This window comes from Scyliorhinus torazame, chromosome 17 (genome assembly GCF_047496885.1).
Source record: "Scyliorhinus torazame isolate Kashiwa2021f chromosome 17, sScyTor2.1, whole genome shotgun sequence".
Lineage (NCBI taxonomy): Eukaryota > Metazoa > Chordata > Chondrichthyes > Carcharhiniformes > Scyliorhinidae > Scyliorhinus > Scyliorhinus torazame.
Window position 1 is genome coordinate 42,825,397 of NC_092723.1, and position 72,089 is coordinate 42,897,485.

Consider the following 72,089-nt stretch of genomic DNA (forward strand, 5'->3'; position numbering starts at 1 on the left):
CCGATCCCTATGAAACACCACTAGTCACAACCTTCCATTCAGAAAAACACCCTTCTATTGCTACCCTCTGCCTTGTGACCAAGCAAGTTCTGCATTCATCTTGCCACCTCACCTCTGATCCAGTGAGAACAAAGAACAAAGAAAAGTACAGCACAGGAACAGGCCCTTCGGCCCTCCAAGCCTGCACCGACCATGCTGCCTGTCTCAACGAATATCTTCTACACTTCCGGGGTCCGTATCCCTCTATTCCCACCCTATTCATGTATTCGTCAAGATGCCCCTTAAATGGCACTATCGTCCCTGCTTCCACCACCTCCTCCGGCAGCGAGATCCAGGCACCCACTACCCTGTGTAAAACACTTGCCTCGTACATCTCCTCTAAACCTTGCCCCTCGCACCTTAAACATATGCCCCCTAGTAATTGACCCCTCTACCCTGGGTAAAAGTCTCTGACTATCCACCCTGTCTAAGCCCCTCATAATTTTGTAGACCTCCATCAGGTCACCCCTCAACCTCCTTCGTTCCAGTGAGAACAAACCAAGTTTATTCAACCTCTCCTCATAGCTAATGCCCTTCATACCGGGAAACATCCTGGTAAATCTCTTCTGCACCCTCTCCAAAGCCTCCACCTCATTCTGGTAGTGTGGCGAACAGAATTGAACACTATACTCCAAGTGTGGCCTAAGGTTCTATACAGCTGCAACATGACTTGCCAATTTTTATACTCAATCCCCCGGTCAATGAAGGCAAGCATGCAGTGTGTCTTCTTGACTACCTTCTCCACCTGTGTTGCCACCTTCAGTGACCTGTGGGCCTGTACACCAAGATCTCTCTGTCAATTATTGAGGAAGGCGTGACTAAGCGTCATATCCGGTGTTGACTAGACATCATATCCAGTCCAATGTACAATTCCCACATTACATCACATCCGGTTCCCACGATACGCCACTTCCGGCTCATAGTGATGACGTAGGGTTGGCACCACTGTCCTCAAGTGGTCCAATCCTTTCCCTGGCCACTCTCTTGCTTTTTACATATGAATAAAAAGATTTGAGATTCACCTTAATCCCACTTGCCAAGGACTTTTAATAACCCCTCCTAATTTCCCACTTAAGTACCTTTCTTTATACTCCTCAAGGGTTTTGACTGACCCCATCCTTCTAGACCATACAAAAATCTCCATTTTTCCTTTTGACGAGGTTCACAATATCCCTCATTATCCGAGCTCCCTAAACTTTCCATACTTATCCTTTGTTCTCTCAGGAACTGACTTTCCTAAATCCTAATCAACTGTCGCGTCAAAGGCTCCCACGTGTCCGATGTTGATTTACCCTCCAAGAGCCGCACCCAATCCAAATTCTTCAATTCCTGTCTAATGTTATCGTAATTTGCCTTTCCCCAGTTCAGCACATTAACCCGAGGCTTACCCGCATCCCTATCCAAAGGTACCCTAAAGGTACCCAGATTTGTGGTCACTACTCCCAAAATGTTGCCCTACTGAAACTTCAACCACCTGTCCAGGCGGTACTCCAGAAACTCACAATGGTAACTTAAAGTACGCAATGCCAGAGCTTGCAACAATAAATTATTCCAAGTGTTCAGAAGTTCCAAAGGCCCAGTATCTAAACAAGATCAGCAAGGGAAATCCATGCAAAAGGCCGCATTGGAAATCCCAGCTGTCAGCATTTTCAAGTTGGTTTAAGCACCATGTGAATCTCCTGTTCATCAAAATGGAAATAAAATGCTTTAATTTTCAACCACCCATTGTCATCCTCAAGTACTTATCGGTCAGCTATAGCATAGTATAAGCTTCCATTCATCGTGAGCCAACCATGTACCTTAGTTCCAGCCTCAGAAAAAGCATACTGTATTTGACCAGTAGGAAAGTATGTCTTGGTGAGTTTGCATGTTACTGCAAAATAAGAGACAGTAAGCTTACCCCCAATAATAAATGGATTTAATCTGTTCAAATCCATTTTATGTAAAATTTGAATTCAATCTGAACTCGGGTCACAAAGATGATACGCTGAGCTACTGTAACAGCTGTAGGTACAAACTCTAACTTGCACCCACCATTATGTATGTTTCTTTATGCTGATTATCAGTTGACAAATATTTCTTGGATTTCTGAATTCCTTTACACCTATAACTTGCTCACGTCAGGTACTCAGAAACTCCATTTTATTATCCTGAAGGCCCAATCAGCTGGAACACTATTGTAGGCTTATGCAGCTTGGCAGGACCTTGTTACTAATTAGGAAAGGCCATGCCCCTGGTGTCTCACTCATTTGCTGAGCAGGCAAACACACTATAAACTTTACGGCATTATTTGGATAGAATTTTAAAAAGAGCCCATAAGAATGAAAAGGTCACAACTGGAATGTTTTCTGTCAACGTACAATTAATTGAAGCTAGAAGAGGAAAATCTGACGAGGATAATTACCACTCACCTTCCTTTCAAGATATGATCCGGTATCCCAAAAGGGAAGAGCAGGAAGAGGCTGGAGACATGAGCAACTCCACCCATGAAGGGAGATGCTCTATCACTGGTACAGCACTATCATTTTCCAGGGTTCAGTGGGATACAAAGATCAGTGTGAATCAATCTATATCTGCCAAATGTCTACTGTTGTCTCATCTTGATCCAGCATCTGTTCCAATAATAAACTTAAAACAATTTAGACATTAGGTCACACTGCATCTACAGAGGGAGCAGATAAGCTAACAATTCAAGTACAGATGTTCATGAGATAAAACAATTGATTTAATTTTTTTAACAACTTCAAAGCTGAAAAAGATTCATTTTGAAGTTGTTTTTCTTTTAAATGCAAGGCACCATCTTTTTATAGAATTAAAATGTTGGTGACTGGTCTACGGAATTTTGCATCTCAGAAGCCTTACTAAACCATCGACCAATTAATAAGTTAGAAAACATTCTATTTGGTAAGTATTTATGAAAAATCAATGCCAAAATATTAACCACTACAAACTGAATTTGTGCGCTTTTGAGCATCTATTTCATTCCTTCACTCACCTGCCTACATAGAAAAAACGTTAAGAAATAAGCAACAAAAACTTCAGCAACTCATCTTAAAAATGTTACCATGATTCATGCTGATTTCTGCTCCTTTACCAGATCTGGGCTTCTCATGATCCTTCGCAACTTAAAGCGTTCCTAAGTGACCTGCTGCCTGTTCCACGCATACATGCACAAACAACCTCTCTGCTATTTTGATGTTGTAATTCTAAGACACCTTCCTGTGTATTTCCTTTGTTCCCACTTCCTTTTATTATTTTGGTCTGTGGACCCATAATTTGGGTGTGGCTTTAAGCAGAAGACTCGAGTGAAACAGCCTTGCTCGCCAGGAAATACAGTTCCCAGGTTTTGCATTTTGGAGAGGAGAAATCAGAATCCTCGGTGCCGGGTAGATCTAAGGAACCAGTGACTCGATTCGATTGGTTAACTGGCAACCGATGGGCTGGCCAGGGACAGTGTTCTGCCTGACAACAGCCAGTGATTTGTTCCTGTATGATGCTTTCTGAGAGAACATAGCAGGTTTAGACCTTGGAAGTTAAAGGATTCTCTCGCTCCCGATTGTTGAAGTGAAAGAACTGCTCTATCGTTCTGAAAGCAGTGAGCCTGGCACATCCTTTGCTATAAACCTGAAATGATATTCAGTCTTCAGAGAAAGTAGACAACCTTGCCAGAGAAAATCATCTCAAGCCTAGAAGGAAGTACCAAAATGAAAGCCTGAACTTCAGAGATTGACTGGAAATCATCCCAGTGCATCAAAGATTCTTATCCTTTTATTTTTATTAATATTTCCTTTCAACACCCTTTCCCCTTTGTGTTGTTTGTGTGTGTGTGTTACATTTTCTTTCCATTTAATTATAATACTCTGCATAATATAAGGTTACTTTTACTTTAAAGTTATAAACCTGGTGACTGCAGCTTATTGGGCTCAACCGAGGACCTCGGATATTTAAAATAAAATCTAATTTCATCTGTGTTGCAACTCTGGGTGAAGTGGGGTTGGAATTGACCCGCACTACCCAGGGTGTTGTGACATAATGTAATATCAACCGGAAGCAGACTACATGTATGATTGCATCACGTACGTCTATAACAAGAGTTCTCAGCTGGTGCAGTATTTCCATCACATTCATATTATCTGAACATAGCTATCAAGAAAATGTCAAACACGTCCCATACATACTTGCAATGTTGAAAATGAAAGGTTGGAATCACACTTCAAATTTTTTTTAATTTGAACAAAACACTAAGCTACTTAAATGTAACAATTACTTTTTGATTAAAATTTTTGTTTTATCAAAAAAAATCAAAGGCAACATATTTTAAGGATTCCTTACCTTTACACATATACAAATATATTTATATATATATATATATATGTTTATGTATATATACACAAAGCAAAATTTTACAAAATTGTTTTGAAACTATGTACATGGTGAGGCTCTTTTAAAATTATTGCCAGTTTTCCAAGCCACCATATTTCATGCACAATACTATTATTTAATAACTTAATTAAAATAAACACAAATAGATAAACCATGCTTCAAGCAAAGCAATTAGTACTCTACCATTATTTTCTTTTTTGAGGGTACTTTTGTCACCTATTTCCCAAAATTTTTATACTCTTCAGCTCATTCTTTTAAATTATCTTTTGCTTATAGACTAAATGAAAATGGTAATTAGTAGTCATTTCTCCCTGAAAACATGAATGATAATTTATCCTGCATCATTAGTTAACAGCGACAGTAAACAATCAAAAAGTCAAATTTAGATAGCTTTCATTTCAAAAATATTTAACATTTTCTGAACTAACTTATGTATTAGGTGCAGCCAAAGAGGATCAAAAGAAAATGAAAATTACCTGGAATTCAGGAAAGCTATATTGGACTTATTCAGAAGTCAATGTTTTTAAATTACACTGAATCGTTGTGCAGTATTGCCAACATACATTGGTCAAAGTGTAGTATAACAGTACAACATAAACCACATTTTGGAATGTTGAGCTGTCCACAGACATGCATTCAAATAACAACTTTTAATCTGACTAAATATTGAATATTTGCACACAATCCACACATTCATCTGGTGACACCGAGCACTCTCCGTTAGATGGATCCGACACAGGTAATGACTGTCTGTTCTCCAGCTGGTAAAATGGTCATCCGCCAATAATGTGAATTTGCATAAACTGTATTAAGAGAATCAAACAATTACAATTAATACAAAGTTTATCACAAACAGCCTTATTCAGTAATATAAATGAAAAATATTGCAGGTGCTATGAATCGGAAATAAAAACAAAGTGCTGGAACTGCTCAGTAGGTCTGGCAGGATCTATGGAGAGATAAACAGAGTTAACGTCTCAAATTGACTTTGACTCTTCTTTGGGACCGTACTCGGGTGTTAGGTTGTGGGACATGCTACCATATGGTCTAATTAGGGGCTGGTTTAGCACAGTGGGATAAACAGCTGGCTTGCAATGCAGAACAAGGCAGCAGCGCCGGTTCAATTCCCGTACCGGCCTCCCCGAACAGGCGCCGGAATGTGGCGACTAGGGGCTTTTCACAATAACTTCACTGAAGCCTACTTGTGACAATAATCGATTATTATTATTAAGGCAAATAGCTTAGATGCATTTAAGGAGGAATATATTAGAGAAAAAAAGGAAATGTTGATTGGGTGTAAGGAAGCAAAGAGAAGAGGAGGCTCATATGGAGCTTAAACCTGTTGAACCAACTGGCCTACTTCTGTCCTGTAAATGCTCTGCAAGTATATAATCATTTTACTAGGTTACATAGGACAGAACACAAGGCAATCCTACTGTGGAGGTTTGAACCAAAGACTATACAGCACGCTAGCACAGTAGTTAGCATTGTTGTTTCACAGCACGAGGGTCCCAGGTTCGATTTCTGGCTTGGGTTACTCTCTATGCAAAGTCTGCATGTTCTCCTCTGCGTGGGTTTCCTCCGGCTGCTCCGGTTTCCTCCCACCAGGCCCGAAAGACATACTGTTAGGTAATTTGGACATTCAGAATTCTCCCTGTGTACCCAAACAGATGGCAGAATGTGGTGACTAGGGTTTTTTTTTTAAACAGTAACTTCATTGCAGTGTTAATGTAAGCCTATTTGTGACAATAAAGATTATTATTATATCTAACAGTAGCAAGAAGGAAAATGATTTAATGAAAGAAATGATATTTACATGGCAAGCTTTCTGTTTGGTTCTGTGTGTATAGCAGGGCCAACAGCCAACATTATTCAACAATGAAGGATTAGAAATTGTGCTGGTACAACTCCAAATATTTCAAATACATCTCAAGGTGTCCCTGTATGCCATCCTGGGACACTTGCCATTGTGCACAGTTTTTGGAGAGTGTAAACAACAAAAAAAGTACTGCTATTTAAAATTAAACTAATTCTCCGTCAAAGAGAAAGCTATTTCACATCTCAATGCTTTCAAATTATGGCTTTGAAAACATACTTAATAGGGGACAAATATAAATATTTATCTGTGTTTAACGCACACAGGATTATAACATTAAAAATCTAGCAGAAAACAATTCTGATTAACAATTTTGTGTTTCTTTTTAGCTCCTATAAAAATAAATGGTAAGTATGAGAAAAGCAGAATCAGCTCACCAAAATTCATTCATTTATGTTATATGAATGATTTTTAATGTTTTGTCTCAACAGTAAATGCTCGAGTACACCAGGAAAGCAGGCCGGGAGACAGTTATGAATTCAAAGTCTTTCAGTAATCTGGTCATTTCAACCGTATACCTCATTGAAGCTACTCACGCTGTAGGATTCTGTAATCCAAGCATTCCATTGCTCCTTGCTAATTTTTTGGTGGATTTCTGGCACTTTGTCTCACCTGAGGCAGCAACACCTATTAATGTCATTGGATACTTGCTGACTGGGTGCCAAAAGAGGGAAACCCCACTTTTGCCACATATACCATATGCACGTTTTGAATGTTGGATATGTGGCCACTTGTAAAGAACAAGGCTTTAGGGATCAGCATGGAGGGTTCAGAGGCAAAAACGGATTAGGAATTTTTGCAACTGCACTCCAAGTGTAACTGTGCGTGGGTCCATTAGTGAAATGCAAAAATATTTAGGCAGAACAAAGTTTTGATATAGCCAATTCTCAGCCATCTGTTCATCCAACTGTGCGAAGCCCTTGAGATCTGCCACATCAGCACTCCATTCCCATACTGGTGCAAAATGTAGTGCAATCTGGATCAGTAAAGCACCACCAAGAAAGGCAGAAATCACTGTGTCACAGGTGCACCCTATCAAGTTCTGGGATGCACAGGTACGGGAAAGCTGGTAGTCATCTCCACTGGCATTATTTACAGCTAAAGAATCAAAAACAAACTAGAATAGATTTAAAATTTAAACGTTTGTAACAGACGGATTTGATAAAGGGTGTCATATAAACTAAATTGCTATTGCCATTTTCTGCCTGTTACCTGTGAACTAGGCGAACCTGCTTAAGATAATTTGTCCTCTGATACAGAATATGAACAATTAAAGGGCACAAAAAGTAAATTTGATTACATACCAATATCTCCTTCTCCGAGCAGGACTAAAAAGGAGCCACACTGCTCTGCACATTTCTCAGAGGCATTAATATGAAGTTTCAGATTTCCTCCACCTACGAACAGCCAGCTGTGCCCAACCTGGAGCTGGTGAGACTAGAACGGAATAGAAGAGGGGTATTAAGATCAGATGGTACAACGTAACATCAATGCAAGCCATGTACATCTTTATTAAGGGAATCACCTTTAGATGAGTTACTTTAATTCCCTAAAGCAGGCATTTCCCTTAAACAGAACACCAAATCTCTAAATCTGCTTTGTTCAAGGGGTCAGTTGAAACTGGTCTTTTACGGTGGTCTTTCTCTGCTGAATTGTTAAAACTTGGAAGCTACAAAGAATTGGCTTGTATCCCAACAAATCCACACACAACCTGTATGTAAGCCTTATAGCTCTAACTGGCCTGGAATGTCCTCATATGGTGTAAATGGCAAGCAGAAATTTACACTGATCTTGCTGCAGGCAACTTATGCCACTTCCTGAGAATCTAGTAGCAACTTAAAAACCAGCATAAAACAGGCAGAAATCAGTCTAAGCAATCAGAACCCGAGGAAAGATTGTACTTGCATGACATTCATTGTTTTAAGTATGAAAACTAAATTGAAAGTTTGAAGCCATCAAATCACCCCTCATGTACATTTACAACCTCATTTGTTACAGAAATGCAATCATGGAAGCGTTTCAATTTTTAATGAAACTTGTTCAGGTGTTGTAAAAATGTTATCCAAGATCAAGAGAAAAAAAAAAACTGTATTTCTCACAGAGGCAAAAAAAAAAAGCAAATGCCAGAATTATGAACTGAATTTAGAACTGGTATAAATGCAATTAAACTCCTAGGGCGTCATTCTCCGCCGGCGGGAGTCTCCGTTCTGCCGGCGCTCGGGGGTTTCCCGACGGCGTGGGGGTGCCCCACAATGGGAAACCCCATTGACCGGCCGCTGTTACGGAGACTCCCGCCGGCCGGTCGGCGCAGAAATGTGGCGGGGCGGGTAGGAGAATTGCGCCCCTGGTCTCTATTCTTTTTGCACAGCAGTGGAGCCACATTAATGAGCAGTGCAGGATTTCAGTACAAGCTTTACTCAGCGTTACCAAAGATAGTGCAAAAGACCAGAATTTCCTCTCAAACAAAACAGCATGATGTTGTTGCTTTGGTTCATGCATTTAGAAAATTATTTTATTAAGGGATGAGCAAAGGGCAAATATTGCTGGAAACTGAATATATACAGTTTAAAATCTTGTTTTTCAATCTCTTTTCTTATCTTGGTGAAAGTAAAGCTATAAACACAAGGTGAAGGCTACTGAACATACTATGGGAAAGTGGCCTTCACAGGAATGTGTGAGCTCTGTCTCAATCTCCACACCCAACCCATCCCCGTTTCATAATGCTGACTTGTAAAACTTTTATGAAACATCAGCTTCCACAGTGCTTTGTACCTCTATTTCAGTAGTTTTTAAATTGGCTGTGTTTGTTGTGCATGCACAGTTCCTCTATCATGTCGACAGATTCAAACCATTTCCATCTAAAATTTGCAGAGATTACAACAGGCAAGTGAGGGCTAAATATGGTACTTTTTAAATCACCTGCTGGTATTCCCTCCTACCCAAGTGAGAGATTAATAGTGCTCATCTCTGATACAATAACAGTAAAATCAGACTTCAACGTTTTCTGGAACCAATACGTTGTCTGACTGTCTGTGTCATATGGCCCGAAGTCACTCTGTCTCTCACTCATTCCCCTCTCTTTCTTCCGTCCCTTGTGCTGTATAACAAAGTGGGATGTTGCCACAGAAGGGCCCAGGCAATATTTGTTTTTGTATTAAATAAACATATTTTCATTTAAAGGCCCTCTGGGCGCAGGAGCAGTTGGCTGCAGCAGAGTGACATGTGCATGTACAGACAGCCATATGGTGTTGGCAGGAGACAGGTTTTAAATTGCATTTCATTCTGTAATGCTGATTAGTTTCACTAATTCCGTTACGTTGCATTTACTGAAGCACAAACAAAAAAACTATTGGAATTTTTGGTTTGATTCCATTGGCAAGAATTACTCCAGTAATCAGCAATTTCTTTAAAATTAACTTAACTGAATCATCAACAAACCAATACTGCAAGCACCTTCCTTCCATGCAAAATTGAAAGACCTAATTACAAGTCTGACTAGCCAAATGGAATCACAGCATTGTTACAGCAGAGAAGGAAACCAGTCAACCCATCCTCTCTTCACTGACTCACTTAATGGGTAACTCAGCTTGCCATTCCCCAGCCTTCTCCCCATAACGCTGCACATGCTTCCTTTCAGGTAAAAATATGATTCCCATTTGAATGCATCAATTGGATCTGCCTCCACCACACTCAGGCAATGCATTCTGGCCTTATACCACCAACTTGTGCGAAAAAGGTTCCCCTCAGATCATCTTTGTTGCTTTTGTCAATTACTTTCAGTGCTAACCAGTGTGCCACACACTTGTCAATTCCTTTACCATCTGTTTCCCCTCATTTGCAATCTCTTCAAGAGTGGGAACAACTTCTCCTCATCTACTCTGTCTAGAACCCTCATGATTTTTGAATACATTGGAATACCTCTATTAATTCTCCTCTCACCCTTCTCCAAGCAAAACAGCCACAACTTCACCAATATACTTTGTAATTGAAGTTCCTCATCCCTGAAAAACATTCTCGTGAATTTTGTCTGCATTCTCTCCAATGCCTTCACATCTTTCCTAAAGTACGGTGCCCAGCTTATATATTGCATCCAATTCCAAGGCTGAAATAGTGCCTTATACAAATTCAATGTAACGCCCCAGCCTTGCTCTTGTACTCTATGCTCCTATTAATAAACCTAATGTACATTATGTTTATTAACCGCTCTCTCAACCTGTCTTGCACCTTCAATGACTTATGCACATATACACCTAGGTCCCTCTGTTCCTGCAGCTCTTTATTTTACATTGGTTCTCCATTTTCTTCCAAAATCAATCACTTCACATTTCTCTGCAGTGAACTTCATCTGGGTATTCCATCAACATGTCTTTGTTCTTTTGAAGTTCTACACTGTCCCCTTCAGTTTACAATGCTTCCAAGTTTTGTTTATTCTGCAAATTTTGAAATTGCACATTTTGTTTTAGAGAATAGGATTGTATTTATTAATTTAAAAAAACTTTAGTCTGTGGTTAAGGAATTGGAAGAGGCTGAAACATAGAAATAGGAGTACACCATTCAGTCCCTCGAGCCCATTCTTTCATTCAGTTAGATTATGGTGGATTTGTACCTCAATTCCATTTATCTGGTTTTCTCCATATCTTGATGCCCGTACGCCCTAATCTAACAATTATTCTCAATCTTGAGCATCGTAGAGCCAATATCACATCGTGTGGAAAAGGTCTACCCAATTTCATTCCTAAAGGGTCGAGCATTAAGTTTGAGATCTTGTCTCCTTGTTCTGTATTCCATTATTAGAGAGAAAACATTTTCAGTGTCCCAGAATCGTAACTGTTCCAAAGTCAATATATACTTCCAAAACTGAATTTAATACATCAGATTGGGGTCTGCTCAACACACTGTTCAACTGAAACATTGTTTTCTCTTCTGTATATTCCAGCCCATTTGGGTTATAGGCTGACATTCCAATAGTCTTTCTGGGTGCATTTTGTCCCCCCATTGTTGCTAATGGTTCACTATTTAGAAAATATATTAATTTAACATTTTGGGGTGAAAAGTGAATGATCCGACACTAAGCTCCATATACCAGTTTTGCCTACACAGAATCGGTGTATGTTCCTATGTAACCTCCTGCTCCCATCTATATAAATTACTGTGCTTCCTAATATGCGATCCTCTTCAAACTTGGCTGTAGAACGCTAATTGCTCGAAGCCTTGGTACTGATCACTAACCATATCCAACCTGAATGCATTCTCTGTGTTCTGATATATTTCTAAAATGCTTCAGTTTTAACTTTGATATCCTTTGAAATATTCTTTGTACTTTTTTTTTCATCTCTTAATATTTTATAGTTCTGCCAGTGTACTGAATTTCCACTTCGTGCAAGCCTTTTCTGATATGGTCTCTTGTCTCATCTGTTGGCTTTTGTCATTTGGAGACATATACTAATTTTGTATTTGTACCAAATACTTGTTAGTTTCCACCTTTTGTTTGGAGATTTACGCATTGACAGTTGCTGCTGTCAATTTATTTCTATTCCCTTTGAAGTCTGTACAAATCCCATCGACTCTATACTGACCCGCTGAAGAGCACCCTACCTAGGCCCACACTATCCCCGTAACCACACCTAATCTGCACATCTTTGGGCACGAATGGACAATTTTTAGCATAGCCAATCCACTTACCCTGCAAATCTTTGGACTGTGGGAGAAAACCACAGGAAACCCACGCAGACACGGAGAATAAAATTCACACAATCACCCAAGACCGGAATTGAACCCGGGTCCCTGGCCCAGTGAGGCAGCAGTGCCTATGAGGCAGAAGTTTACTTTACTTTTAGTTAAAGCCTTGGTTTGTGACTCTCCCTTCACCCTTAACCTATTATGCTTGCTGTTCACAAGACTATCAAAAACATTAATTACTCACAAAAATCATTATTTCTTCTTAGTTGGAGAAGATGAGTAGACCAATGATTGTTGCTTGAATGTTATAAATCAAGAATGCTTCAAGTAACTGTTTTATAGGAATAGATAATTGAGTTTTTTTGTTCATTTTACACCACAATGATTCCTTACCAGGAGTTGGAATGGAGAACCACGACTAGGTGCTATTAAACATTTCTTCAGGGATACTTTATTCTCAAAAGGCAACATGCTTGAATTGGGAAAAAGTGTTCGAAGAATATGCATCCCATTTATACGTTGCTTTCGCCTGATTATTTTGGAGAAAAGATTATATTTGGTTATATTTCATATATATATATATACATAATATAGGATTACATGCCTAATTATTGTTTTATTTGTGCATAATAAAAAATGGTTCAAGTGCTTGGCAAAGAAAAGAATTAGTAATGAACGATTTCAATAACGACCAGTTATAATTTAGAATTGCAGGTGGCATTTAAAGCCAAAGAAAGATATTTTGCACCTCGAAATCATAGGCTCAAGCATTCATTATGTTTTCACTCATGTTTGAAAACCCATGATTTACAACACTCAAATCTGATTCATACTTCTCCCTCCCCTAGTGTGGTATCAGAGTTCACACTTTGCCCAGTGCTATGATTTGACATACAGCAAATAGGTATTCAACAAAATTAATACTTTTAAAAACTGAATTGCATGATTTCTGTATATAATTTCCATGTTGGTGAAGTCAGCGATCTAGTGCTAAAATTTAATATCTCGATTAACGTGACTTGGGAGCAACTATGCTTACTAGTATAGTGATGAGGAATGGGGAATTTGCATGCCAATAAAATACTATGTGGAATGACCAGGGATTTCAGTGGCTTTATATTCAACTAATTTTATAGCAAATATTCCTATTCACAGAAGGTATTTTATCTAGCCACCTATTGGCTTCAGTGCCTACTCTTATACTATTACAATTTTTCTACCTACTTTCCAAAGAAAAAATGACAATAACAGTATTCACAATACTTAATCTCACCAGTGAACAATTAGGTTTGATTCTTCTTCTGGAAACAGGTAAGAGTTTTTATTGACTTCATTTTCAGTGTCATCTTCAATCTCAGCATATACATCCATGGCTTCCTTGTATTCTGAATACAAGCGTTTCAAATCCTCATATGACAATGACACAGTAGATCCACTCTACAGGAAGAGAATGAACAAATTAATGGCAATTTGGTACCTGTATCACATTTACAAATATTATGCAGTTATTAATAGAATACACACATACAGCCAAGTGTAATCAACCGGAATAGGCAATGGCGCAAGGGAATCCGAAACTTACTGTACAGTTTCATGTTCATACAATTTATAACTACAATCTGAGATTAAAATTATGGGCAACATAACATAAAACAGTAGAGTAATCAAAATATGTGCATACCCGATAATCATGTTCAATTAAGTTTACCACGTTCTGTTTAAACAAATTGCTCAAATTTTTGACAACTGTATCGCCCGATATAAAGAATCATCATTTTTAAGGATACCCTAATAAATATATTTGATTCACCTTTTACGAGCCAATTTTCTTCTTTTTTGCCAACATTAACTTGTTAATTGATGGTGCTAAGGTTGCAATATACCTTTTATTTTAAGATATCAAAAGGCTATTTGACCACAAAGATAATGACAACTGCGCCCAATTTAGTCCTTGTCCACTATAGACTATGTACTTCTAGGAACCAAGATAGTAATCAAAAACAGAATCCTCACGGATATTCCCCTACCTAACCTATTGGTGCTAAGGCCAACTGTAGTGTCACAGTTACTGAAACCTGAAAATGACTCTGATATTCCTTGTATATACCTGCGGAGCTACCTGGAAAAGCCACTAATACAATTCTCCTCAAAACAATACAAAAACAAATATACAATCTGGCAGTGCAAACCATATCATCTCATACTTACAATGATCAGTGTGGGCCTAGGTTACCATTTTCTATCCTACTCACATTGCACACCTAGTTTCATCACATCACTTTCTCCTCATGCAAAGTTAAACATTTTCCACAAGCAGACCAAATCGCATGAACCAAAGCCTGCATTTGTACAAGTTTTTCCACTGTTTTAAGGAAAATACTTTTACACCCATTCAGTCGGATTACTTCACATGGGTACATTATTTTCCAATAGCCATTTTACAGTAAAACTATTTTTACAGAAATTTGAGAATCACAAAATGACTGCAGTTTTTCCTGAAACAGCTTTATCTTTTTAAAAATAAATTTAGAGTACCCAATTCATTTTTTCCAATTAAGGGGCAATTTAGCGTGGCTAATCCACCTACCCTGCACATCTTTGGGTTGTGGGGGCGAAACCCATGCAAACACGGGGAGAATGTGCAAACTCCACACGGACAGTGACCCAGAGCCGGGATCGAACCTGGGACCTCGGCGCCGTGAGACAGCGGTGCTAACCCACTGCGCCACCGTGCTGCCCTGAAACAGCTTTTTCTATGATATTTCAGTAAATATTTCTTCAGAAACAAATCTAGCAAGAACACCATTTAAAAAAAGAATCCAACTGATAATAAAGATGGTGTACAACTGAAACCAAAATAAAAAGATTAACGTTTCAGCTTAACATAACTCCTCACCTTTATTACAACTGGTTGCACGATTCGATGATTATACTTGGAAACATGTTTCATGTCGCTCACTGTTCCAACAGTGGTTAAGGCAGCACATTCAGTGCAGTTGGGTATTAGCCGCTCACACCCAGAACATTCCCATTCATGAAAAGCTGCAAGAAACAACTTTAATTGTAACAAAACAATGTATGTCATGCTTGTTAAATATGTAGGACCAAGATGTGACTGCACACAAAATAATTGCACTTCACCATCCATCTATATCGTAGGTATCAATCTTCAGCAAAATGTGATGCTTGTTTTATCCCTGCTTTTCCACTCTCAAGCATCTCAGTGCCTAGGGTATACTTCCTTTCACTGTTCCTTTTCCCTTCATTGAGCAAAAGTGCCATAATTTGTTCATTCTGTTAATCTGTCCCCCTGTAATCCCAGAATACCAACTATCCTTGTGGCTACATACTCTTAACGTCATGACCCATTTTTCTAACACATCGCTTGAGGTGGCACCTTGCCTTCACTTTGCAAAAATAATCGATTTCTATAATATCGATTCTGCCTTTATTGAATTACTATGATTGTCAAAAAAGATTTCACTTCATTAGTCAAGTATGACCCAGCAACACAAATGCATGACAAAAGGAACCCATAAAACGGTTTGACAAATACATGCTTTTCCAAATGTTCACAAATTTCACCTTACTTTGTGGGCTTTATCATCTGCCGACAATGGAGGCAAGATGAACCAACTTATAATTACCTTCCCCTTATTACTTTCCCCTTTCTTGAATAGACATGTGATCAAGCCATCTTTCAGTTCATCAAGAACAACTCCCATTTCTTTTCTTTAGGGGGGGGGGAGAAAGAGTATAATTATAGTTAGTGTCTATGATGTCACATCCCCATTCTCCTTCAGTGTTCTGGGATGCATGGCATTTGGACTTAAAGACAGCTTTTCTCTTTTTAGTCTTACTAAATAATCATGTGAGGTTGAACACTTATCAACTCTCTTCCAAATCGCCATAATATTATAATATTTGTACTTTTGACTGCCTCTGTAGAAACTGATACAAAATATTTAAACAACAATGTCATCCCTTTGTCCCCAAAACAAGACAGCCTTCCCTCATCAATACTCATGGCTGAATGGTGGTGCAGTGGTAACATCACTGGGCTAGTGTCCCAAAGACGGTGGTTAATTCCTGGGAATATGGATTAAAATCCTACCATTGCAATTAGTGGAAATTAAATTCAATTAAAAAAAAAATCATTATTTAATAAAAAACAAGATTAGAAGCTAGTCTCAGTAATGGTGGGGCAGCACGGTGGCACAGTGGTTAGCATTGCTGCCTCAAGGCGCCGAGGTCTTAGGTTCAATCCCGGCTCTGGGTCACTGTCCGTGTGGAGTTTGCATATTCTCCCCGTGTTTTAGAGTGGGCTTCGCCCCCACAACCCAAAGATGTGCAAGATAGGTGGCTTGACCAAGCTAAATTGCCCCTTAATTGAAAAAAAAATGAATTGGATACTCTAAATCTATTTTTAAAAAGTAGTAATGGTGCAGTGAAACATTTAACCACTGTAAGGAACAACCTGGTTCACTAAAGTCCTTTAGGGAAGGAAACCTGTCACCCGTACCAGATTCATAGCACAAACCTATTTGTTGCTGTGTAGTGTCCTCCTTCAGCTAAAGCATCAGTAGTTCTCCGTACAGTATTGAACATCACTCAGAAGAAGCACTGAAGGTGGCAAAGTGTTGAGGGAATCAGCAAGGGGGAAAATCCTATTAGACCTGGTCCTCTCTAATCTACATATCACAGGTGCATCTGCCCATGACAATATAGAGAGGAATGATCACCACAGTCATAGTGAATACAAAGTCCTGTCTTCACTAGCATACTTTACTGTACATATCCTGCAAGTTGTTGTGTGGCATGCCCGTAATGTTAATTAGGACAGATTCAAAACAGATCCAGAAGCTCTAACTGGGAAAATGAAGCACTATTACCATCAAGCCAAGGGATCAAACCTGATTCAATGAAGTGTGCAGGAGGGCATGCCAAGAGCAGCACTGAGCATACCTAAAAATGAAGTGTCAACCTGGTGAAGGTACAACACAGGATTATACACGTCAAACAGCAGAAGCTGCATCCAATAGACAGGGCTAAGCAATCCCAATGGATCAGCTCAAAGTTGTGTAGTCTTTCCACATCCAATCATGAAGGGCAGCGAACAATTAAACTACTAGCTAGGGGGATGCTTCACCAATGTCCCCATCCTCAATGATGGAGAGCCCAGCACATCAGTGCAAAAGACGAGGCTGAAGCATTTGCAAAAATCTTCAACCAGAAGTGCCGAGTGAATTATTAAGCTCGGTCGCCTCCAGAGGTTCACAGCATCACAAACTCTATTCACTCCACACGAGACTGAGAAACGGCTGAAGCCACTGGATACTGCAACAAAAAAAAAAAAGAAGGGTCCTGACAATATCCCAACATAAGACTTGTGCTCCAGAACGAGCCATACATCCAGCCAGGCAGTTCCAATACAGCTGCAACACTGGCACCTACCTGACCATGTGGAAAATTGACCAGGTTTGTCCAGTCTACAAAGGACAAATCCAATCCGACCAACTACCTCTTCTTGAGCCTCCGCTCGATCATAAGCAAAGTGATGGGGGGGGGGAGGGGGGGGGGGGGGGTCATCAACAGTTCTTTCAACTGGCATTTACACAGCAACAACTTGTCCACTGATGCTCAGCTTTGGTTGCCCCATGGCCATTCAGCTCCTGACCTCAATACCTGGGTCAATGGAGCTGATTTCAAGAGAGGAGGTCAGAGTGACTTTTGTTGATCAAGCATTTGACTGAGTGTGGCATCAAGGGTCCCCAGCAAAATTGAAGTCAATTGCTATAAGAGGTGAACTTTTGTTAGACTCATACTTAGCACAACGGAAGGTGATTGTGGTGTTGGTCAATTATCTTAGTCCCAGGTGATGGCTGCAGGAATTCCTGACGGTAGTGACCTAGGCACAACCATCTTTAGCAACTTTATCGATGACCTTTCCTCCATCATAAGGTCAGATCTGGGAATGTTTGTTGATGACTCCACAATATTCAGCACCATTCGTGGCTCCTTAGATACTGAAGCAGCCCATGTCCATGTGTAACAAACAAGACCTGAACTACATTCCAGCTTGGGCTGAAAAGTGGCAACAGTTGCACCACACCAGTGTTAGGCAACAACCATTTTGAACAAGGGAGAATTTAATCATTTCCCCATGACATTATCATCGCTAAATCCCTATCGACATGGGGGGGGGGGGGGGGGGAGCATTTCTAGGATATACAACGCACAATTCAGCAGAATCTCCACTTACCTTGTTGATTGTACCTCTAACACCAGAAACTTGACAACATACAGGACAATGCAGTCTGCTTAATCCACCAATTTAAAAGTTCACTCCCTCCATCAACGCACAGTGGCAGCTGTGTGTGCTACATACAAGATGCACTGAAGCACCTCAATGCTCTTCTCAAACCAGTAATCTCTGCCACCTAGGAGACATGCAATAGATGCATGGGAACGCGTCCCTCTCCAAGTTACACAGCATCCTAATGTGGAAATATGTGCCCATTCCTGCATCGCCACTTTATCAAAATCTTGGAACTCCCTTTCAAATAGTACTCGGTGTACCCATACAAGATCAACTGCAGCAGCTCAAAAAGCCAGCTTCACAAGGACAATTAGAGACGGGAAACAAAGGTTAGCATGTCCAGCGATGTCCACATTCCATAGAAGAATAAAAAGTACCAACCCTTATTTACTGATTTTACTTATAGTTACATATAAAAGCTTGTGTCCTTTCCCCGTATGTTGGTCATTTGTTTTATTCAATAGTCTCTCTACTTCCTTTCTATAACTTTTAGAATTTACATAGTTATGTCTACTTTCTACATCTATGTTTACTCCATTCTCTTTATTTATCCTTATGCCTTTGATGAACCCCTTTTACGAATAGTTAGAATGTGTTTGAATTGTACGTGAATATTCCTCACCACTAATAGTTTGATCTGTTGAGAGTGCGATTGTGCATGAGAAATAATGAATGCATCAAAGAGAAAGAATGTGCATGGTAAATAAAGACGAGAGACATACAGAGGGATTGCGAGTTTGTGTAAATATACTGTAAATAAATCAGAGTGAGAAGAAAATAAAGCAACTATTAATGTTTTTTCTGCCCCATGGCAGATCAGCATTCAAAAATAAAATTGAGATTGTTTAAAATGTGTTGCAGTGCACTGCAGTAGGATTTTTTGGAAGACAATTGTTAAATATTAGCAATGAAAACAGGCAACACCCTTTCACTTGCCACATGTGTGGTAATAAAAAACTTCCTGTGGGACATCATTTTTGCTAGTACAGCAAGAACTGGCTCTATTTTAAATTCTTGTTTGCTGACACAATCCTTGACCAATACTTCAGTATATCCAGATAAATGTTCTGCTAAAAAAGATCAAATGCCATTTTGAAATATACTTTGGTTCTATAGAGGATAATATAGGAGAAAACTGTAAAATATACGAAGGTGCAGAAAGGAAATAAAGAGGAATTATGAAAGAAAACCGGTGGGCAAAAATCCCTTTTAAAATTTAAGACAAAATTTAGTAATCTTTTTGATTGTTCTCTTTTGGAAAGGTTGAGGACTTTCATTTTGGGAAGGAGGTGGCAGTAGGAAAGGAGAGGAAGGAGACAGAGAATTAAGTCTGGGCGCATCACTCGGTTACAATAGTGGGGGTGCAATAAATAGAATGAGGGTCAGTTCAGCAAGCAGTCAACCTACAAGGTGATTGTATCAGCGGGGGACAAAGATTCTTATCTCAACTGGGAAAGGGGCCTCAAAATACAAAATCAGGATACCAATGGCATTACTATGGTCTTGCATGGCAGACCATCACCATCTTGGGGTTAGTCCACTAAAAGAGCAGTAATGGGATTTCAATTCACAGTATGTGAAAAATATGACCATGAAAATAAACACTGTATTGGGCGTGAGGAGGTCATGGAGGCCACGGGTGAAGCACTGAGGCAGTGACAATATTGATATTGTGTAATATGTAAAATTCAAGTAGTCCTCATGTCGTCAGTCTCATTACAGCTAAATCTTTGCTGCAAAACTACCCAGAAGATTTGGTATGGTAGTACATGTTTATCTAGTTATTGTTTTGGGAGCTAATATTACATGACACTGAACATTGGTAAATTACATTGTCACCTACAAGTTTAACATGTATTGCATGGAAAATTCAGATCCATCAATCAGCTTTTTCTGTAACAGCGGATTCTGCTACTGCATTTCATGCCCTATTAACAATGCAGAAAAATAAAAGGCCTAACCATTGTTAAATGACTGCCTTAAATGTGCATGCCACTGGACACTAGCTTCCAGTCACTAAAGCAGCCATTTGTCATCATCCTTATCTCCTACAGCTAAGCCAATTTTGAATGCACCTCATCAAATTATGCGGAGTCTGCATGTTCTACCCGTGTCTGTGTGGGTTTCCTCCGGGTGCTCCGATTTCCTCCCACAAGCCCTGAAAGACGTGCTGTTAGTTAATTTGGACATTCTGAATTCTCCCTCCCTGTACCCTGAACAGGCGCCGGAATGTACCGACTAGGGGCTTTTCACAGTAACTTCATTGCAGTGTTAATGTAAGCCTACTTGTGACAATAAAGATTATCACATCAACTCACTGACAAATGTTGATACTTACGCCTGTTTTACTCTATCAAAGTCTTTCAATTTTGGACATCTCAATATCACCTCTCAACCTTCTTCTTCCAAGGAAAATAGCGTGAGTTTCTTTACTGTCTTCCTATTATTAAAGCTGCTCAACCCTGTCATCCCACACTCCTTCTGCACCCTCTCCTGCATTCTATTATCCTTTCAAACACAAGGCACCTAAGGCTCTTCACAATATTGCAACAATGGCACAACCAATGATCTGAATAAGTTAAGCTTTGTGCCTCTTTGCTTTTGTACTCCATGATCTTATTTATAATATCTAACAACCAAGACATCACAATCAATACTGAAAAATTGGAGAATTATTTTTAAAATACAATTTAATTGTTTTCATATACTAGCCATTGACAGATTCCATCCTCTACACCCACAAAAAAACCAATAAAAATGACAAATGAGTAATTGCTTCCAGCACAGGAAATAAAATATAATCGCATCTGAGAATTCAAGCTGCAAATGGAAAAAAATAATTTGTGGGAAGCTTTACACCCAAAGGCGGTGTTGATTTACTCTTTTGTCATGCAGAAAATGGTCATCAAATTAAAATCTCTACAGATTATCCCAAAGGAACTTGTTAGCTGCTTAATGCGACTCAACAACTGTTTCAGGCTTAACGGAACCTGCAATTTCCATTTAATACGAGGCAAAGATTAGTCCCCTTGCACACTAAAGAAGGCAATTCACAAGGAAGATTACATATAAAGAACAGTTGGTTGCAGAAGTTAAAAGATCAACTTTAACAGTCTCAGTTTTATGAGAAAAGTTAATACGACCAAAAGATATTAATAAACTATAGAAGTCATTGAAGTAATCACCAAAACTATGACCCAATACACCGCCTTCATTAAATTGTGGATACAAAGCTAAAAAGAATCCTGTCCAGCTTTCAATTTCCACTTCTACGTGAAGATCACAAATACTTTGTTCTCATACATTATGCAGAACAGGCTCAAAGGGTTAAATGGACGACCCCTGCTCCTGTTTCAATTGAATAGGATCAATCTTACACTTTAATATAAGGACTTGTCATTCATTACAGACTTCCGTTCCAAATTCCAAGGTTGGAGACCACCTGCAGCTGTACTGAAAATGGAAAGTAATGAGAAGCACATTGCTGTCTCACTCATGTGTGACTCACTGTTTCAACTGGGTACATCACATTTTTAATTTCCAGATGTCGTGTTCAAACCCTGGGAGACCCAAAGTGGATTGTTATAACAACCAATGGTGGAAACAATAACTCAGTTTGAGAGGAAAGCTGACATTTAACAACATGTCATGAATTTATTTTGATGTGTGCCTCACAATTCACTACTAAAATGAAATGCAACTTTAAAAAATTAAGATTCCCTTGTTTCCTGAATTAAATAGAACCAAAGAATTCCTACAGTGCAAAAGGAGGCCATTGGGCCCATCGGGTCTGCACAGACCCTCTGGAAGAGCACTCTATCTAGGCCCAATCCCCCACCCTCTCCACATAACCCCACCGAACCTATACATTTTTGGACATTGGGAGGAAACTGCAGCACCCGGAGGAAACGCACGCAGAAACAGGGTGAAATTGCAAATTCCAGTCAGTCACCTAACGTCAGAATTGAACCCAGGTCCCTGGCACTGTGAGGCAGCAGTTCTAACCACTGTATCACTATTTTTTTTTTAAATTCCAGAATCCCAACAGTGCAGAAGACCATTTCGCCAATCGAATCTGCACCGATCCTCTGAAAGACCCCCTATCTAGGCCCACTTGCCTGCCCTATCCCCATAACCTCACCTAACTTGCACATCTTTTGGACACTTAAGGGGCAATTTTTTTGTTACCATGTCCAATCCACCTAACCTGCTCATCTTTGGACTGTGGTAGGAAACCGGAGCACCCGGAGGAAACCCACGCAGACACAAGGAGAATGTGCAAACTCACAATCAATCATCAAAACCGGAACTGAACCCGGGTCCCTGGCGCTGTGAAGCAACAGTGCTAACCGCTATGCCACCCATTACATTAACATGAAAAGCAAAGCAAACGTTCATCATCACTGTCAAGAACATACTACTAATTTTTTTTTGCTGTTTTATTGACAAATGCAATTGTCACAGATACATAAGAAAGCTTGAATGTTAGCCAGGAGATTAAGAGGATATGCTCTTCTAATAAAGCCATGGATCTTTTAAATCAACAAGAGGAAGTACAAGACTTGGGTTAATGGTTTATTTGACTAATAGAATCTCCAATAATGCAAGTGCTTCTGTAATACACCATCATCTCAGTTGTGATTATGCACTCAGGTTTTGGAGGGGTCTGAAGGTAACAAATCCTCCATGAAGTTGCACATGGTAACTCAAAGGTTCTAATGAAAGGTCATTTACCAGAAATGTTAACTCTTTGCACAGTTGCTGCCAGACCAGCCGTGTATTTACAGTGTTTGCAGTTTCTATTTAAGTCAAAGGTTACAGTGTTTTAGAGGTTGCGCATTGTAGACCACATAATGGTCACATATGCATGACTGAAGCCTGTAGCTAAAATAAAAAAAAGAGTGATAGAATCCCTACAGTGCAGAAGGCGGCTATTTGGCCTATTGAATCTGCACCGGCTCTTGGAAAGAGCACCCTATTTAAGCCCAAGCCTCCACCCTATCCCTCAAACTCAGTGACCCCATTTTTGGACACTAAGAGGCATTTCAGCATGGTCAATCCACCTAGCCTGCACATCTATGGACCGTGGGAGGAAACCGGAGCACCCGGAGGAAACCAAGCAGACACAGGAAGTAAGTGCAAACTCCACAATGACAGTCACCCGAGGCCGGAATTGAACCTGGGACCCTGGTGCTGTGAGGCAGCAGGGCTTGCAACTGTGCCACCATGCCGTCCAGTACATTTTTAAATATACTTCTATGGCAACAGCCATGTATGCACAATATGAAAAAGAGAAAGGCAACTTCTGCATAGCAGAAGTCCATGATAATTTGTAAGTGGATTGAATTCACAACTGTAATACTACAGAGCAGAGGTCTTGGATGAGAACCATTCAAATATTTAAAAGGTACAAAATATTAGGGATCAAAATGTTCAATGGTTTGTATTCCAAAGTTATTTAGAGTCATACAGTTTCAGTGGTAAAACAAATTGTATTAAAAGGATTTTGTAAATTAAATGGTTTGATTGGCTAACCATTCTTCAAAAAGTTTAAACTACGACATTTCACACCAGCTCGGCAGTGTTAAATTATTTTTAATTCTTTTATAATTTTGTTGCCCATACTCTGTTGTAATTGTTAAGTGGAACTCAGGGCTGGCGTGGCCAAATCTAGGGAGTGAATAGCATGGAAGAATTACCTAATCGAATGCTGTTGAAGCAGCTTCCTAGGTTAAAATGATATTGGTTATGCTTAAGTGTGACTTAACAGCTCCATAGAATGTGACAGAGTCTGTGCAATATGAATTATATGCAAGGCTTATATAATGTATGGCATTTATGGCATCTTTTGACTCTGCAACCAAGATTCAGATGATTTAGGGAGAAACAGTAATTTTTTTTAAACTAAAATGTGTTCAATAATAGGCAATCAGCAATGGATTGCCACTCCATAACGATTTACCTGCGCTGGGTGAGACTGAAGAAGCAAAGCAGGTCAGGGGTTTTTCAGGTCAGAGTGTGGGGACTCCAGTGTGGGTGGGGTGCTTAGTTGTCTTGTATGGGATTTGGTCTGGGTGTTTAAAATTGTTATTTTGAAGTTAGAAGTGCGTCTCCCCCTACTTACTCAGAGTAACTATAAGTGTAAAAATGGCAGAACCATCTGAAGTTAGCAATTTAAATCTCTTTGTCGGATGGTTCCCAGCTCAGCGCAATTGTCCAAGGGACGTTAACCCTTCTGGACAATAGCCAGTCCAGGTAAAGCCTTGGAAGCAACTTCCAAGAGGGATTCTCCAACGTATCTTTGGGGTACCCCTCAAATGTGACACTGGGGATCCAGGAAGTGATGGCCCAATATTTAAAGTATCAAAGTGAAATCTAAGCACAATAACATTTATATTGCAATGCTCATTTGTTTCTTTGTCTTCTCCAAATAATGTAATATTTGAAGACACAAGGATTGAAACTTGAAAGCCAACTTATGGCATTAAAAAGTAAGGAAATTATACTAGACTGTTGAGCTTATGGTAGAAATGAACGTTTGCCTATAAACGTTTTAAAAACAGAGACTTGTATTTCCATATTCCACTCCAAGGGATTAAGGTTAAGTTCAGTTAAAATATAAAATCGCAGGGCAGCATGGTGGCGCAGTGGTTAGCATAGCAGACTCACGGCGCCAAGGTCCCAGGTTCGATCCCGGCTCTGGGTCACTGTGTGGAGTTTGCACATTCTCCCCATGTTTGCGTGGGTTTCGCCCCCACAACCCAAAGATGTGCAGGGTAGGTGAATTGGCCACGCTAAATTGCCCCTTAATTGGAAAAAATGAATTGGGTTCTCTAAATTTATTTTTAAAATATATATAATCACAAAACAGATACTTTACGTGCATCTGATTCACCATTAGAATTCCCTCAAATGCAGGCGTATTTAAGGTTTACACAGCTGTGATCTGAAGGGTTACCAAATTATATGTGATATCATTGATGCCGTTTATTTGAGTTACAGAAAGGGTAAACAGCAGAAAGTCCCCCCGCTCCACTGGGGGCCATGAAGTTGGAATAGTCATATTCATCTTAGGCCTTGGATAAATCCATTCAATATTGAAAGTTCAATTAAATTGAAAAGGATATATTGCCTGCTCACAGTTCTAAGGATGGGCCCAATCTCGAGCCCTTTGATTGGAAGGTCAAACAGCAAGAACATAAACTGACAGCCCCAAGTAGGAAACACTCACAAGACAAGGGTTAGATTCTCTCTCGGTCATATTTTCTGCAATTTCAGCAGTTAGGCTGTTTGCATTTTGAAGCTTGAGCCAGCTGTGGAGCAGCAGGTGGCTGCGGAGCAAACTGCTGCTGCTCTTGCATCAATATCCAAGGTAGGGTTGCATAAGCAACACTAAGGCTGTTACGAAGGCAGACAATGGGAAGTGCTGAGCAAAACCAAATATTCTGAAGAGCAGAAATGACCTTCAAAGTCTTGGGAATCACCTCCAAAGCAGTAGTAGAACACTGAGAAAAAGTCCAGAGAGCAAAACCCTTTCACTTGGGTGAATCTGCAGCTGTCAAATCTCAGTATGTAAACGGCTTTACAGCCTGTCAAATGAATCTTCACTATCCTTTCTGCCATGTTCTGTCAGGTAAGTTCCAGGAAACCTGTGCACTTACAGTTAAAGACAGAATCCAGAGTTAAAAATGCATTTAATTGTCTTTTATCACATTAATAGATTTACATCAGATTTAGATTTGTCATGTGTACGGAGGTATAGTGAAAAGTATTGTTCTGCGTGCACTCCAGGCAGTTCGCTCCATACATTAAAAACATAGGACATACGCTAAATACACAATTTAAATACATAGACATTAAGTGAAGCATATGGAATATAGTGCTACAACTGTAGAGAAGATGCGTAGAGAGATCAGTTCAGTCGATAAGAAGTCCATTCAGGGGTCTGGTAACAACGGAGAAGAAGCTGTTTTTGAACCTGTTGGTGTGTTCTCAAAACTTGTGTATCTTCTGCCCAACAGCCAACCACTTGCCCAATCAGGTTTTCCATGCTACCAAATGCAGGAGGTGATGGATTCCAGCAGCTTGCTGCCAGGGGTTTTGTTCTTTTAACCTATCTCAAACACTGACACCCACCCTCCCTGGTATAATGTAAAATTATTTTCCAAAGGTGAGAAATTTGTAATTATCCAGTTTATTTTAGGTTTTTACAAATGTGCTAGAACTTGAAATATACTTCCAGGGTTTTATGTTTGTTATTCTCCTTTCTTTTCATAGAATCCTTGCAGTGCAGGAGGCCATTTGGCCCATCGAGTCTGCACCGACCCTCTGAAAAAGCACCCTACCTAGGCCCAAACGCCCATCCTGTCCCCGTAAACCCACTAGGGGCAATTTAGCATGGCCAATCCACCTAATCTGCACACAGTTGTGGGAGGAAACTCACGCAGACACGGAAAGACAGTGCAGACTCCAGTCACCCGAGGTTGGAATCGAACCTGGGTCCCTGGCGCTGTGTTAACCGCTGTGCCGCTTTTGATAGAAAGTCAAAAAGTTCAGCGAGCCCTATATTTGCATCAGGTCAAGAGTGAACATGTATGTTTTTCTAAGCCAGTTTCAGTTCTATAATGCCTCTTCCATGTTAGATTTGCAAAATGTTGCCACAAGTATAAATGTTTTAATGCAGATTTCATATTATTCAAGATCCTAACTTGCTTGAATCTAAACATTACGTGTCCATACAAAATTCATAGGCTTGGATTTTCTGGCCCCTCCCCCACAGCATGTCTTCAGGCAGTGGAGGCAGCTCACCATTGGCTGTCAGTGGGGTCTTTTGGACCCACCAAGGTCTATGGCGTTTTGTGTGGCTCTCCCAGGAAACCTGCCACGGGGTGTCACTTACAGTGTGGGAGGGGCTGGAACATTTCACCGGTATGGTAGCACAGTGGTTAGCACAGCTGCTTCACAGCTCCACGGTCCTAGGTTCGATCCCCCGCTTGGGTCACTGTCTGTGCGGAGTCTGCACGTTCTCCCCGTGTCTGTGTGTGTTTCCTCCGGATGCTCCGGACACCTCCCACAGTCCAAAGATGTGCAGGTTAGCTGGATTGGCCATGCTAAATTGCCCTTAGGTTAGGTGGGTTTACTGGGTTACGGGGATGGGGTGAGGTGTGGATTTAAGTGAGTGCTCTTTCTAAGAGCCGGTGCAGACTCGATGGGCCGAATGGCCTCCTTCTGCACTGTAAATTCTATGATTCTATGATTCCGCGCATAAGCTCAGTGCGATCTTTAACAAAGTTTCAATTATCATCTTACCTTCGAGATTGTACTTTTTGGCAATTGGTAGACAAAAAAGACGAATGTGACTAATTATTGGACTCCTCCAGCTCTGCTCTTCTGCGACTGCACTCTGGCAACGGGATCTGCCATAGGGGATCATGAAGGAGTAGGCTGCCATTATGAGGAGCCCCAGGGCAACCAAAATCTGTCAGGGGAAAATAAAGACAGATAATTAAATGACAACAAAATCTAAAATATAACAACTTTGTTCATTTGAGCAAATTAACAAGATGATACTGTTTGTGAACAGTTATTGAATTTACAACCTGAAATAAATCCATAATAGACAAGATTAGGTACTGCACTGTAATCATGGATGCTTAAAAACTGTAAACACACACCAAGCACATTCATAAACATTGCAAATCTTGCTGCATGCCTGGAATTGCAGTTTTTCACTGAGGCTATTCAAATTACACATTCACTACATTTTTCACTTGAAAAACAATCTAGCTTTTTAACTAGAAAGCATGTTCGTTTTTTGAGATGCACCATTAGTGTACTGAGACACTAACTACAAAGTGGCAGCATCACAGAATTTACAGTGCAGGAGGAGGCCATTCGGCCCATCGAGTCTGCACCGGCTCTTGGAAAGAGCACCTTACTTAAGCCCACACCTCCACCCTATCCCCGTAACCCGACCTCACCTTTTTGGACACTAAGGGCAATTAATCATGGCCAATCCACCTAACCTGCACATCTTTGGACTGTGGGAGGAAACCAGAGCACCTGGAGGAAACCCACGCACACACAGGGAGGATGTGCAGACTCCGCACAGACAGTGACCCAAGCCGGGAATCAAACCTGGGACCCTGGAGCTGTGAAACAACTGTGCAAACCACTGTGCTACCGTGCTGCCCTATCCACTTATAATACAACACCCATAAAGTTCCCAATTTCAGACAACCATTTATACAAAGGACCATATGGCTGCAAAGTAATTATTCACAAGGAAGTGGAAGTAAGGTGAGAGCGACTGCCCGTGCATCAGGGCATGCATCTGACTATGTGTGGCATCAAGGAGCCCCAGCAAAACTGAAGTCAATAGGAGTCAGGGAGGGAAATCTCCACTGGTCAGTCATACCCAGCACAAAGGGTATTGTGGTTTTTGGAGGTCCATAATCTCAGTCCACAAGTTCCTGAGGGTCGTGTCCCAGGCCCAACCATTTTCAGCTGCTTCATCAGTGGCCTTCCCTCCATCTTAAGGCCAGAAGTGGGGATATTCGTGGATGATCGCACAATGTTCAGCACCATTTGCGACTCCTCAGATACTGAGGCAGTTCATGTACATATGCAGAAAGGCCGAGGTCAGACTTGAGCTGCTAAGTGGCAATAATCATTTGCACCACTAAAAGTGTCAGGCAATGACCATCGCCAATCAGAGAATTTAAGCATCTCCTCATGACATTCAATAGTACCACCATCACAGATCCCCAAACTATCAACATCCTTGCATTTACCATTGACCAGAAACTGAACTTACAAGCACCAGATTGTCATAAGTTGGGAATTCAGAGGTACTTAATTCACCTTCTTACTCCCCCAAGCCTGTCCACATCCACACAAGTTGGGAGTCTACTTTAGATGAATGTAGCTCCAACAACTCTCAAACAACTCGACACCATCCAAGACAAAGCAGCCTGCTGGATTGGCACCCCATCCACCACCTTAAATATTCACTCCCTCCACCACTGATGCACAGCGACAACAGTGTGTACCATCTTCAAGATGCACTACAGCAACTCACCAAGGCTTCTTCGATAGCACCTTCCAAACCCATGACCTCTACCACGAAGAAAGACAATGGCAGAAAATGCATGGAAAAACCACCATCTGCAAGTTTCCCTCCAAGCCACACACCATCCAGATAAATAAGTCGCCATTCCTTCACTGTTGCTGGGTCAAAATCTTGGAACTCCGTTTCTAACAGCACTGTGGGTATGCCTAGACCACATGGACAGCAGCAGTTCAGCCAGTGGATCGCCCCCACCTCCTCAAGGGCAATAAGGATAGGCAATAAATGCTGGCCTAGGCAGTGATGCCCACCACCTGCAAAATAACTTTTAAAAAGCAGGTAAGAGAAATCGATTACAAATTCATTTTTTAAGAAGAATATTTGTCAGGCTTGAAAGTTCTCACGAAACTCAAGGCATCCATTATAGAGCCAAAATGAGGGGTATGGTGGCTTTTTTCTGACTTGAGAGAAACGGTGATAAAGGAAGAAAGATGAAAATAATCTCATGGTAAAACATCTTTTATCTGTTTTGAACTGTCTTATTTATAAAATGCCAATATTCAGTTAACCAAATAAATTTTCAAACCAACGTTCCAAAAACGAAACTGGGCAGTGTGTTTTTAAAAAATAAATTACCACAAACTCAGCAATTTTCAAAAAGAAACTGATTTTCAAATATTCTTTTGTAAGCGTCCTAGGCCTTTTTAATATTCTTTCATGGGATGTGGGCATCACTGGCTGGACGATTTATTGCCCATTCCTCATTGCTCGGAGTTGCAGAAGGCGTTTAAGAGTCAGCAAGGCCAGCATTTGTTGCCTTTCCTTAATTGTCCTTGAGTTGAGTGGCAAGTTAGGCCATTGCAAAGGATAGTTGTCAATCCCATTTTTGTAGAGCTGGAGTCACATGTAAGCCAGACCAGGTACGGGAGGCAGATTTCCTTCCCTAAAGAACATTAGAGAACCAGATGGGTTTTTACAACAATCGACAATAGTGTTGTTGTCGTAATTAGACTTCAATTCCAGACTTTCTTTTATTGAATTCAAATTTCACCATCTGCCATGGTGGGATTCAAACCCCAGAGCATTACACTGGGACTCTAGATTACTAGTCCTATGTCACTATCACTATGTCATCACCTCCCTTCTTGGGTATTAGAAACCAGAACATTTTCCAGCCATCTTGCACACAAACTAGTATCTACACATTCACTGGGGGAAAATAGCGATCAAATGTGATCCCCAATTTGAAACATTATTAGAGCATATTACCTCCCCACCTTCCTACACAACATTTTGTGTGCTCTCCAATTACCAATCAGGAAAACAAATATTCATTACTATGCTGCTCTGTTTACATTACTATGTCTAAAAGCAAAATGAAACTAAATCTTTAAACGTCACAAATCAAAAGGAAACCACTTCAATGTCCATCTACTCCTTACAATCATTTACCTACTCCTTATTCATTTGACACCGATAGTAGACGCCTTTTGACCTTTAATAGTTCTCCACTTCAAGCAATTATCTTAGCCTTATGGTCTGTTTAAACCACTGTTTGCAGCAGAAAATTCCACATTTTAACCACTCTCGTGTAATTTTATTTGGCCCATCTCTTGGAATTCTTTGAAAGATTACTGGTCTAAATGTTACAGCCAGCAGTAACTCGTCATTCACTGCAGTGACAGATGCTCATGGGCTTTTAACCACAGAATGTAATTGTGCGTCTAATCCAATGTTGTGCCCTCTACAGGGATCTATAAGCAGGACAAGCAATCAGCGAGGGCCTTCCACTAAATTGAAGATCCTCACTTGGGCAGGGTCGAAAACAGGAAGCAAAAACCTAGCTTTTCTATGCACAGAAAATGAAATAAAGGCTGGGAAAGAAAGTAAGATGGAATTGAGAGATAAAAGCACAGTAAAAAAATATATACTTCTGAAATCGCCAAATCCAATTACATTCCGAAAGAATGAGATTGAAATTATTATTGTTTTCAGGCCAGAGCGGTTATTTGGCAGTAATTATCATTTAACACAGTTAAAAATGCACTTCTTAATTCGTCAGCCCTATTTTTTAACCATATTTAATTAACAAATACTGCATTTGCATGCCATTTGCTATTTTAATGCAACTCTACCAGCAATGACTGTTCCAGCATAACTCAAGGCAGGATTTTTCAAACTGCAGGTCACAACCCGCAGGTGGTTCGCGGCATTCCCGATTGCAGGAGAAGCACCCAACAGCCGCGACCAGCTTTTAAGAGTGCCAGTCACAACCAGCCTTTAAATGCAAATGATGCAATCTTCCCGCCAGAAGCGGTGGCAGAGAGCAGGTCACACGACCTGTATATCTGTGCTTTTGGTGCAAAATCACAGAGGAGAAATTTCTTCATTTTCTAGCTGCAAGCAAGCAAGGCAGCAGAACTGAAGATGGGTCATTTTTCCCTGGATGCTAAGGGGGGCTTTGCTGGGTTGAATGGGCAGGGTACACCATTGCCATGTCCAATGTCTAGATCAATGCAAGGTGATCGATCCAGTTCTATTCCTTTTCAACAATGGCATTCTGAAAACTGGGTGACTTTTAAGACTGGCACAAACATTTGTGATCAAATTAGAATAATGAACCAATTCCATCATCTCATCAACCCTTCTATTCCATCCATCCCATGACACCATCTAATGCAATTGTCTCCCTCCCACAGGAATATAGGAGTCGGCCTTTCATCCCCTTGAGCCTGCTCTGGCATTCAACTAATCTCCTACCACACACCACCTTCCCGCACTATCCTTGTATTCCTTGATGTTAATGATATCTATAAATCTCCGAACTCTGCTCTGAACTTATTCAATTACTGAGCCGCCCATGCCATCTCCTCCGTCCAAGCACCACCACCCCCCCCCTCCGTCCCCTCTCTGCTATTTCAATTATCAATCAATACTTAGAAACTCGGTTTCATATTAATACAAAATATTTAATCTCCTTATGGGCGGCATGGTAGCAGAGTGGTTATCACTATTGTTTCACAGCTCCAGGGTCCCAGGTTCCATTCCTGGCTTGGTTCACTGTCTGTGCGGAGTCTGCATTTTCCCCACGTCTGCGTGGGTTTCCTCCGGGTGCGCCGGTTTCCTCCCACAGTCCAAAGATGTGCAGCTTAGGTGGATTGGCCATGCTAAATTGCCCTTAGAGTCCAAATAAAAAGGTTAGGGGAGGTTATTGGGTTTCAGGGATAGGGTGGAGGTGTGGGCATAAGTAGGGTGCTCTTTCCTAGGGCCGGTGCAGACTCGATGGGCCGAATGGCCTCCTTCTGCACTGTAAATTCAATGATAATCTATGAGGATCTTTTTTAAAATAAATTTAGAGTACACAATTCATTTTTCCAATTAAGGGTCAATTTAGAGTGGCCAATCCCCTAACCTGCACATTTTTGGGTTGTGGGGGCGAAACCTACACAAACACGGGGAGAATGTACAAACTCCACACGGGCAGTGACCCAGAGCCGGGATCGAACCTGGGACCGCGGCGCTGTGAGGCAGCACTGCTATCCACTGTGCCACCATGCTGCCCCCTCTCTGATAATCTATGAAAAAACATTTCCAAGTATTAATCTTATTGAAAATCAAAATACATCTGCCAGAAGAAAATCTCAAAGCCTTTATAACCAATACCAACATTTTAAGAAGGATTACCACTCTGCATTCACATGTTATGAAAGTGTGAAATGCACAAGTTCCAACAAGTTGATGAAGGATGGCACCCAAATAGAAGACTGATACAATGGAAACATTCATCATCACATGATCAGGGAACATTTATCAAGTGATCATATTAATTATGTTTCACAGAGAAGGAAATTAAGTACATATCATGTTTATGTGGCACCTGAAGGCTTGGCTCTTCTTTCACAGCATGCAAACAGGAGCCATGTTTTTGTTGCTTTCATGCCTTTTTTATTAATTGGCTATCTAAAACTACAGATGATGTTCTAACTGCAACCTAACCATTATTATTTTACTCTTGTTCTTGGTGGTACAGTAATTGAGTCTTGCAGCACAGAAATAGGCTTTTCGTCCCAACTGTCTGCATCGTTTGATCACTGGATTCTGGCCTTTTTCAAATAGCTTTATCTACTAACAAACATGCTTTCAGGAAATTAGACAATGCATAATTTCTCTCTGTTCAGCCACATCCTTGAGCATTTTTCCATTCCATTTCATGTAATTCCTTTTAATTATTACCAAGGCTAAATACTATCTTGTCAGCTAGTTTCACAAGCCTACCTTGTGCCCTCTTGATGTCTTTTACAATCATGCTGGCTTGTGGCCAAATCTCCTATTTTTGTGTTGTCAGCAAATCTCAGATGACCAAATGTAAATCAAATATATCATACTCGGTCACATATAGGACAAAGAGTGGCCTCCATTCGGTACCTTACACGCCATCCAGACCCTCTCCAATTCAACACCTACATTACACACACCAACTGCATTGCCTTAAAAAATAATTTTCTGCATGACTCTGCTTTAGCAAATGGATGACCACAGACAGCCATTTCGAAATATTGAATGGCTGCCCTAGTTACCCAGTTTAGCCTACACTCGAGTGTTACATTAGCAAGCCTTCAGTCCTCCAGCACTATTTGAAAATCTAGGAAGGATTTAAAATTGTGGTCAGATCCTCTGCTGTGTATCTTTTCCTAAACTGTTGAAAACCCATCTACCGACTCAGAGATAATCAGGTGCGAGGGAAAATTAGTGTTAATTTGGTTTTTGGTAGTAACTTGGTGACACTTCCCCTTGGGTCAACCAAGTCCCGAGACAGACCAGTTGCTCATGGCTGCAAAGTCAGGAAACAGCAAGTCGGGGAAACAAAGCGGCCCCTGCAGCCAGTGATCCACCCAGCAGGTTACTTTGCACCAACTTCCTATTTTTGGATGAATTGCTCAATGTGGGGGCAGGTCCGGGACAGACTGAGTCAGCAGCAGAGAGGAGAAGCAAAACCAGAAATCCCAGACCGGGGGGGGGGGGGGGGGCAGCGTCACCTGTCGTGGACGGCCTGCGATTCTCGGGCCTCTCTGCCTAAGGCCCCGGGCTGCTGGCACCGACCTAGAACCCCCAGATTGACTGGCCGGGCACCGACCCCTTCTCCCCTCCCACCCGGGGCCGCTCCCTCACCTTAGCCGCCGTCAGGAGCCGCGGGTGTCTGACCGCTTCCCTCTGCGGTTCGTTGGTCTCCAGGATTTGGGCGATGAACCTCTCGATGTCGCGCTCGGACATGCCATAGCGCTCCCCGGACTGCCGCAGCACCTCCACGCTGTCGGCCAGCTTCTCATAGATACACTGCTCACTGGGGACGGCCCCCATCATCCGCCATCACTGGAGCCACGGAAGGAACCGCGCCTGCGCTGCATGGTATCACCACCGCGCCTGCGCTGCCGAGCATCACCACCGCGCCTGCGCTGCCGGGCATCACCACCGCGCCTGCGCTGCCGGGCATCACCACCGCGCCTGCGCTGCCGGGCATCACCACCGCGCCTGCGCTGCCGGCCATTATGTCAGAGTACATAAGATTCAGAACGGACGAGGGCTGCCAGGATAATGGCGTTCGCAGCCATGGCCATGGTTTCAGGGGGTAATAGAATGAATCATAGAATTTCAGTGCTGAAGGAGGCCATTCGGCCCATCGAGTCTGCACTGGCCCTTGGAAAGAGCACCCTACCCAAGCTCACACCTCCACCCTATCCCCGTAACCCCACTTAACCTTTTGGACACTAATGGCAATTTATCATGGCCAATCCACCTAACCCGCACATCTTTGGACTGTGGGAGGAAACCGGAGCACCCGGAGGAAATCCATGCACAAACGGGGAGGATGTGCAGACTCCGCACAGACAGTGACCCAAGCCAGGAATTGAACCTGGGACCCTGGAGCTGTGAAGCAACTGTGCTAACCACTATGCTACCATGCTGCACCCATGTCGCCATCAAGGAACTCTCAGAGTAGCTGGTGACATTCATCACAGAAAGGGGCTTCTACTTGCTCAATGTGCAGGTGGTCTGTGATCACAGAAAGCAAATAATGCAGATGTGTGGACAATATCCAGTCAGCAGTCACAATGCCTATGCGCTGCAGCTGTTTGAGCCAAGGCATGGATGGGTACTCGGTGACAGGAGATAGCCTCGTCAGACCGAGCTGATTATGCCCATCAGAAACCATTGCAGTGAGGCAGAAGAGAGGTATAATGCTGGTCACGGCACATTGAGGGTCATAATAGAGCAAACTATTGGTCTTCTGAATATGTGCTTCCATTCTGGCGTGTCCTGCAGCAATACCCAGTGAGGGTGTCCCGGATAATCATTGTGTGCTGCGCATTACACGTTGCTATGCAGACAGGGTAGAACATCAGCCCAGAGGAAGAGGCACAAACCTAATCTAATCAGGAGATCATGAATGTTAAGATTGCAATTGAAAGGGGACCACAGCATCTGCAGTTGCCAATGCCATATCCCTGGAGGTGGATGCATTGGAGGCAAGGGAACACCTCATCCTGACCAACTCTCAAAGACTTAGTCAGCAATAAGGGTCATGCATTCACCAGCCTTACTGTCTGGCCATGAATGGCACATGTGCTTGTAATAAAAGCATCATCCCATTGCCATAGGACTTAGGAGTAGGAGTAGACCATTTGGTCCTTCAAGTCTGCTGCACCATTAGACAACATCATGGTTGATTTGGCTGTGGTCTCAACTTCATGTTCCTGTCTGCCCCTCATAATCTTTGACTTCCTTGACCATATCTCTAACTCTGCCTTTAATAAATTCAATGACCTAGCCTCCACTGTTTTCTGGGGAAGAGAATTCCACACACTGACAATGTTCAGAGAAAGAAAAATTCCTCATCTCTGTCTTAAAAGGGAAACCTTTTATTTTTAAACTGTCCCCTAGTTCTAGTCTCCCAATTGCATTGATGCCTGCATCACAATTGGCGAGAAAGCTCTCAATGTCCCTTTTCTGTGTGGAGTCTGCACCTTCTCCCCGTATCTGTGTGAGTTTCCTCTGGGTATTCCGGTTTCCTCCCACAAGTCCCGAAAGACGTGCTATTAGGTAATTTGGACATTCTCCCTCGGTGTATCCGAACAGGCGCTGGAATGTGGCGATTAGAGGCTTTTCACAGTAACTTCATTGCAGTGCAAGCCTACTTGTGACAATAAAGATTATTATTAATGTGAGATTAATGCACTTCCCAGATCCACACTGATATAAGCAGCAATGCAACCCCACTGTGTGTCCACATGGCATTTTTGAAACATTTCCAGGACTGCATGGGTGCATCCCCAGAACCTGCAGATGTGGTGGGGGCAGGCTGTTGTTCTCCTTATCCTGTAGTCTTTGATGAGCATGACTGGCAGCCACAGGCCAGGATGGACAAGGGCAATTAATGGTCTGCTATGTCAGTGCAAGAGCCTTTTCTATGGCTCCTGCTACTGAAGGAGTTTGAGTGGCTGTGGAGATCCTGACAGAACTTGGAGTGCCTTGAGAAGAACTCTCAAGTGTGTCAGGCTTCAGCTTTACTGACCTTTCAGTGTGAGATGTGTTGAGAACCCTGCTGATGTTACCTGCGAGAGAGTCTGAAAACCCCAAAGGATAAGTCCAAAGATGTGCAGGTGGAAAAAACAATGCTAAAATTGCTGTTTAGTGTCCAGGGATGTTAGGTGGAATTACAGGAATAGGGCCTGGGTGGATGCTCTTTCAGGGTCGGTGCAGACTCAATAGGCAGAATGGCCTCCTACACTGTAGGGATTCTATGATTTCTATGATAACCTGAAATAATGGTTCTTAGTGGTGCATATTTGTTTGGAATCAATGTGAGGGACCATGTATAACCCAGTGAGAAACCAGTCCAGTTGTGTAATTAATAAAGAATATTTATTAAAACAAAAGAAGAGAAAAAAAACACAACAAAATACTAATATACACTATGACACTTAAGTATATGAAAAAGTAAACAGACCATTTTATCTGGAGTTACCTTTTTCCCAAAATATGCCCACATTCTCTAAACCCAATTGAGACACCCTTTTCCCAAACAACATCCAATTTTAGTAACTCTATAGGTTAAATCCTAGTTAATAGCTGCCACACCATGCCGCTTAGGTGATCAAGTCTGGGGAACGTCTCTTCCTGGTTCAGCAAAGGCACAAAACTGCATCTTTTGGAGAATATCTGCAATCTGCTGTGGCTCTACATTTTAACTGGAACAGGCCTCCATGGCTCGGATTACAGATGGAACACGCATGTTTGGCCCTTCATAGAATTTCATAGAATTTACAGTGCAGAAGGAGACCATTCGGCCCATCGAGTCTGCACCGGCTCTTGGAAAGAGCACCCTACCCAAGGTCCACACCTCCACCCTATCCCCATAACCCAGTAACCCCACCCAACACTTAAGGGCAATTTTGGACACCAAGGGCAATTTATCATGGCCAATCCACCTAACCTGCACATCTTTGGACTGTGGGAGGAAACCGGAGCACCCGGAGGAAACCCACGCACACACGGGGAGGATGTGCAGACTCCGCACAGACAGTGACCCAGCGGGGAATCGAACCTGGGACCCTGGTGCTGTGAAGCAATTGTGCTAACCACAATGCTACCGTGCTACCCCTTCGATGGAAACGAGCCTGTTTCCCCAATGAATGGCCCACAGTTATCTTGTTCAATCTCTCTAATATTCCCCTCTGTGGATTCTGCTGCCTACCTCATTCAAATTCTTTACATTTAGAAGTTACCATTTGTACAGCCCCACTGATCTCTGGTAAACAATGTTTCTAATGTGGCCATTTGCACCTCAATGTCTTTAGACTCCTGCTAATCTTGTTGCTGGGCAAATTGCATCTTATTATTCCTTTATGCCTGCTAGTCTTGTTACTTGTCTGTTATTTTATTTTCATCCCAAATTCACTATTAATCTCATTAACTTTCCACATTCTTAACAGATGGAACCTCCCTGCTTCCCATTGATTAAGGTGCACCAGAAGGAGAGAAGCGGCTAGTTGAGAAATGGTGAGTCCAGGGGTAGAGGAAAGAAGAGGGGGCAGCGGAACGGAAGAGGGAATAGTTGAAAAGTGATTATTGAGCAGGGGAGAAGTGACAAGTCCAGCCAGGAAACAGCAGGGGAGGGATGATTATGTTTTTTGGACTGACTTTCAGAATACTATACGCAAATTTGCGACAAGTGGAATTTGTCATTGAAGAGTTTATATGTTTAAGGGGCATCTTGACAAATACATGAGTAGGATGGGAATAAAGGGATATGGACCCCAGAAGTGTAGAAGATTTTAGATTAGACGGGCAGCATGGTCGGCGCAGGCTTGGAGAGCTGAAGGGCCTTTTCCTGTGCTGTACTTTTCTTTGTTTTTTGTTCTTTGTTTCTCTGTGTATGATTGAAGAGCACCATTTTTATTAGAGACAGCAGTCTGATACGTTGCTGACTATGACATTCCAGGGAATGATACTGTATTTGCACATGTGTGGGTAGTGCGCCATCTAGTGATCGTGTTGCCCATTTTTCTAGTGTACCTCATACCATTGCTGATTGTTACCCTTTGTAGAGTAGTGGGGGGGAAGTGGTGGGAGGATTCCCCAGCTCATTATCAGCTCATATTGAATGCTCTTTCTGTGGCTAACAAGTCCTGGCGTTGGACTCAAACCTGAAGCTTCCAGTCCAGCAGGAGAGACACTACCACCATGCCACAAGGATTCTTATGCTGTCAATAAATGCTGCCTTTGTGTCAGGACTGCAGAGAAATAACACCAAATAATAACACTGGGACAGAAGGAAAATAGCATCCCCAAATAGCACTGTGTATACACTGGGGCTGCAGAGAAACATCACTAAATAATTCATTCACTACGACAGCCTGAAATGAACACCACAAAATTATATCAACACACGACTACAGTGAATGGACATCACAGAATACAACAAAAACTGTGACTACAGGGATTAAATACACCAGGAAACAATACCAAGTCTGAAATACAAGGAAATTACCCACAACTATATCTAAAAACCTCAGCATCAAAGTTGCAGAAAAGCAGAAACATTTAATGAATACCAATCTTCATCTAAAGGCTGCATTCTTCTGCAGCCTCTATGTTGGAGTTTCCCCTGAGTTAATTATTATTTTTCCCCTAGCATTCGGGTTTATAATAATAATCTTTATTAGTGTCACAAGCAGGCTTTCATCAACACTGCAATGAAGTTACCATGAAAATCCACTAGTCGTCACACTCCAGCGCCTGTTTGGGTGCACTGAGGGATAATTCAGAATGTCCAATCCACCGAACAGCACGTCATTTGGGACTTGTGGGAGGAAACCGGAGCACCCGGAGGAAACCCACACAGACACAGGGAGAACGTGCAGACTTTGTACAGACAGTGACCCAAGCCGGGAATCGAACCTGGGGCCCTGGCGCTGTGAAGCAACAGTGCTAATCACTGTGCTATCGTGGATTTGTCACAGCGCTTAGAAAAATCATGTCCTTATTGTCATAATATCCACTCATGTATATAATGAGATGCAGACAGGCAGTGATTGACACACAGGATGACCAGTAAGCACACAACACAGTACAGCCAATCACCAGACAGGACACTACCACTATAAAGCCAGAGGGCACTAGGTTTCCGGCTCTCTCGTGACCCAGCCACTGAGACAGTCAGAGTCCACGAGCTAGCAAGTGCAAACACCATGCGGTAGCTAGTAAGTCTGGTCAGGCTACTATAAGGTCTCCATTCAGTTCAGTATAGCGTCGACCCACAGCTGAATATGTATATCAGTTCTATCGTTGAATAGAACATGGTTGGATCTTCTCCAGTGTTAGACGTCTGTTTCTAGCTTCCCTGCATCAAGTGCAGTCCACATCGAACCTACCTGCCTAACACATCGTGGTACCAGAGTGATACTGATCTTGACGGACCTACCTCGAGTGAATCAGCATTGACCAGCAAGCAGCCATCCGGTGAAATGGAAAACATCCAGCCTCCTTCGCAGCTCCGCATCTCCGGCAACCTCGGCGCCAATTGGAAAATCTTCAAGCAAAAGTTCCTCTTGTACATCGAGGCCTCCGACCCCGAAGCAGCATCGGATGCCAGGAAGATCGCGCTATTTCTCTCCACCACGGGGGACCACGCCATCCACGTCTACAACTCCCTTAGGTTCGCTGACGGTGAAGACAAAACAAAATTCAAAACAGTCCTGCTGAAGTTTGACAGCCACTGCGACATTGTTCCAGCAGAGGCTTCAGGGTAAGGATGAATCTTTTCAGTCCTTCGTGACCCATCTCCGCATCCTAGCGCAGTCATGTAACTATGACTCGACGGCTCATTCCATGATCCGGGATCAGATCGTTTTCGGGATCCACTCCGACTCCCTTCGGCAGCAGCTCCTGAAAGTCAACAGTTGACCCTCTCTGTTGCTATCGAGACGTGCGTTGTCCATGAGCATGCTAAGAATCATTACTCCCACATCAGGGCGGCAGAAACTGCAAAGCTGGCCTCCCACGAGGCGGAACGGGTGCAGGCCATTGCACAAATGCAGGGTCTGAGCATCGAGGAGAGTGGCCGTTTCGTGCGCTTTTCCCGGGTCCCTGCGCATGCGCACCATGACCGAGTGGACTACGAGCCCGACAACCCGACTGCGCAGGTGCGTACGTCGACCGACCGCACTGCGCATGCACGATGGCGCCATGACGTGTCCGAATTGTGGCTCCGCCCATTTAAAGCGGCAATGTCCGGCAAAAGGACGCCGGTGTCTACAGTGTGGCAAGCTTGGCCACTACGCAGCCAGCGATCCCAGCTGCGGTGCAGAAGGGTCCGCTCAATACAACAAGGCATGCCAGATTCCGATCCCGACAGCCCAACAGACCCTGATGCTGAGTGCCTCAAGTCCCCATACTTGGTGGGCATCATAACTACACATGCGCTGCCTTCCACCACAATGGCGAAACGCCTCTCGATCCTCAGTGTGGATCCCGACGACGAGTGGTGTGCTGTCCTCACAGTTAACAAGGCTCGCATCCAATTAAAACTGGACACCGGCGCATCAGCGAACCCCATCTCAAAATCTGACCTCGACACCATCCGCGCTAGACCAAGCATTCTTCCACCGGCCTGCCAGCTCCTTGACTACAATGGCAATGCCATAGCTGCCAGTGGCTCCTGTCAACTAGGGGTATCCAACAAGGCGATCAAGGCAACACTGTGGTTTGAAATCGTCGGGCCTGACAGAGCGTCCCTGCTAGGTGCTCGAGCCTGTAAGCTCCTGAACCTGGTTCAGCGAGTCCACACCATGTCATCATCACCGGCGACGGCCTCGCCTGATGGAAACTTGCAAGCAGCGTATTCGATGGAATGGGCACGCTCCCATACCACCCCTGTAATTCATGCACCACGCCGGGTGCCGGCACCCCTCAAGGATCATCTGAAGAAGCAATTACAGGACCTCCAAGACCAGGGCATCATATCGAAGGTCACAGAGCCAACAGACTGGGTCAGCTCCATGGTCTGCGTAAAGAAGCCGTCAGGGGAGCTTCACATTTGCATTGACCCGAAGGATCTAAACCGCAACATCATGCGGGAGCATTACCCGATACCAAAACGTGAAGAGTTGACCAGTGCGATGGCTCATGCCAAATTCTTTACTAAGCTGGACGCCTCCAAGGGTTTTTGGAAAATACAGCTGGACGCGTCCATCGCAAGCTGTGCACGTTCAACACCCCGTTCGGTCGCTATTGTTACAACCGGATGCCTTTTGGAATCATATCTGCCTCCGAAGTATTTCACCGCATCATGGAGCAGATGATGGAGGGCATAGAGGGAGTGCGAGTATACGTTGACGACATAATTATCGGGTCCAGCTCCAGGAACACATCGCTCGCCTCAAGAAGGTATTCCAGAGAATTCATGAAAGTGGTTTCCAGCTCAACAGGGCCAAGTGCTCATTTGGTCAATCGGATATTAAGTTCCTGGGTGACCACATCTCGCAGCAGGGCATGCGGCCAGATGCCGACAAGGTATCGGCGATCAACGCCATGAAGACCCCGGAGGACAAGAAGGCGGTCCTCCGCTTCCTCGGGATGGTCAACTTACTCGGGAAATTGATTCCCAATATGGCATCCCACACCATGGCCCTCTGCCATCTCGTCAAGAAGACAACGGAATTCCAGTGGCTGCCACGCATGAAGAGGAATGGCGTGAGCTGAAAGCAAAGCTCACCACAGCCCCGGTTCTAGCGTTCTTCGACTCAACCAAGGAAATCAAGATATCAGCTGATGCAAGCCAGGACGGCAGTGGGGCGGTGCTCCTTCAGCGAGATGACTCCTCATCCTGGGCTCCAGTGGTGTATACCTCCATGGCCATGACGCCCACTGAGCAACGGTACGCTCAGATTGAGAAGAAGTGTCTGGGCCTCCTGACAGGGATAGTCAAGTTTCATGACTATGTTTACGGCCTGCCAAAATTCACGGTAGAAACGGACCACAGGCCTCTCGTCCATATAATCCAGAAGGATTTAAATGACATGACACCTCGGTTACAGCAAATTCTTCTTAAGCTACACCGATGTGACTTCGAACTTGTCTACACGCCAGGCTAAGAGCTGATCGTTGCAGATGCCCTATCCAGGTCCATTACCACACCGTGTGAACAAAGTGACTTAATCTGCCACATAGAAGCGCAAGTGCAGTTGTGTGCCACCAACCTTCCGGCCTCTGACGAACAGGTGGTCCAAATTCGTGCGGAGACAGCCAAGGATCCTCTGCTGCAGCGTGTGATGCAGCACCTTACCAATGGCTGGCAGAAGGGACAATGTCCCCAGTTCTATAACGTTAAAGACGATCTGACGGTGGTGGAGGTAATCCTTCTGAAACTCGAGAGGATCGTAATTCCTCAGAGCATGCAGGCTATGGTGCTGGGCCAACTCCATGAGGGTCACCCTGGGGTCGAGAAATGCCGACGCAGAGCTCGGGAGGCGGTCTATTGGCCGGGCATCAGCCAGGACATTGCCGACACAGTCCTCAACTGCCCTACCTGTCAGAAGTTTCAACCAGCTCAACTGAAGGAAACGCTGCAACAGCACGAGATTGTGACCTCTCCATGGTCCAAAGTAGGTGTAGACCTTTTCCACGCCAAGGGACGTGACTACATACTCCTGGTTGACTACTTCTCCAGTTACCCAGAAGTGGTGAAACTGTCCGACCTCACGTCGAAGGCAGTAATCAAAGCCTGCAAAGAAACGTTCGCCAGGCATGGCATTCCGCTCACGGTAATGAGCGACAACGGTCCTTACTTTTACAGCCAGAAATGGTCTGATTTTGCACAGTCCTACAACTTCCGTCATGTAACCTCCAGTCCCCACTACCCGCAGTCAAACGAGAAGGCCAAGAAAGGGGTCCATATTGTAAAGCGGTTGCTGTGCAAAGCTGCAGACTCAGGCTCTGACTTCAACCTGGTGATGCTGGCATACAGGGCAACCCCACTGTCCATTGGGTTGTCTCCAGCGCAGATGCTCTCGAATCGCACTCTGAGGACCACAGTTCCAGCCATCCATGTTCCAGACCTTGACCACCTCACGGTCTTACAGAAAATGCAGCAGTCACGGGCCCAACAGAAGGCCACATACGATGCTCATGCCACGGATCTACCCGAGCTGGCCCCAACTGATCATGTTCGTGTCCAGTTGCCTGAGGGTGGCTGGTCAGCCACAGCTGTTGTGATCAAACAAGTGGCCCCAAGGTCGTTCCTTGTCTGCATGGCTGATGGCTCCCTGCTACGGCGCAACAGACGGGCATTGCAAAGAGTTCCATGCCCGCTACCTGACCGAAGTGCCCCGCCGCCTACGATGCTTCCTCCGGACGTACCCTGCCACGAGGCCACCGATCTACCAGCAATCCTGCCGGCCCATGCGACCACCGCGATGGCAGAGATCCCGCCTATCCACGTGCAGGCGGCTCCTGAACCACCTCTGCGGCGATCGACAAGAATTCGTCACCCACCACAAAGACTGAATCTGTAGACTGAACATTTGTACATTTTGTGACTTCATCGATTTAACCTCTGTAAATATTGTTTTGTTTGCCATGTATCTGCACTATCGACACCTTCCTATGTATATACGTTCATTTAGACACCTTTTGTATATAGTCAGGTATACGTACGCACACCTTAGTATTTATTTATCTAAAAAAAAAGGGGGAGAAGTCATAATATCCACTCATGTATTTAATGAAATGCAACTTCGACTGGACAAATATGAAAAAAAACGAAATACTGCGGATGCTGGAAATCTAAAACAAGAACAGAAAGTGCTGGAAAAACTCAGCAGGTCAGGCAGCAATCTGCATCAATGAGCAACAGCTGAAGGGAATGGTAATGGATTTAGTAAGGAAATAATGGCTTTGCACAAATGATTCCATAAAAACTATCTGAATGCAACATGGGTGGAAATGAGACAAACTAGACCAACCCATCAAGACAAAAAAAGAAGAAAATATACGTAGAACAAGACAGGGCCCAGTTCTGGTCGCCTCATTTTAGGAAGGATGTGGAAGCTTTGGAAAAGGTGCAAAGGAGATTTACCAGGATGTTGCCTTGAATGGAGAGTAGGTCTTACGAGGAAAGGTTGAGGGTCCTAGGCCTTTTCTCATTAGAACGGAGAAGGATGAGGGGCGACTTGATAGAGGTTTATAAGATGATCAGAGGAATAGATAGACAGTCAGAGACTTTTTCCCCGGGTGGAACAAACCATTACAAGGGGACATAAACTTAAGGTGAATGGTGGAAGATATAGGGGGGGATGTCAGAGGTAGGTTCTTTACCCAGAGAGTAGTGGGGGCATGGAATGCACTGCCTGTGGAAGTAGTTGAGTCGGAAACATTAGGGACCTTCAAGCAGCTATTGGATAGGTACATAGATTACGGTAAAATGATATAGTGTAGATTTATTTGTTCTTAAGGGCAGCACGGTAGCATTGTGGATAGCACAATTGCTTCACAGCTGCAGGGTCCCAGGTTCGATTCCGGCTTGGGTCACTGTCTGTGCGGAGTCTGCACATCCTCCCCGTGTCTGCGGGGTTTCCTCCGGGTGCTCCGGTTTCCTCCCACAGTCCAAAGATGTGCAGGTTAGGTGGATTGGCCATGATAAATTGCCCTTAGTGTCCAAAATTGCCCTTGGCGTTGGGTGGAGGTGTTGACTTTGGGTAGGGTGCTCTTTCCAAGAGCCGGTGCAGACTCAATGGGCCGAATAGCCTCCTTCTGCACTGTAAATTCAATGATAATCTATGATTAATCTAGGACAAAGGTTCGGCACAACATCGTGGGCCGAAGGGGCTGTTCTGTGCTGTATTTTTCTATGTTCTATGTTCTAAGAGGGGATGCAGATGGTGCCAAACAAAGGGACTTGGGGGATGTGGTTAGGTTTTGTGTTCAAACAGAGTTTCTCACCATCCAGACAGAGCATCCAGAGCTGCAGACCTGACAGACCGGCTTTTAAAAAAATCAGGGGCGCGATTCTCCACTCCTGCGCCAGTTGAGAGAATCGGCTGGGCCGCCAAAATTTCCCGCGGCGCCGGTCCGACGCCCTCCCACGATTCTCCCTAGCGGCGGGAACGGCCCCGTCGCGTTCCGCGGGCCGTAGGCCGGACAATCGCCCGAGACACCTAAAATGGCAATTCTCCGGCACCCCTGCTATTCTCAGGCCCAGATGGGCCGAGCGGCCAGCCCAAAACGGCGGGTTCCCCCGGCGCCGTCCACACCTGGTCGCTGCTGTCAGGAACAGCGCGGGAACGCTGGGGGGGGGGGGGGGGGGGGCGGCCTGCGGGGGGGTGGGTGGGGGGGGAGGGGGGATCCTGCACCGGGGGGTACCTCAAATGTGGGGTGGCCCGCGATCGGTGCCCACCGATCATCAGGCCGTCCTCTCTGAAGGAGGACCTCCTATCTTCCGCAGCCCCGCAAGATCCGTCTGCCATCTTCTTGCGGGGCGGACTCAGAGAGGACGGCAACCACGCATGCGCGGGTGACGCCAGTTATGCGGCGCCGGCCGCGTCATGTATGCGGCCCCGCCGTTACGCGGCGACAAGGCCTGGCGTGTGTAAATGACGCGGCCCCGCTTCTAGCCCATTATCGGGCCCTGAATCGGTCGGGATAGGGGCCGTTTCGCGCCGTCGTGAACCTCGACGGCGTTCACGACGGCGTGGGCACTTCGGCGCGGGAGTGGAGAATCCCGCCCCAGAATTATCAGGCTGAGGGTTCCGATCTTTTTAAAGCCAGTTTGTCAGTGCCAATTTCCCTGAGTTGCAGCGCTGCCTCTTCCAACCTTTGGACAGCTTTGTGGTCCAGATTTTGTGTTTAAAGTCTGCCACCATACCACAAAGCTGCCTGAAGGTCAAAAGCAGCATATCAACTGTCAGGAGAGTGTCCTTGCTTGAAAAATGGTCAGTGAAATCCCCGCAATTTTAGAACCAATTGGATGCTTTGCGTGTGGGGGTCGGTAGGTGACCAGGTTGCAGTGGGAGGTTGAGGGGGGGGGGATGAGGGGGGGGGGGGGATGAGGGGGGGGGGGGGGATGAGGGGGGGGGGGGGATGAGGGGGGGGGGGGGATGAGGGGGGGGGGGGGATGAGGGGGGGGGGGGATGAGGGGGGGGGGGATGAGGGGGGGGGGGGGATGAGGGGGGGGGGAATGGGGGTGGGGAATGAGGGGGGGTGGGGGGGATAGGGGATGGGGGAGGGAGGTGGGGGAGAGGTTGTGGGGGTGGAAACGGTTAGGACGGTGGGAGACCACCGGTGATATATTTAATGTCAGCAATGACCAAGTAATTATCCAGTTGGGGAAGATATTTTCTGCTTTGTTAATGCTTGGTCTTAAAACGGTAGAGAACTATATAACACAGGTTATACCTGTCATTCAGGTCGAACAATTTACTTACTGCACACTTACAAGGAGTTTTTTCATGCTATTCACAGCTCCCATCTCCTAGCTTTGCCAGCTCCAACATCAATGCTTCATCTGTTGATATTCTTGGCATCACTAAACCTCCTGACCTCAAATAGAACACTCACATCTCCATTGTTAACATTACCTCCAGACTCAGTTTCATGTAAAATATGCCTCCCCACCCTCATCCCCCAGCTAGCTGCCAAGCTGGCCAAAGACTTGAACACTGCTCCCACATCTGGGGAGTGTCTTCTGGCTTTCCACCATACCGGAGTCTATGAATTGGAGTCAGAAACTGTCATGAGACTGTATTAACCTAATATAATGGAAAGCACCCAACAAACAAATGCTGTTTGCTAATGATGTCCTAAAAATAGCTATTTTTTACAAACCTTCTTGATTTTTCAATGAGATATTAAGAGCTATGAATTCCCTTTTTGAGGTGGAGTGAAGCTCTAGGAGAAATAACCAAATTAAGCAACTGATCATACTTGATTATTTTCTGACTGATTTCATTTTCTTTTTTGTCCATCAGTAATTTCAGGTGGGATTAGTTTCTCCAGTGGTTCATTATTCATTTTTACATACCAGCTCTCGTTAGTCCAAGTGGCAAATTAAGGTAAAATGGCATTCTAATCATTCAATAAGAAATCTTTACAGCAAAGTATCTGGGTGGTAACATAGGTGGTCAGCGCCTTCTGTGACCGGTGAGTTTTAATACATTTCTGTTGAGGTTCTTGCCTTTCATTATAGTGCCCTTTAAGGGGCTGTCAATCTGTTTGCTCAGAAGTGGTCAGCTGGTCTTTTTGGAGACAGCAGTGGTTGGACTGGATGAGATAAACAATTAGAGTATTGGAAGGATTAAATGATTGAGAAAGTAAAGGAATGAAAGGGTATTTGAATAGGATGGGGGTGGAATTGAAGTAGAAGATCAGCCATGATCTTACAGAATGATGGAGCAGGCTCAATAGATTAAAAGGCTTACTCCTGTTCCTAGTTTTAGGAGCTCAATGAGGAACCTACTAAACCCAAAACATACACATCCTCCAGTCTCACTGACAGTTAAAACAGTTCACCACTTATAGAAATTGTGGGACTAATAGGCCAGCCAGACACTGCCACTTTATCATATGGTGGTGGTGGGGGGGTTTCAGGGTTGACATCAACCACTTTCTCCTCACAGAAGTGGTGCACAAGGCAGCACGGTGGCGCAGTGGGTAGCACTGCAGCCCCAAGGCGCCAAGGTCCCAGGTTCAATCCCAGCTCTGGGTCACTGACTGTGTGGAGTTTGCACATTCGCCCCCACAACCCAAAGATGTGCAGGGTAGGTGGATTGGCCACGTTAAAATTGCCCCATAATTGGAAAAATGAATTGGATATTCTAAATTTATAAGAAAAAAAACCAGAAGTGGCGTACACAAAACATCTGGGGCACCATGCTTTGCATTTTGATTTGATCCAATGTGATTTTATGAAATTAGATTCTGCTAAATGAATTGGAGTGAGCATTAAAAACAAATTATAGTTTTAATCTAATTCTTTAACTACTGTCATGATGATGCTTACATCATAATGTTAAGGTTGCAAGGTCAAGTGTCAGCTGGCACCACAACACATAAATATAAAGGCAAGATGTTTTGTCAGCTGTTGGCTTTGTTGAATACATCTCATATCCCTCTCCCACCCTCTCGCATACATTTTAATTAGTACATCAAATTCATTTTTGAGTGGTAACTTCCAACCCATCAATATTTACAGGAGTATGAAAGAGATGTATGCAGTGTTGAAAGGAAAAATACTATCTTTTGAAATTAAAGAGTCGGATCAAATCTTCAAAATTATGCTAGATATAAAAAATTATGGAGCATGTAAACAAGTGATGCTTATGTTTATTTCTGATACTAGTTCACCATACAATCCCTTTTCACATTGTATATGCCAGTGATCATGCCATGCACATGTAAGGCATGTTTTAAAACACTGACATATTTGCATAAATGTTGAAAAAGTGAAAACAGGGCTGCATAACTTCAAAACTGGAAAGTCTATTGTTATATGGTAGTAAGAGGAGGTACATACAATGAAAATACCATCCACATGATAGACACTTTCACAACCAAAAGGCTTGTTCAATTGTTTCAGATTCTTGTTCTTGGATATACATTGTGCAATTGTTCTCCAAAATCCATTGTGCTCCATGATAATGTCATAGAATTTACAATGCAGGAGGCCATTCGGCCCATCAAGTCTACACCGGCCCTTGAAAGAGCACCCTACCTAAGCCCACACCTCCACCCTATCCCCGTAATCCAGCAACCCCACCTACTTTTGGACGCTACAGGGCAATTTAGCGTGGCCAATCCACCTAACCCACACATCCTTGGACTTTGGACTGTGGGAGGAAACCCACACCGACACGGGAGAATGTGCAGACTCGGCACAGACAGTGACCCAAGCTGGGAATCGAACCCAGGTCCCTAGCGCTTTGAGGCAACAGTGCTAACCACTGTGCTATCGTGCCACCCTGGGTATTGTTCCCTTTTCATTACAGTAGAAATAATAAAGGCAAAAATCATTGGACAGAATTTATTTGATAAAATATGGAATTTGATTTACTAGAATTTTTTGTGAGTTATTAAAATCTCAGAAGTTCCTATTGCAAAATGTTGGGTGAGTAATGAGCACGAACATTTATTCAAATTCAGTAATGCTTTATTTGTTCTTGGAACATGGTTGACATTGTCATAGGTGCAATTATTAGTGGTGGGACTTGTTGATAAGAATGCTTATTTAAGAAATGATTGCCTTCCTAGATAACTTTAGAGGACGTTAATTTCGGAACAAGCTTTGAACATTCAAAAACCTATCACTTACACAGTGTTAAATTCGGACTAGAAGAGTCAACTGCGTAGTTTAAGACATAGACAGGTAGGCCAGTAAAGGTGGCAGATTTCCTTCCCGGAGATGTCAATAAACTTGTTGGGTTTTAACCAATAATCATCCGTTTCCATGGTCATCTTTCTTGTGCAGCTTGCAGATTATTCGATTTATTGAATTCAATTTTACATCTTGTTGGGTTGCAGATCCAGTAGCATCATGAAGTTCATCTCCTGCTTCAATTCATTTAAATGGTTAAAGAAAACCAAAGCTCAAAATGTTCTTTGTTCTTTAGAGGGATACGGCACAAGGAAATGCTGAGGGTTTTGGCCAAGGTTGGTATGACCGGTACAGGCTTGGAGGGCCGTAGGGCCTGTTCCTGTGCTGTATTGTTCTTTGTTTTTTTTGAGTATGAATACTGGCAGTTGTCCACATATTAAAGGTTGTCATTTTAACATGACTCATTCAGCCTCTATGCGGGGGAAACCTGATTAGATGACACTGAAAAAATCTCTGTCTTGCTCTGTGATGTGAGAGAAGATTCATCATCTCCAAGTGGATTCCTTCCACAGCATAAGGTGGTAATCATACAATTCCGGAACTAGAAACAAAGTTTCAGAAATAAATTAGTTTGTTTAGTTATATATCTAAATATCTATAATGAATTAATTTTAATTGAATAAACTTTAAATACAAATAAACTACATTTATGAAACAAATTAGCACAGTGAAAAGGGAAAGCCTGAGAGTGGAGTAATGAAATGGGGCGCCTGTGACAAAACTGATTTTTCCTGATTCTATGCACGCCAGGTAGGAGGCGGTTATAGAGTCAAAATTGGAGCAAAATGGTCGGCTACTGTGGTAATGCGGCCCTTCTAAAGGGGCGGGGTTTGCGTTCCACATGACCAGCTCGGGACCAACCGCATGGGAGCACGTGAACTCTGACCAATAGAGAGAAAGCTTTTTGAAATAATAATAATCTTTATTGTCACCAGTAGGCTTACATTAACACTGCAATTAAGTTACTGTGAAAAGCCCCTAGTTGTCACATTCTGGTGCCTGTTCGGGTACACGGAGGGAGAATTCAGATTGTCCAAATTACCTAACCTAACAGCATGTCTTTCGGGACTTGTGGGAGGAAACCGGAGCACCGGAGGAAACCCACGCAGACACGGGGAGAACGTGCAGACTCCACACAGACAGTGACCCAAGCAGGGAATCGAACCTGGGACCCTGGAACTGTGAAGCAACAGTGCTACCCAATTATTAGAGACATATCTTTTTACTGAACTGAGATGCTTGACTTCTGCTCACATGCCTGACTTCTGCTCACATCTCCAACTAACATTCAACTAACACTGCTCTTATGCTAAATGCCTGATACTTTGGCTCTTCCCAGTAATGACATCATCTTACCAAGCTGAAATGTAATTAACTCCACAGTGAATCCCCTTAATCTAAACAACATTCCTGTGGTGAATGTATTCACCTAATGCATGTATGATACTGTAACCTATGACCTATGACCAAAAGTGCGTCTTCTGTACTACCCGACTAGCCATCCTCAGCTACGTCGTGGAGAACGGAGTCCTAGGGCCCTATCCTGACTGTATGCACCCCCTCACAAAACTCCCCTTCCCCACAGCCTCCATTCACTAAATCAATGCCTGGGGCTGTTCTCATACTATGCCCAGTGGTCTCGACCTTCAGCCGCATCAAGGCCGACATCACCAAGGCCGCAATGCACTTGGTGGACGAGTCCATCCCCTTTCAGGTAGAGAGCGATGCGTCAGATGTCGCACTGGCCGCCACACTCAACCAGGCGGGCAGGCCAGTAGCATTCTTCTCTAGGACCCTCCACGCTTCCGAAATTCAACACCCCTCGGTTGAGAAGGAAGCACAAACCATAGTGGAAGCCGTGCGGTACTGGAGGCAGTACCTAGCTGGTAGGAGGTTCACCCTCGTCACCGACCAGCGGTGGGCCGCCTTCATGTTCGACAACGCACAACAGGGCAAAATAAAAAATGACAAAATCTTGAGGTGGAGGGTCGAACCCTCCACCTACAATTACGATATCAAGTATCGTCCTGGGAAGCTCAACGAGTCCCCAGATACCCTGTCCCGTGGCACATGCGCCAGCGTGCAAGATGACCGACTTCAGGCTATCCACAATGACCTCTGTCTCCCGGGGGTCACCCGGCTTATCCACTTCATTAAGGCCCGCAATCTGCCCTTCTCCACCGAGGAGGTCAAGGCATGACCAGGGACTGCCAAGTCTGCGTGGAGTGCAAACTGCACTTCTACCGGCCAGACAAGAACCGCCTGGTAAAGGCCTCCCGGCCCTTTGAGCGCCTAAGCATTGACTTCAAAGAGCCCCTCCCCTCCACCAATCGTAATATATACTTTCTCACCGTCATCGATGAGTACTCCTGCTTTCCCTTCGCTCTCCCATGCCCCGACAAGACCTTGGTCACGGTAATAAAGGCACTGCACAGCATCTTCACACTGTTCGGGTTCCCTGCCTACGTCCACAGCAACCAGGGCACTTCGTTCATGAGCGATGAGCTACGTCTGTACCTGCTCAGCAAAGGCATCGCCTCGAGCAGGACTACGAGCTATAACCCGCAGGGAAACGGGCAGGTGGAGAGGGAGAATGCGACGGTTTGGAAGGCCGTTCTTCTGGCCCTCAGGTCTAGAAGTCTCCCAATCCCCCGCTGGCAGGAGGTCCTCCCCGATGCCCTCCACTCCATCAGATCACTCCTCTGCACAGCCATGAACGAGACCCCTCACGATCGTTTGTTTATCTTCCCAGGAAGTCCATCTCCGGGGTCTCGCTTCCAGCTTGGCTAACAACTCCGGGACCAGTCTTTCTCCGGAGGCACATGAGGAGCCATAAGACCGACCCCCTGGGCGAGAGGGTCCCGCTGCTCCACGCCAACCCCCAGTACGCCTACATCGCGCACCAGGACGGACGGCAAGATACTGTCTCCCTACGAGACCTGGTGCCAGCTGGTTCCCCTGCCAACGCGCCCCCCTCCCCGCTGCCCACCACCACCCCCAGCGCCCCATACGCTCCCCTGCGTCTCCTGTATTGTCCCGTGCCGTCACTGCCACCACCCATCACCCCCCTGCCTACCCCCACACCCCAACCGTCTCCGACACGCCGGACTGAGGCTCAAGCTCCAGACACAACGCCCCTGGAGTCACCATCTGCAACAACCGTGCCCGCCGCACCACCAGAACTGAGGAGGTCTAAGAGAACAATCCGGCCTCCAGATAGGGGCAGCACAGTAGCATTGTGGATAGCACAATTGCTTCACAGCTCCAGGGTCCCAGGTTCGATTCTGGCTTGGGTCACTGTCTGTGCGGAGTCTGCACATACTCCCCGTGTGTGCGTGGGTTTCCTCCGGGTGCTCCGGTTTCCTCCCACAGTCCAAAGATGTGCAGGTTAGGTGGATTGGCCATGCTAAATTGCCCTTAGTGTCCAAAATAGCCCTTAGTGTTGGGTGGGGTTACTGGGTTATGGGGATAGGGTGGAGGTGTTGACCTTGGGTAGGGTGCTCTTTCTGGGAGCCGGTGCAGACTCAATGGGCTGAATGGCCTCCTTCTTGTAAATTCTATGATAGACTGAATATGTAATGACCCACGTCACCCCCACTGGACTTGATTTTTTTAATAGGGGGTGAATGTGGTGAATGTATTCACCTAATGCATGTATGACACTGTAACCTATGACCTATGATCTGGAAGTGGTGATACGAGCTGCTTCCAGGTACTGTACTGTAACCCCCCACCGGGGCCATATATAGACCGGCCGCCTCTGGGCGGCATTCATCTGTACAACCGACTCTGGCGAGACAAGTTCATGTTTAATAAAGCCTAATGTTCACTCGCTCTCTCTGCCTCTCGGTGAATTGAAGGTATATCAATTCCACAAGCCCAAGCTTTTTGCGGTGCTTTATTTGCACCCCTGGCTCCCAAAATCTTTCAACCCAGGTGTAATATCCGCATGGGGTCAATGGAGTGGGAATGATTATCTTCCCGTGTTCCTTGCTGAGTACGAGCTCTCCCGCTCGGGGCGGGAGATCTCTATTAACCTTTATATAAAAGGTAAGCCTGTATGGCACCGAGCAGAACAGTAACTCGATAGGGATCTGCCGGGCAGTGTATATATCGTGTTGTAAATAAAACTATGTTTCTTTATTTTACTCGGTGTGGATTCCCCGTCTCCTCATTAAACCGGGATTCTTTAAAGTACTCTGTAAGTACTCTGTGTCAGCATCAGACAGTTACCTGGGAGAAAGATAGTTTGCGTGTTTAGCACAAAGGAAGATGGTTGTGGTTATTGAAGATCAATCATCCAGCCACAGGGTTTCACTGCATGAGTTCCTCAGGGCAGTATCCTAGGTTCAACCATCTTCAGCTGCTTCATCAATAACCTTCCCTCCATCAAAAGATCAGAAGTGGAAATGTTCACTGATGACTGAAGTCTTCAGTTTCATTCACAACTCCTCAGGTAATGAAACAGCACATATGCAGAAACATTTGGACAACATTCAAGCTTGGGCTGATAATTGGCAAGTAATATTCATGACACATAGGAGCCAAATAGAGAGAATCTACCATCTTCCTCTGACAGCCAATAGCATTACCATACACCAACAAAATCCTGGAGGTCATCTTGGACCAGAGACATAATTAAAATAAATACTTGGCTGCAAGAACAGATCAGAGGCTGGGAATTTTATGCAAGTCTCTCAGCTCCTGATACCCCAAATCCTTTCCATTATTCGCATGGCACAAATCAGGAGTGTGATGGAAGACTGTCCACTTACCTGGATGAGTGCAGGTCAAGCAATACTCAAGAAACTCAACACCATCCTGGACATATTAAACATGAAGATTCCTTGAAGCACGGCAACTCACCGGACATTGATCAAGCTTGCACAAAACATCAAGGAATCTTGAACTCTCTGATACCTGGTTTAAATCAAGTTGCCACAACTTTTTGTATTGGTTTATCCAAACGGGTTTGAGTGGAAAATTGAGCAAAGATTTAAATTTCGAAAAGTAACACAGTTTTGAGCATCACTTGCATCTGAATTGCCATGTGCACCCAAACCGTCAATTCCACTTCAAAATGTAATATTATTGTAGAATTCAAGTTTCGTTTTTGCATGTGGTGCCTATCTTTATGGCTGAGGCTGTATTACACTCCAGTTGTTTGTCTTAGATTGGCATCAGTGTAATACACAGATGTCTAATGGCAATTGCATCAAATACTCCTAAAGCAACATACAAACTTCCAATGTAGTGTTGACGACTAAACATTTTCACTTTTTGCAGAAGCCCATGTTTATAGTCAAGGCGAATATATCTTAAACCATCACTTGTTAAGGTATACAATGGATTATGCTAACAGAATGCTAAGACAGAACCATTAAGAAAGAGGATCGTAATACTCAAGTTATTTTTCCTCCGATCAAATAATGTTAGTGCTCCATTCTTATATGTAAACAGGTTAAAAATTATACCTGCTTGTTCATTAACACATAGATGATTGGATTATATATTGCCGAACTTTTGGAGAAGAATGCAGGAACTGTCATGAACTCAGTGGAAACTGTGGCATATGGTAACCAAGCAGTCAGAAAACCAATGACCATTAAAATTACCATGCGGGTGACTTCCTTTTCAGCCTTCTGTGTGGCAAACAGGTAGCTGCAGCCTATGAGAAAATATAGGTTTAGAAGGGAACTTAGGGGAATCTAGTCTTGCCAGGGTAAAGTAACTAAGCTTTGGATGACATAGTTATTTAAGCTATTGAACTGCTTAATTTTTTTAGACTAATGTCTGGAGCAGAGGAACTAATAGTCATGAGTATCTGGTTGATGCAAACCAAAGAAGAAACATTGAGATATAAAACTAGCCATCTTGTTATTCATTCCCTAGCTGTGGCCTTGTGTATTAAAAAAAGCTCTTACGAGTTGTCAAATTGTAATTCATTTTAATCATTTTTAAATTCTTTGCTAGAATGCATTTTATTGTTAAGCTTTCTGGAACTAGAGTTACATTTATTCCTTTATTATAATTCATAAAGAAAATGATACTTACACTAAAATTTCTTTACAGCTGGAATTGTTATTATTTTCAAGGTCTACAGAATGAGAGATTAACCCCAGGAACAAAGGGATTTTGCACTAAAACGTAAAACAGGGATAAGGGGTGATAAGACATTACCTGGGTCTGGACATGTATGTTTGGGTAGAATGAGAAAATACTGGAGAAAACGTAATTGAATGAATTTTCCCAGTTTCCCATTTTGGGGAATTATTCAGGTACTTAAGTTTATCTCAAGATAAAGGATTTAACTGTTAAATTGGTGTGAAAGTAAGGCATAATCTCCGGCTAAGGAAAATTAGCTGATATAATTAATATAATTTAGGTTGGCATGGTTGCACAGTGGTTGGCACTTCTGCCTCATAGGGACCTGGGTTCAATTCCGGCCTCGGGTGACTGTTTGTGTGGCGTTTGCACTTTCTTCCCGTGCCTGTGTGGGTTTACTCCGGGTGCTTCGGTTTCCTCCCACTGTCCAACGATCTGCAGGCTAAGTGGATTTGCCATGCTAAATTGCCCTTTAGTGTCCAAAATGTTAGGCGGGGATATGGTAGGGGCGTGGGTAGGGTGCTCTTTCAGAGGTTTGGTGCAGACTCGATGGGTCTAATGGCCTCCTACTACACTGTAGGGATTGTATGATAATTCTCAATTGAGTCATGTAAATTGCTGCTTAAATAATGTACTGTATTGATTCTTGCCTGCACCTAAACAACCATTATACTATGTTGTCTGCATTGAACAAATGAACAAAAGCCCAAAAGGAACTGCAAACCAGAGCAAATCTATGTTCTAGGTTATTGCACTTTGCAATAAATTATGTTGAAATATGCAGCATTATGCTATAAATGGAGAGAACATGAAGATATAGTATCGAATAAAGGATACAATTCCAAAGAGAATGCAGGAGCAGTGGGATCTGGGTGTAAATGTGAATAAGTCACTAAAGATGGTAGGGCAGGTTGAAAGAGTTGTTCTTAAAGCATAGAGTATCCTAGGCTTAAGGGTGCAGCTGTTTGAACAGGCTGATGATTGTCTGGGCTTGCAGCCAAGAATGCATGATGAAGCTTGGCTGAGAGCCCAGACATTCATTAATCTGTTGAAACAGCTATAACAAGGGAAAACACTGCTTGATTGCTAGATTTATCTCTTAGATCTATTTTGTCAAATGTACAATATTTATTTACACAACATAATTGATGCTAAATCAGTTGTTAATTTAAAATCTGCGATAGATAATTTTTTGGTAAGCAAAGGTATTAAGGAATGTGGGCAAAAGCAGGTCTACAGATGTGGCCACTGATCAACCATGATCTAATTGAATGGAGGAGCAAGCTTGAAGGGCTGAATAGCCTAATCCTGTTCCTAGGTTCCTCGGTGTTAAGTGCTTGCAGTTTTGCTATTGATACTTTAAAGGTCTGGATGATTGACACTTCCACAGGACTGTAGTAAAAGCAGAATTTTAAAGAAAGTTATTAATGATTGTTTCTTAAAAGCTTTTCCATACATCCCATTGTTATTCTCGGGTTCATTGGTTCTGTACAGAGTGTATACTGGGTGAATGGGCATGGAATAGCCATGGGTTAGCATGGAGGATATGAGGGACCACTGAGGGAGTGGAGGGGTTTAATTTGGCATAGAATGTATGAGGGGCCATTGGGGTGAGTGGAGGAGCATAGGGTGGCATGGGGGGCATGGGTCAAACCTTTTGAACTGACATTCCAATAGGTTCCCTCATCCATACTGTGGCTCATGACAACTCAGAGGGGCCATAAACCACAAGACAATGAGAAGATGCCCTGCCCCCATGAAAATGTTGGGGAGCTACGAGATGCCTATTCCCACAATGGAGCTGGCCAGGTCAGGAATGCAGTGAGCAGGTTTCTGAGATGCACCAGCTTGTGCCCATATTCTGCACTGATGAGAATTGGGGCAGGGCGGCACAGTGCCTCACAGCGCCGAGGACCTGTGTTCAACCCCGACCCCAGTCACTGTCCATGTGGAGTTTGCACATTCTGCCCATGTCTGCTTGGGTCTCACCCCCACAACCCAAAGATGTGCAGGTTATGTGAATTGGCCACTGCTAAATTGCCCCTTAGTTGGAAAAAAATTGGGCACTCTAAATTAAAAAAAAAGAGAATTGGGGGCATCAGTAATGGGTTCAGGAATCCCAGAATTTGGTCCTGCCCACCACTTCTCAAGGTCCTTAACTCCCCAACTCCACAAAAATCCAGCCCATAAGATTTAAGAGCAAGAAAGTTGTGTTAAACTTTTATTAAACACTGGTTTGCTTTATCTGATTTATTGCTTCCCATTCTGGGTGTCACTTTAGGAAAGATGAGAAGGCATGAGAGAATGTAAAGAAAAGATTCATGAGAATGGTTCCACGGTGAGGACCATGAGTTACAGAGATAGATTAGAGAGGTTGGGACTGTATTCCTTGGAGAAGGTTGACCAGAGATTTGATGGAGGTGTTCACAATAAGGAGAGGTCTGGACAGATTAATCAGAGAAACCTTCTTCCCACTGGCGACACGGTGGCACAGTAGTTTGCACTGCTGCCTCACCACACCGGGGACTCGGGTTCGATTCCGGCCTTGGGTGACTGTCTGTGTGGTGCATGCATGTTCTCCCTGTGTCTGTGTGGGTTTGCTCCGGGTACTCCGGTTTCCTCCCACAGTCCAAGGATGTGCAGATTATATGGATTGGCCATGCTAAATTGCCTCTTAGTGTCCAAAGATGTGCAGGTTAGGTGGATTGGCATTGATCAATGCGTGGGTTTATGGGGATAGAGGGGGAATGGGCTTAGGTACAATGCTTTTTGGGGGATCGGTGCAGACTCAATGAGCCTAATGGCCTCCTTCTGCACTGCAGGGATTCTATGGCAGCAGGATCAAGAACAAGTGGGCACAGTGATGCGACCATCAATTCACTAGAAGGCACGAGTAGAAGTAAACCATAGAACATAGAACATAGAAAATACAGCACAGAACAGGCCCTTCGGCCCACGATGTTGTGCCGAACCTTTGTCCTAGATTAATCATAGATTATCATTGAATTTACAGTGCAGAAGGAGGCCATTCAGCCCTTTGAGTCTGCACCGGCTCTTGGAAAGAGCACCATACCCAAACTCAACACCTCCACCCAACACCAAGGGCAATTTGGACATTAAGGGCAATTTATCATTGGCCAGTTCACCTAACCCGCACATCTTTGGATTGGGGAGGAAACCGGAGCACCCGGAGGAAACCCACGCAGACACGGGGAGGACGTGCAGACTCCGCACAGACAATGACCCAAGCCGGAATCGAACCTGGGACCATGGAGCTGTGAAGCAATTGCGCTATCCACAATGCTACCGTGCTGCCCTTCAGAACAAATAAATCTACACTATATCATTTTACCATCATCCATGTACCTATCCAATAGCTGCTTGAAGGTCCCTAATGTTTCCGACTCAACTACTTCCACAGGCAGTGCATTCCATGCCCCCACTACTCTCTGGGTAAAGAACCTACCTCTGATATCCCTCCTATATCTTCCACCTTTCACCTTAAATTTATGTCCCCTTGTAATGGTGTGTTCCACCCGGGGAAAAAGTCTCTGACTGTCTACTCTATCTATTCCCCTGATCATCTTATAAACCTCTATCAAGTCGCCCCTCATCCTTCTCCGCTCTAATGAGAAAAGGCCTAGCACCCTCAACCTTTCCTCGTAAGACCTACTCTCCATTCCAGGCAACATCCTGGTAAATCTTCTTTGCACCTTTTCCAGAGCTTCCACATCCTTCCTAAAATGAGGCAACCAGAACTGTACACAGTACTCCAAATGTGGCCTTACCAAAGTTTTGTACAGCTGCATCATCACCTCACGGCTCTTAAATTCAATCCCTCTGTTAATGAACGCGAGCACACCATAGGCCTTCTTCACAGCTCTATCCACTTGAGTGGCAACTTTCAAAGATGTATGAACATAGACCCCAAGATCTCTCTGCTCCTCCACATTGCCAAGAACTCTACCGTTAACCCTATATTCCGCATTCATATTTGTCCTTCCAAAATGGACAACCTCACAGGGTTAAACTCCATCTGCCACTTCTCAGCCCAGCTCTGCATCCTATCTATGTCTCTTTGCAGCCGACAACAGCCCTCCTTACTATCCACAACTCCACCAATCTTCGTATCGTCTGCAAATTTACTGACCCACCCTTCAACTCCCTCATCCAAGTCATTAATGAAAATCACAAACAGCAGAGGACCCAGAACTGATCCCTGCGGTACGCCACTGGTAACTGGGATCCAGGCTGAATATTTGCCATCCACCACCACTCTCTGACTTCTATCGGTTAGCTAGTTCGTTATCCAACTGGCCAAATTTCCCACTATCCCATGCCTCCTTACTTTCTGCATAAGCCTACCATGGGGAACTTTATCAAATGCCTTACTAAAATCCATGTACACTACATCCACTGCTTTACCTTCATCCACATGCTTGGTCACCTCCTCAAAGAATTCAATAAGATTTGTAAGGCAAGACCTACCCCTCACAAATCCGTGCTGACTATCCCTAATCAAGCAGTGTCTTTCCAGATGCTCAGAAATCCTATCCTTCAGTACCCTTTCCATTACTTTGCCTACCACCGAAGTAAGACTAACTGGCCTGTAATTCCCAGGGTTATCCCTAGTTCCTTTTTTGAACAGGGGCACGACATTCGCCACTCTCCAATCCCCTGGTACCACCCCATGGTTTTAATCAGCTTAGAACAGTGCCTGCCTGCGACTGGTACAATACTGTGAACCGCCTACAGGTCAACTGCTCTTTTTACTTCCTTTCAAGGGGAGGAGCCATGGGCGGAGCCCATACATGCCCCAACATATCCCCCTGTGGGTGAAGCCACACAATGGTCCATAGGTGGAACCCACAAGGTCAATAATATAACATAGCTGTAACACAATGGCAGAACATGATACTAATACACTGGTGTATTACTAGTACTATACATTCACCACATTCACCGCCTGTCAAAATAAATGAAGTCCGGTGTGGGGTGACGGGCTCATAAGTTCAGCCGGTCCGGGTCACGGATTGTGCGCTGCGATCGCCGAAGCACTGGTGTTGCGCCTGGTCCGGGTGTCGGGCTCATCCGTGCTGGCAGCGGAAGTGCGGCCGGTGCGGGCACAGGCGTGGACTCCGGGAGCGTCTCTTCTGGAGCTTCATTCCTGTGGACCGGTGTGGCGGGCGGGAGGGAGCGCGGGAGTCATATAGGGGCGGGGGCGCTGGACATGGTAGGTTGGGCGGGATATAGTGGGGGGGGGCTATGGTGGTGGTGGTGGTGGAGCCTGCGGGCGCCAGGTCCCGGAGGGAGACGCTATCTTGTCGGCCATCGGGGTGTTCAACATAAGCATACTGGGAGTTGGAGCGTAGGAGCTGGACCCTCTTACCAGAGGGTCGGTCTTATGGCTCCTGACGTGTTTTCTGAGGAGGACTGGTCCCGGTGTCCTCAGCCAGGATGGAAGCGAGGCTCCTGAGGTAGCTCCCCTGGGGAAAACAAACAAATGGTCATGAGGAGTCTTGTTTGTGGCCGTGCAAAGGAGGGACCTGATAGAGTGGAGCGCATCGGGGAGGACCTCCTGCCAGTGAGAAACTTGGAGATTCCTGGACCGCAGGGTCAGTAGGATGGTCTTCCAGACCGTCGCGTTCTCCCTCTCCACCTGCCCGTTTTCCCTGGGGTTATAACTGGTAGTCCTGCTCGAGGCAATGCCCTTATTAAGCAGGTACTGACGCAGTTCGTCGCTCATGAACGACAAGCCCCGGTCGCTGTGGACTTAACTGGGGAAACCAAACAGGGTGAAGACACTATGCAGGGCTCTAATGACAGTGGACATGGTCATATCGAGGCAGGGGATTGCAAATGGGAAGCGGGAGAACTCATCAATGGTGTTGAGGAAATATGTATTGCGGGAGTGGGGGTCGGGGTGGGGTGGGGCCCACAAATCCGGGGGTGGGGGTGGGGCTGGAGGGTGGGGTGGGGGGGGCACACAGTCGGGGGTGTTGGGGGAGGGGGCCCACACATCCGGGAGTGGGGGTGACGGGTGGCCCACACATTCGGGTGGGGGGGGCCATACGTCCGGGGATGGAGGTGGGGTGGGGGGGGCACACATCCGGGGGTGTTGGGAGAGCGTCCCACACATCCTGGGGTGGGGATGGAGGTGGGGTGGGGTGGGGGGCACACATCCGGGGGTGTTGGGAGAGGGTCCCACACATCCTGGGGTGGGGATGGGGGTGGGGTGGGGTGGGGGGCACACATCCGGGGGTGTTGGGAGAGGGGGCCCACACATCCGCGAGTGGGGGTGGCGGATGGACCACACATTCGGGTGTGGGGGGGGCCCACACATCCGGGGGTGCTGGGGGGGGGGCACACATCTGGGGGTGTTGGGGGGGGCCCATACATCCGGGGGTGGGGAAGGAGCGGTGGGGGCGACAAAGGCTGCGGGCGGCCACGGCCTGCTATGGCAGGGCGGATCCAACGGCCATACCCCAAGACGGCGGACACGCGACTGTCCACCCAACCCGTTCGCTTCACGGCGCAGGCGGCCCGGCCTTCCTGACGTGTGCTGGACACCCGCACCCCCCCCCCACCAAATTGGCGGCACCCACCAGCGGGTATGTCCAGGGCGGCACACACGGGAGCCCCCCCGGTGCAGGCACTGCCACCAGACGGTGGCCCTGGCAGAGGGGACGGCCGACAGGTCTCAGGACACCGAGGGGGCAGGGGTGGGGCGCGTGCTGGCAACCAGGCCGACCATGTAGCCCATGGCACCTAGTTGTGGAGGGGTGTATACCAATGCTGAAACCCTGTCTACTCCCGCCCCCTACAGATAATACAATGTTTAGCCATCTTCCAGCGTTGTTGGCCGCCGTGGCGGGGGCTGCTGCCCTGCATGAGGCCCAGTGGGAGCTGGAGCATGGGCGTGACAGGGAGATGGCGGAGCCCGTTGTAGAGCAGCGGGCTGCAGTGGGGCACATGCAAGCCGCCCAGGCCGCTTGGCCACACGCCCGAGAGGCGCAGGAGGAGCACCACGCCGTACGGGAGCCACAGCAGAAGATTGATGAGGAGGAGGAGGGTGTGCCACGGCCACGGAGGCGTCCGATGCGACAACGTGTGTACCGACCCCGCATGTCCTTCGAGGACCTCCCAGACAGCGCGTGCAGGGGGAGACTCCGGCTGAGCCGGGAGACTATCGCCCACATCTGCCACCTGATGGCACACCTGGCACCACGTGGGACCGGAGGTCGAAATGCCCTCCCAGTGGCCGTCAAGGTGACGGTCGCCCTCAACCTCTTCGCGACGGGGTCGTTCCAGTCACTGAGTGGGGACCTGTCCGGCATCTCCCAGCCATCGGTGCACAGGTGCATCTGGGCCGTCACTGACGCGCTGTACGACATCGTGGACCGGTACATACGGTTCCCTGTGGACCGCGGCCACCAGGATGCCCGCACAGCGGGTTTCGCCGCTGTTGCCCGGATACCCATGGTGCAGGGGGCGATCGATGGAGTGCACATCGCCATGCAGCCACGTCGGAGGAAAAGGTCATGTACCTGAACAGGAAGGGTACATATTCAGTGAACGTGCAGGTGGTCTGTGACCACAAGATGACGATCCTGCACGTCTGCGCCAGGTACCTTGGCAGTGTGCATGACTCCTTTCTACTCTCCCAATCGTTCATCCCTGCCTGTTTGAGGGACACTCCCCCCCCGCCTGCGGGGCTGGTTGCTGGGTGACTGTGGTTATCCTTTGTGGTCATCGCTGATGACGCCTGTCCGGAGGCCAATGACCGACGCGGAGCGCTGCTACAATGATGCCCATGCAGCGACCAGGAGTGTGGTCGAGAGGTGCTTTGGGCTGCTGAAGATGCGCTTCAGGTGCCTGGACCACTCTGGGGGGGCCCTCCAGTACCCGTTGGAGAGGGTCGGCCGCATCGTCGTGGTCTGCTGCATCCTGCACAACATAGCCCAGCAGAGGGGCGATGTGCTGGAGGAGGAGGAGGACGGTCAGGATGAGGAGAACTCTTCTCCAGATGAGGGGGATGGCGAGGGGGAAGCAGATGCACCGGACATGGTGGGATGGACGGCAACAGGAGGCTGCCCATCGCCGCCGGCTGTGCCAGCAGGCACGGGTGTCGCTGGTAGCTGCACGTTTTGGCGACAACGGTGGGGGTCAGCAGTGATGGGCACGGGCACAGACAGTGGAGTTCGGCACCTCCCCCACCACCGACCACCCTCGTGGAGTGGGGGGGGTTTGGAAGTAGATGAGAGATGTAGTTCAACAGGCAAAATTTAAGAATGGAATAAGAATAAAATGTTTTTTTTTAAATCAATTGCACAAAAGCAAAGTAAAACCCTGGATAAAAGCATGTTAACTCAACTCAATTATTGACAAAGAGTGCTCAGGACCTTGGACAGAGTTTAGAGAATCTCCATTAAACATCTGGGAGTGCCGTCATATGGCTACTTTTGCAATACTTTGGATATTTAAGTGATAGTATAACTTTAGAGTAATATCCCAATCTGAATTTAGAGAGCAGTAGTATGACAGCACATAAAAAGCAATTTAAACTGCTTGGATATTATGCTTCAGTGTGAAAATTGCATGCAAATCTTTGATAACTTTATAAATCTATCCTGAGCATTTTGTAACATGTCATAAAATGGAGAATCATGCTAACACACTCACATTAACAGCTGCAAGTTAAACTCAGTGTATATGTGTAGGAATAAATGTGCACAGAGCTCTTCATTTACTCAATGAGTCCAATTTTCATCTAAGAGGCACAACACTGACTGAAATAGCTACTGATCTAAAATTTGTAGAAACATATTCTGAGCTTGGACTAAGGCCTAGGTTTTGAAACAGGAAAGTTATAACATTGTAACATTATTGGTGAATGTGTAATTGTATTAATAGTTAACATAGTTGAAAAATAGTTGAAATAGTTTAATGCAGAATTTTTGACAGATTATTTTGGAAAATAAAAACAAGAATAGGTTCATTTTCCTTTTCTGATAAAAACATTTTTCTTTCAGTAAAATCACAAGTGTTTTGCAGGATGGGCACACCAGTAAGCGATCTACAATTAACTGCTGGTGTGCAACAGTAATGAAGGCAACTCTGAAGTAAACTCAGTGTAAAACTAACCTTACCAAGAAATGAAATACAGGGGCTAGATTCTCCATTCTGGAGACTGTGCTCCCGCCGGAATAGAATCAATCCTGGTCTCCACTGGCACTAGGTGCCCAGGAGTGATTGACTCCCCTTATCCGTGCATATTTATGCATGATGGGGAGCTTGTGGGATTTAATCGGAATCCCAGTAACGGGCTGCCATTTTGAGTGGGCATCCCAATGGGTCACACCTTCCCCCCACAGTACACACGCATGAGGGTGACCCGGCCCCCCCCCCCCCACCACTGACCCCACATCAGAACCCCCAGCCCCCCATTAGACACCCCACAGGCTCCTCCATCAGATACCCCAGCCTCCCATCAGATCCCCCCCATCAGAGATCTTCTGCCTGAAAGCTGAATATCAGTTCAGGCAGTCGGATGAACAATCATTGCATTTTCACTTACACTTTCCGCACATCTGCTGCCTCAGACAGAAGTATTCAAAGCATCAGCTGTTCCAAGTGTCAAAGGCTTCCTCGAAAGTACAGTACACTTCAAAGGGCTTGAATTCCCTTTACAGTTTTTGAAATGCAGATCTTCCATTCAATTTCACATAGCAATATATTGCATTAGCCAGTGATTGACAGCTTTATTACTCCACAGCTGATTGGTGGATTTTTTATTGATCTTTCTCTTCACGCTTGAACATATCTCCACTACCCTACTTTGATGCTAACCACTATATTTATAAACACTCTTGCTATGATTGACAGGTCCTCACCACATCAAAATCAGCTAAGTGTTTAAAGCTCATTTGCATCTTCCCGTTAGTGCGGGGCATTTAGCTCACTGTCGCCGCCGGCAGGGGACAGGATCATGGGAATGTTTACCCGATGCTCGATTCTCTGGCGGATCAAGAACCCCACTACCAGCATTGGGCAGCGGAGAATCCTCCCCGCAATGTACAAAATTAAAACAGTGAGCTAAAACATGGAAAAATATTACCGTTCATTAGAGACTGTTAGATTGATTGATTCAAAAGCGAAATCTGTTTACGCCACAAGAGTTATCAAGCATGATTCACTTTGTAGAAAAGATCAGGCTGCTACTGTACAACGCTAAGAACATAATAAAGTTTGGATATCCACCGGTACTGTTTAAATTATGCCAATAAAAGCCATGGCAGCTAAGTCCTTATCATGTGTTTCCTGTATTTATTGGCATTATTTGTGAGATGATTATTTTGTGTACTTTGACAAAGGCATTAAACGTTTGGTGAGATTCACAGTTTCCTTCAGCGCAACACTCGTTAATGCTGCAATACTCCCCAGTGAGGCCACTATTTTTACATCATTTCTTGACACAAGTGGATATAATTGGCAACAGATCTATGGAGTTTAAAACAGGTTGCAGGAATGCACTGCAATATAGGATAGCTAGAATAGTCTTTGCAGAGGTGGCAGAATGTTTCTTTTTATATACCTAATTTCAAAAATTATTAAAAGACTATACAAAAATGCACTTAACTTCAGCAAAAAAAATGTTGTCAGGCATTACGCACCAAAATTTAGTTTGATTGGTGAGAATTTGCAACTCTTCAAATGTTTATCAAGTAACTTAAATCCATAACGTATTTCAATGTAATCACCTGCCTATGCCACACCTAATTCCAGGGTTATGGAAGCAACTGAAGATAGCTCCATTGATTTCCCAAACTGTTTGCTGTCTTTCCTAATGCCCGGGGTGAACTCTTATTTTCCCTGGTTGATTTTTATCACCCGTTTACCATATTGTCCCATTTAGAGATCAAAGAGCTGTCACGAAGCATGCTGCTGTTATCTTTGAGGGTGTCCTAACTTGGAACACTATTTTGTGGGGGTGTATAGTTCTGTTTTGGTGTGAGGAGAATAAACCATCCAGTTGTCATGTAACAATTATTAAAGATTATTTATTGAAGTAAAGAAAAGACAAATTCAGATAAACAGGACTATTCTACTCTACTACAATTAAGATATATGTATTACTGAACACACACACAGTTTATGTAGAACGTATTCCAAAATATATCGATGATACCTGAACTATGTAAGACTTCCTCTATTCCCCAAACAACATCCAAGTTAAATAAATATGTAACTTAAAAACCAGCTTATAATTACCACCTAATACAGGGGTGATAATCAAGTTTGGGAAATGTCTTGTCCTGGTTCAGCGAAGATATTTAAACTGCCTCTATGAAGTTTTCCTGTACTGCCTTGGCTCAAGGGCTTAAAGACTGTTAGTTGTAAATACTTGGGGTGTTTTTCTCCATCCCGCTGCACCAGATTTCTGGTGCGACACGCCGTCAGGATTCTTTGTTTTGCAGGTTGATCAATGGGGTTTCCCATTGTGGAAACCCCCGGGCTGCTGGCAAAACGGAGAATCCCGACGGCGGAGAATTCAGCCCTTGGTCTTTGGGCTTGGTGGCTGGAAAACTGGCTTGTCTGCTTCTTAAGCCTGCTAGATGTTAACTGGCCTCTCTGGCTTTGAGGGCTTGGCCAATTGTTCCAAATTGTTCCAAAGGACCTTTGTTCCTCTTTGATTATGCCTTCTCTGTATTTTGTGTTTTTTTTAAATTAAGGGGCAATTTACCATGGCCAATCCACCTATCCTGCACATCTTTGGGTTGCGGAGGTGAGACCCATGCAAACACGGGGAAAATGTGCAAACTCCACGTGGACAGTGACCCGAGGCTAGGATCGAACCCGTGCCCTCAGCACCATGAGGCAGCAGTGCTAACCACTTTGCCACCTTGCTGCCCTTTTCTCTGTATTTTGTACCTGTCCCTATCATCTTCCTGACTCTAAACATTAACATATGTATACCTGATCTATAAACTATTTTTCCTCATTAGCTATTTTTCCTTATAAGCTATTCACATCTGGGGCGGGATTCACCGCAATCGGCGAATTGGCCCGATGACGACGCCAAGAATGGTGCAAACCACTCCAGCGTCGGGCCAACCGGAAGTTGCGGAATTCTTCCGGGGGCTAGGCCGGCGGCGGAGGGGTTGGCACTGTGCCAACCCCTCCGGGGGCTAGGCCGGCGGCGGAGGGGTTGGCACTGTGCCAACCGGCGGCGAAGGGACTGCGCGAGTTACCGCATACGGAGTACCGCCGGCGTAATCTGGTGCATGCGCAGGGGGGTGTCTTCTCCGCACCGGCCATGGCGGAACCCTACAGGGGCCTGCGCGGAAGGAAGGAGTGCCCCAATGGCATCGGCCGGCCCACAGATCGGTGGGCCCCAATCGTGGGCCAGGCCACCATGGGGACTCCCCCCGGAGCCGGATCCCCCCACGCCCCCCGAGGACCACACCAACCAGCCTACCAGCCAGATCCCGCCATGTGGGACCATGTCCAATCCATGCCGGCGGGACTTGCCAGAAACCGACAGCCGCTCGGCCCATCGGGGCTCGGAGAATTGCTGGGGCGGGGGGGCACTGCCAATGGCCCCCGACCGGCGCGGCATGATCCCTGTCCCACCCAAAAACTGGCACTGGAGAATACAGCAGCCGGCGGCAGGGCGAGATTCACGCCGCCCCCGGGGATTCTCCAGCCCTGCGGGGGGTTGGAGAATCCCGCCTCCGATTCTTACCTAAACTGCCTTCTTAACTCGTTACTTCAAGAGACACATCTCATTGGGGCATTTTGAATACTGGCTACCGCAGTCTCTAGGCAGATTTCTACTTGTTGCTGGACATTTGACATCCTATTATGTTTTGTTAAATTTGTTTTACTGTTGTTGCTTTACTGTGTCATTCATGACACAGTGAGCTCTATGAAATCTAATACATTCAATTTTCTTCTTTACCAATTTTACCCACTCCTTCTCTTATGAAAGAATTAACTCCTCGATGAGGTACATTTCTCAAATATCACAATTTCTTGACCATGACACTCTTCACTTGTGAGCCTCAAGAGTCACCAAGCTATTTGACTGTAGTGCATACCACAGAAAAGGATTAATCTTCAGCAGACACGAGTGAATTTCCAGTAGGCATCACTGGATAATTATCACAAACATGCTTCCTGGCTGATTTCCTCCCTTCTAACCAGGAAGACTGATATGAATTTGAATGTGTCTATTCCCATCTGATTACTATCAGCTAATATTTGAGTGGGGAACCAAACTTCTGACCTTCCTGGTCTGTATGTTAAAGTTACGAACATCTGTAACAACTTGTATTAATGGGAGGAAACCCTTTCTTTTCAAAATTGGAATGTCTCCATTAGCCCAGAAATCCCAACTTACAATTCATGAGGAAATCTGGTTCACTGGGACTGCCATTATATACTCTCAGGTTTATATCTATCTGGAAGACAAGAGTTAGAGATATCTATCTCTCCAGGCCCAGTACAGTCAGCCAGAAACAATCTCTAGGCTCTTGAACATTTTTAATATGAGAAGAGAAAGTTGGGAGCGTTCATATTTGAACAGAGATTTCACAAAGATTGTACAGAGAGGTCTAAAAGGATCCTAGGTGAATTCCTCTAATTCATTTTTAATGTTTAGAAAGTATGGGAGTGGAATTGTCTGCACCCTCTAAATATTTAATTTAGCTTCCATGTAAATGTATAACATGCCAAGGAGATCTACATGTTTAGATCAGCTTTGGCTTCAATGACACTACCAAAGTGAGGTTGTTTGTTCCAGTCCCTCATATTATTGCATTAATGTACCTTTACTGATTTTATCATTACAAGCGCTTTAAAATAAATGTTGTAGATTTCAGGTTCTGACCTCACTTTAAATTGTCGATAATAGGCATTTTCACTCGCCAATGTTTTGAACAAAAGTGGGGAGAAAGCCACAATGTTTAAAGTAATCTGCTCATTTGTAGACAACTTTTACGAATTCAAGTTTTTAAAAAAATATTATTTTCTAACTGCAGGAGCTAGTCATTCTAACCTGTCTCTCAGAAGCTTCAACAACTTCATCTACCAGTTACCTCAACTATACTTCATCTGCTGAGTTCACTTGATTAGATAGCCCTTCTCAGATTACATTGCATTTATAACTTACAATTTGTGAACATGAGAAGCTAGATGCGTTCACTCTCTCAAAATATAATTTCCATTTAGGTTTGAAATTCCCAGGTGGATGGCACGGGCACTTGTGAAATAGAATTTCACATTGCTCTCAACAATGCTCCTTCGATGGTACCTTCCAAACCCACAACATCTAACACCTAGAAGGACAAGGGCAGCACCACCTGCAATTTCCCCTCCAAGCCACACAACACCTAGACGTGGAACTATAATCGCCGCTCCTTCACTGTTGCTGGATCAAAATCCTGGAACTTCCTTCATAACAGCACTGTGGATGTACCTATACGGACTGCAGTGGTTCAAGAAGGTGGCTCACCACTACCTCCTCGGGCAATTAAGGATGGGCAACAAATATTGGCTTCGTTAGCAAAGCCTATATCTTATGAAGGAATAAAAAAAATATTGAACTGGAATAATACTGCAATAGGTGAAAACCCAACCTTGTATGTGAAGATCACTCAGGAGTCTCATGTTGGCTGGCTTCTGTTGAAATCTGATACCAGAACTATGTTGCCTCTTTGCATTGTTAAAAATCAAATTGAAGGCATTGTTCAAGTCTAGGAGGCATAGTGAAAGACTTCAGGTGCGATCTAACGGACACGTTGCACCCAGCATGGATCCGTGCAAACCAGTTAGATAGCGTGTGAGACAAAAATAGGGATCTGCGCCGGACACCAATTGGTTTCCGATCTACCGATGCACTCCCGTTGGCGGGTCCCAGATCCTACCTAAGACATGGTGAGATATGAATTAACACCAATTGAGGGAAATCTCCATCTCATTAACGAGGTGGCCATCCTATCTAACAGCCATCCGGGATGTATCTGACTCCCAACAGGAGGTGCCCTTTAGCACACCAATTTAAAAACAGCACAATGGCTGCTGAGGAGATTGGATGAGGTGAGTAGCCATTTTCAAAATTGGACATGTAGCCCAAGGGCACTGGAGTTGCTGCCTAAGTGCTCGGTGGGTGGGGGAGGAGGGGGGGGTTGCCCCTGGGCTGGGGGATTGAGGAGCTCAGTGCTCATGGATTCTACAGGCCATCCCCCGGATTGTCAAAACCCATAACAGGGGCAATGTCAGCATCTGCCTGCCTGTACACTGAACACTCCCAGAGAAGGGCCCTGTCCATAGTCCAATGGTTTTGATTAATTGATTGATTGATTGATATTTATTGTCACATGTACCGAAGTACAATGAAAACTATTTTACTACGGCCAAGGGAACGTACACTGTACGTACATAGTAGACAAAAGAATAATCAACAGAGTACACTGACAATGGTAGATGAAATGAAAAGAAAATCGCTTATTGTCACAAGTAGGCTTCAAATGAAGTTAGTGCGAAAAGGCCCTACTCACCATATTCCGGCTCCTGTTCGGGGAGGCTGGTATGGGAATTGAACCGTGCTGCTGGCCTGCCTTGGTCTGCTTTAAAAGCCAGATCTTTAGCCCTGTGCTAAACACATCAACAAATAGAGATTGATTACAGTGCAAAA

General features: G+C 44.6%; 2 protein-coding genes across 2 annotated transcripts in view; one reads left to right on the forward strand and one right to left on the reverse strand.

Annotated features, from left to right (window-relative positions):
• Nucleotides 1-4,245: 4,245 nt before the first annotated feature.
• Nucleotides 4,246-34,758, reverse strand: c17h6orf89 (chromosome 17 C6orf89 homolog). Its single transcript, XM_072480368.1, has 7 exons — nt 34,534-34,758; nt 27,606-27,774; nt 14,874-15,019; nt 13,251-13,414; nt 12,371-12,506; nt 7,603-7,735; nt 4,246-5,225 (listed from the first exon to the last, which is right to left on the reverse strand). The coding sequence occupies exons 1-7, from the start codon at nt 34,723-34,725 to the stop codon at nt 5,143-5,145; spliced, it is 1,023 nt and encodes a 340-aa protein (XP_072336469.1). The 5' UTR covers nt 34,726-34,758; the 3' UTR covers nt 4,246-5,142.
• A 15,685-nt stretch (nt 34,759-50,443) lies between these two features.
• mlnl (motilin-like) overlaps nt 50,444-72,089 on the forward strand; it is a 31,377-nt gene continuing 9,731 nt past the window's right edge. The window contains exon 1 of the mRNA XM_072480370.1: nt 50,444-50,562. The gene's annotated coding sequence lies outside the window, so the exon portion shown is untranslated. The remainder of the gene's footprint in view (nt 50,563-72,089) is intronic.

What these genes read in the sequence shown, in the direction of transcription:
- c17h6orf89 (XM_072480368.1), bottom strand. Translation starts at nt 34,725, where the DNA reads ATGATGGGGGCCGTCCCCAGTGAGCAGTGTATCTATGAGAAGCTGGCC. An exon ending in GGCTCCTGACGGCGGCTAAG is followed by an intron (nt 27,775 to 34,533) that starts GTGAGGGAGCGG and finishes TTCCCCTGACAG; the next exon opens with ATTTTGGTTGCCCTGGGGCT. An exon ending in GTTCTCCATTCCAACTCCTG is followed by an intron (nt 7,736 to 12,370) that starts GTAAGGAATCAT and finishes ATTCCGTTCTAG; the next exon opens with TCTCACCAGCTCCAGGTTGG.